This window comes from Notamacropus eugenii, chromosome 2 (assembly GCF_028372415.1).
Source record: "Notamacropus eugenii isolate mMacEug1 chromosome 2, mMacEug1.pri_v2, whole genome shotgun sequence".
In the NCBI taxonomy this organism is placed as follows: Eukaryota; Metazoa; Chordata; class Mammalia; order Diprotodontia; family Macropodidae; genus Notamacropus; species Notamacropus eugenii.
In genome coordinates this window covers 66,141,885-66,213,973 of record NC_092873.1, presented here as the reverse complement: position 1 = coordinate 66,213,973, position 72,089 = coordinate 66,141,885, and the positions used below count along the sequence as shown (strand labels likewise).

At 42.7% G+C, this 72,089-nt stretch overlaps 1 protein-coding gene across 1 annotated transcript; it reads right to left on the bottom strand.

Annotated features, from left to right (window-relative positions):
• Positions 1 to 43,106: 43,106 nt before the first annotated feature.
• Positions 43,107 to 71,557, bottom strand: ASB1 (ankyrin repeat and SOCS box containing 1). The gene is made up of 5 exons (XM_072640704.1): positions 71,360 to 71,557; positions 67,320 to 67,461; positions 60,008 to 60,310; positions 54,155 to 54,540; positions 43,107 to 47,321 (listed from the first exon to the last, which is right to left on the bottom strand). Exons 1-5 carry the CDS (start codon positions 71,490 to 71,492, stop codon positions 47,188 to 47,190), a joined length of 1,098 nt encoding a protein of 365 aa, XP_072496805.1. The 5' UTR covers positions 71,493 to 71,557; the 3' UTR covers positions 43,107 to 47,187.
• Positions 71,558 to 72,089: the final 532 nt, after the last annotated feature.

Here is a 72,089-nt window from a genome sequence, read left to right as displayed (position 1 = left end):
CCTTCACTCCCACAAACTGGTGTTTGCCTTCACCCATTCTGGTTTAACAATTAAGGGAAAATTTCTTCAAGACCTTTTCAAGAGACTTCTGAGATCAAGAGATGGTCTAGGGAAATTCCAGAGGGGGAAACGTTGGGGAAGGGGAAAGTTGTGCAAATAGGAGCTGCTTTGGGGAAGAAGAGGAGAATTTAACTTCTCAGGCATCCATCTCACTAAATGGGAGGGATCATCATCTTTTCTCTCCTGGCATCAGTGGGAATTCCTGTTCCTGTCACTGGTCAACATTAAAAAAAAAGCAGGACCTGAGTATAGCCTCTGTCCTGCCCCAGCCTCACTTTCCCATCCCCACTCACACTGACAGGATGGGGGTCCCTCAGGGCTGCTGACTGCTGGTCTCCTCAGAACTCCAGGGATAATATTCTTAGGAGGCTGCATTGGGATTTCTAACACAAGAGCTTCTTATCCCCCACCCAGTGTGGTTTTCATGATCCATCCATCAGGAGAACTCAATTAGCTTGTAGAAAAGGGATTTAGTGAGGAGGTAGAGTAAGAAGGGTGGTCATTGGAATGGACTTTCCTCTTGCACCACAAGTTTTCTGAAGAGAATGGGCTCAGATCTAGTCAAATACTAAGGCCTATGTGTAGTGAAGGGATTCTTGGTCCTAGAATTCCTTCCTGAAGCCTTCCTGAAATTCTCTCCAGGTGCAGGTCTCCACTATATCCTGGTAATTAGTACTTTTTTTAGCATCCATAGCCAGAATGTCTTTACATTGGGAGGGATCGTGGTCCATGAAGCTGTCACCATCCTTGGTAGGCTGGCTATCCATCGCCATTGAAAGTCACTCTTTGTCAGTCTCCAGTGGACTCTAATTCTGATTCTGGCTGCTAGTGAGACCTGTGAGGGCCCTGGTAGATCTCCTAGTCACCTGTGTGTTTTACTCTTGGACTAGTCACTTGTCTAAGATGAGATCAGAATAAACACAAGAGAGGCAAAGGGACACATCCTCAAAGAAACACAGTGTGCAGCAAGGAACTAGGGCAACAATCCTCCCTTGTTACTATTCTTCCTCACTTGTCAATCAGCAAAGAAAAGAAGCCATAGAGTCAGTAGAGGATATGCTCCCTCAATCTTTGAAGTCAGTGGTCCTTCTGGCCTCTTAGCCATCATCAAGTCACTGTCCCATACCAGCCCCTCAGAGACTCATGAAGAGGAGCAGACACCGCATGCTTCCACCAGTGGTTGGGTTGGATCTAGTCAAGCATCATCTTGGAATGCTCTCTATAACCCACCAGGAAGGACAAATATAGACAAGATCTGAGGACTGGGCCCTCATTGGCCACTCTCTACAGTCTACTAAGGATTATAGATTCAGAGAAGAAAGAGACCTCAGCCCCATCTATACTGCCCATTTTACAGATGAGGAAGTAGAGTGAAATCCAGGACAGTAATATAATTTAAATAAGGTCACATATGTAATAAATAGCTATCAGAGGGGGGAATTCTCCATTGCCTTTTCAGATGAAAGCCCAATGCAGTTGCTCCCTCCTTCACAAGAGCTGGCTTCATTTCTCCCAGTTGTAAGTGCCTGAAATATCTCTTGAAATTCCTTTGAATTCATTCGGTATACATTCTGTCTTTATTTTTCTGTGTGCATCCTGTATCCCTCCAGTAAGTAGAACATACATTCATTCAGCTTTTAGCTTTTTATCTTTGTATCCCCAGAAATAACCATAGTTCGTTACACCTTGTACATAAATAATATATAGTTAATAAATTGAATGAAATAAAGGCCAATGAAAAACCAGTCTGTGAGCAAACAGTATCTTCATATCCAACTCTCCTGTGCTCTGACTCCCTATTTTTTTCCCCTAAGGAAATTAAAAGAACTAAAGAGAGAGAGTTTGAATTCTGATTCAGACACACTTAGCAGTCTTGTAACTCTTGGCAAGTCACTTAATCTCAGCCTCAGTTTCCTCATATGCAAAGTTAAAATAATCATAACAGCTAATTCACTTGTTTGTTTCTTGTGAGGCCCACATGAGAATGTGTGTTTGTGTGTGTGCATGTGTGTGTATGTACATACATAATAAATTCGTTTAAATTACATTGTATTAAATTATGATATGAAACATTAGGTATTATCATTTGTGCATTTTGTATATATTGCTTATATCTTCATGCCTTCCTCACCTTGAAATCACTGTGCAGTGATATAAGTAAAGATATTTAATTCATTCCAACTCTTTTCCCTTATTTAGCAGAGTCCGACCATTGAGGATCCAAAGATATGGCCACAACTACTATAGATGCAACAAAGGTCAGCCAAGCCCAGAACACCCATAGTCCATCTTCAGTCATCACTGTAGCCAGCTGGGGAAGGAGTAGGAACAAGGCTCACACCCATGGGGGTGGGAGGGTAGCCAACGATCTTAATGTGAGTCATTAGAGGATGGGGGAATAGGGGTGTGGGAGAAAAAGGAAGTCACCAAACCTAGCCAAGGACCAGAGTCCAAATCAATGCCATGGCAGAATCAAGAAGAGAGCGCTAAGTAGAGCAGGAAGGAAGCCCAGGGTCAGGATTAGGAATTATGGTGAAGCCAGATGAGAATTTTGAAGGGGGATTACAGAGTATTGAGCAACAGAGGCAGGAAGTTTGTGGGTGCTTCTGGCAGGAAAGCTAATGCGGTCTCTTCCTACTACACACACACACACACTCATGACACACACACACACACTCATGCACACACACACTAACTTTCTATTTGGTCTCTCTGTAGCTTTGGAAACTGATCACCACTCTTTCTCCTGGATATTTCCTGGTCCCTCGGCTTCCTCTTGCTTCTCCCAGCTGTGGCTCCTTGTTCTCAGTCCCTTTTGCTCGATTGTTGCCTTCTCTCACTCGTTAAGTATGGGCATACCCCAAGACTTTGCCTGCTTCTTTCCCAGATCCTCTTTTCTTCTGATGCCACCAGTTGCTGTAGATTCAGCTAGCATCCCTGGCTGCTGTGGAGAGAGTGGGAATCCTTGAAGTTAGGAAATCGAGTTCGAATCTTTCCTGAGAAACTTCTTACCTGTGTGATCCTGGGGAAGTCACTCCATCCAGTCTCATCAGTAAAGTTAGGATAAAATAGCCTCTACATTACAGGGTTTGGTGAAAATCAAGTTAGATAGCATATGTAAAGTCCTTTATACACCTTCAAGTATTCTAGAAAGGCTAGCTGTAATAATAGTTTTTATTATCTCTGTGTCAATGAGGGAGGGCTTGGGTTCAAATCCCACTTCTAACAGTACCTATTTTGATCTTGGAAAAGCAATTTAATTTCACAGAGGATCATTCCCCGCACCCAGGAGGTTCTTTTGAGCTCTAGCCCAATGTCCTGCCCATCCAGTGACTCTCGTATCCAGCCCTCTTCTCTTCCTAGAATTTCAATCTCCTGTGAGTGGTTCTGCCTGTTAGATGCTCTGCTTCAGATTCAGCATCTGGACCTCAATATCCTTGGGCACCTCAAGTCCAGCATTTCTAAAACAGCTTGTTGCCTCTGCTCTATCCCAACACCTTCTCCCTCCAAATGTCCTCACCCATCAACGGGGCCACCATCCTTCTAGTCACTCTTCTTTGAAATCTGGGAGTCAGACTCAGTTTCTCTCTTTGCCTTATCCTATTTCCCATCAGTTGGCCAATGTTGTGGAAATATCGCCTGGTCATCTCTCATCTGCATTTTCTACTGCCTATTCATTCAGCCACCAGTCCCTCTTCAGGCCACCTAACTGAGGTCCCTGTCACTCCTCTGTCCTCCCTCTAACCCATCCTTTACAGAACTGTCAAATGAAAATTCCTAAGATAAAGGTGTAGTGTATTACTATCTAGGGCAGCTGGGTGGCACAATGAATAAAGTGTTGGGCTTGGAGTCAGGAAGACTTGAAGTCAAATCCAGTCTTTGGCATATGCTGGCTATGTGACCCTGGGCAAGTCACTTCACCTTGCTTGCCTCACCTTCCTCATCTGTCAAATGAGCTGGAGAAGGAAATGGCAAACCCCTTCATAATCTTTGACAAGAAAACCCCAAGTGGGGTCATGAAGTGTTGGACGTGAATGAATCGACTGAACAACCGCAAAAATGTTACTCAGTCAAAACATCTACCAGGTCTCCCTTTTGCCTCTGGAGGAAAAGAGGAGCACTTCCTCAGCCTAGCATCTCAAACCCTTCCTGGACTAGGTTCCACTGACCTCTCCAAACTTATTTTATTTTCCTTTATTTCATACGTCTGGGCTTCAGCCAAAATGACGGGCACACTGTTGCTGGAACACAATGCATCATCTCCCATCTCCAGGCCTTTGTACATGCTATTATCCATCCTTGGAATTCATTCCTTCTCCCATCCCCAGGTCCCTTTAAGGCTCAGTTTAGAAACTACTACCTGCACAAAGCCTTTCCTGACCTCTCCATCTGTTAGGACCCTCTTGAAATTATTTTGTATTTACTTCCCTGTGTGCAAACTAGAAAACCTTCTTCCTTTCCTTCTTCCCCTCCCCCCCAGGTTAAAATCCTTGAAGCTAAGACCTAAGTTTGTGTTATCCTATCCCCTGGGGACAGTGCAGTGTCTGGCACACAGAAAGCATTGGGAGGCACAAACAAGCAGCCAGGGCATGGCTCAGGTGTCAGGTATAAATTAGGAACTGGGACTTGGACAGCATTCTGGGGCCTGCAGCTCCAGGGAAGGCTATATTTCCATTGCAGACCTTGTAGCCATGGTCGGAATGTGGGTCCCACCCAAGATTGATGGACTCCCCATTGCAGGGAAGCAGATCCTGGGGCAAAGGCATTTCTTGATTCGGAGACTATCCATAAAACGCTGCTTGCAATTTATTCCTTTTTCCTTTGAGGGGAACCAGAACAGCCCTAAAAGCAGGCTCAGGGGAGAAGTGTTTGCCAAAGGGGGAGTTAGTAAAAGTGGAAATTAATGTTGTTCTCTCGCAGACTCAACAGGGGCTCAGCACCAGCCGAGCCAGGCTTAAGCTAAGCCCTCTGACCCCAGCCCAAGGGTCAGAAGGCACTTTAAGAAGGATGTAGCAGAATCCTAGTACACAGACCAGTGTCTTCCTCGTGTCTGGTCTGAGGGGTCAGTGGGTCCTGGTCCTTTCTTTGACAAAGGAGTAAGTTGAGGATTCGATTGGACTGGAGTTCAAAGGCAGATCCTGAGTCTGGGGCTCTTCTGACCCTTCCACATTGTCTCCAATAACTCAGCTGTCATTCTTTAATTAAAGAAAGTGAACTCAGGTCCTCTCCACACCCAGTGGTCTTTCCACTGTAACTTTCTGAGATAGGTGTTTCTTCCTCTCATTTGTTATTCACTCTCTTCGTTTATGTCTGACTCACTGTGACCCCATTTAGGATTTTTTGGTCAGTTCATTTTTACAGACGAGGAAACTGAGGCAAACAAGGTTAAATGGTTTGGCCAAGGTCACCCAGCTAATAAGAGTTTGAAGGCTCTGGGAACTATGGCTCCACCTAGCTGTCCTTTTCCTCTCATACCCTTCCCTGAATGAGCAAAACCCACAGACAATGCTAGTTTGAAGTTGCTTATCCTTGCTTGAAATTCCAGACTGTCTGTGGGAAAATATGTTTATTCCTTTCAGTCAAGGTCAGAGCCCTGTCGCTGTGGAATAAAGTCAATGATCACCAGTCTCAGGATTTGAAGCTTCGCCTTTCTGGAAGCTGCTGCTCCCCCAACCTCCTGCCTTCTGGAGTAGAGAAGAGGTAATGAAGGTGGGGGAATGTGGCCACTCATCAAGGTTGCCAGTGGCCAGGATGGAATGTTCCATTCATGTGGTGACCAAGAGGATCCCCTTGGAGAAAGGAAAAACATGTATAAACATTTGGGAACAGCTTAACAAATTGGACTGCTCGTTGATGCCTTGAGGCACACAGGTCAAGGGGAAGTCTAATTGGAGGTAGCCTTGGGTAAAGCAGCTGGTCACATGCCAGGCATCCTGCAGTTGTCAGAGCTCTTGGGGTGAGCGGGAGGAAGGGGAGGAAGCACCTTGTGAGGTAGTTGGGGTGAGTTGCACAGCGCCCATTTCATATAGTAACAAACTGAGGCTCAGAGAGGTGGACTGAACTGTTCCCAGTCACACAGCTACAAAGGGCCAGATCGAAAATCAAGTTTTTCTTGAACATCAGTCCAGTACATTTTTTGTGCTACCCAACTGCCTCCATTAAATCAATTATTCTTTAATGATGACTTTTGAATGACCCTAATTTGGAGTCTGATTTAGACATGACAAGAGCTAGGAAGAGGCAGCATAGTGAGGTGGTTGTAGGAGTAAGAAAAATCTTGATTCCCATCCAGCTTTGGGCCCTCCTCTGGGCAGGTGACTCTGGGAAAGTAATTTATTTTGTCAGTGCCCCAGGCAACTCTCTGACTTTAAGTCAGAGCTGGGGGCTATCTGCATGGATGGGGGAGTTTCCACACTGGGAGTTCCTTGTGCAGATAAAAGCACAAGTCTACTTCAAAAAAAAAACTCAGTGGCTAAAAACTAACCATGCAAACAATGAAACAAATGATTAAAATGTTCATCAAAATCTCATATGAAATGTAACTTTCCATGGTTGGTGTTTTTAACCCAGGCCTTCCAGCAGCCTGCTCCATTGTTCCAAAGAACCCTTAAAGTCTTCTGGAAATTCTAAGATGTTGGCCAACGGGAACTGACTGAACTGTGTTGAGAAGCTTGACAGTCAGATTATGCATTGGTCACCAGATAAATCACAGGCTGAGGAAGCGTCAACATCACTTGTGAAAGTGTCTACACTAACAAACAGTATATACCTTGAGGGCCATGTCTGGCATATGCCTATTTGTGAAAGTACATGGGCTGCTTCCACTGTGACTGGCCACTTCTGCTGCAGTGATTACTATGACCACAGCCATTCAGCTCCAATGGGACCTTTGTTGAGACCTTGAGTCATCCCCAACTCACAAATTCTCCTGTGCCTTCCATCTCATAATACTCATTCATCTGGGACAGCTAGGTGGTGTGCTGGATAGAGCACCAGTGCAGGAGTCAGGAGGATCTGAATTCAAATCTCACCTCAGACCCTTGAGACTCACTAGCTATGTGACCTTGGGTAAGTCACTTAACCCTCATTGCCTCATATTGGGTCATCTCCAGTCTTTCTGATGAATATCTGATCACTGGATTCAGATGGCTCTGGAGGAGAAGTGAGGCTGGTGACCTGCACAGTCCTCCCTCTCTCAAAACAAAGTCAAATGCAAATCATGTCATCATTTCTCTGGTGTCATGGCCTTCTTTGGCAACAAAGGAAGAACACACACACACTCATTCACCTAAGATCAAGGAAGAACAAAAACCACAATACTGAGGTGGCCATATGGCCACAGCTTCTTTAGCCAGGTGGGAGACAGGGCTCTTCCCCTCTCCTCACTGACTCTCAGGACCAACTTAACACAGCCCTGCCTCCCTGGAAACTGCAAAGAGAGTACAAGGAAGGACTAGCTGGCTCCTCTATACGTTCACTCAGCTCTGGTCTAGCATCCCTGAGTCATCAGGTTCTCTGACTCCATCACCAGTTAGAAGACATTTTGTTGTTACGCAGTACAAGTTGTTCAGTTACAAATGGCTGACAGATGACTCCCCACAGCTTAGAGACTGTGATTCTGCAACCTCAAGGCCAAGTTGTCCAGGATTGATATTCAGAACCTGGGGCCACTAAGGACATCGAGGGTCAACAAGGCCTTATTCTAACACATCGGGGTCAAACACACAGAGTTCTCTATGCTTCTGGTTGGAGAATGAACAACGAGGGTCAGCATTTTAGTGTAGGGGATTCCAAGGAAGGAAGTCAATGTGCGATGTTTACAGTCACAGACAGTCCCGGATCCTAGCATGTGTGCTTTCATCACTTTGGTCTTTTAGAAGCACTACTTTCTCCAAAGCACAATCCAAATGCTTCCTCCATACCAGGTCTTTCTAACTCCCTTCTGTCCTCCCCACCCCACCCCACCAGCTAGTGCCTCCCTCAGGACTTTACCCCCTAAATATGGTTCTCTATTTTCTTTGCAGGCCTTGAATGTCTATCTGTGAACTTTTCATGGGTCCAGGGCAGTTTTTCCCACATGTGAACAGTGGAGTCACAGATTCTAATCTCCCTTCCAGCCACTGATCATTTCAGGGGGGAATAACTTATGGAAAGAGACACCCCAAGGGAGTTTATGAAAGCCAAGGACTAAGCCTTTGATTTCCCTTCTTGTGGCACTCAAGGGTGGGATTTCAATTCAATTGAAAAAATATTGGGTCATTCTTCCTCATTCCTTCCAGTCCTCTCCTGGCCCCATCATTGCAGCCCTCAACTGTATGACAAGGTACAGAGTGATGACTTAGAAAGCCTTCCTTTGTAATTCTGTTATGTGAAATAGAAGATAGGAGATGGGAACTCTTCCTGCAGAAGCCATTGAAGCCATTATGCAGGACTGTGGATGATGTCCGTACAGGTACTATGCCTTCAAAGGACCTGTGAGGGGAAGAGGGAAGGAGTGTCATGGATCGGCTGCCCTGGAGCTGCTTCACCAAAGATGGCAGGAAACCTATTTGGACTGCACACCCTGACTGACATTCCTGAAGTGCAGGCAACTGGGCTGGGGGAAGGCAGGGAGGGAAGGTTGGGTGTGTAGAGCAGACCTTTTCATAGCATACCTTGGAATTCTTTGTCTGACTCCCATGGTCATCCTGGGCCACAAATGCTGGAGTTGGATTGCCAAACCTTACAATCCTCCATTGCCTCTGGGCATCATTTGAATTTTTTAAGACAATCACCTGTTAGCAACTCTGCCTATTTTATTTTGATGTTTCCCCGGAAGTAAAGCCTTTTATAAACTTTACAATGCTACTTTGTTATTGTTAGACATTTTAGTTATGTCCAACTCTTCATGGCCCCATTTAAGGTTTTCTTGGCAAAGATACTGGGGTAGTTTGCCATTTTCTTCTCCTGCTCATTTGACAGATAAGGAAATTGAGGCAAACAGGGTTAAGCAACTTGCCCAGGGTCACACAGCTAGTAAGTGTCTGAGGCCAGATTTTTCCAGGCCTAGCGCTCTATCCACTAGCCACCTAGTTGCCTCTTCAATGCTATGTAAGTGCTGGCTCTCATTATTTTTTTGCCTTCAGAATATTCATGGAACCAAAACGATCCATCTTAAAGGAAGTAACCCAGAAGCACCAGGATGACCCGTTCCTAGGTCACTGGGGAGAGGGGTTTTTATGCAGAGGGTCACATAACAGTGCCTAGCATACAGCAGATGATAACAAATGCATACTGATGGACTAACCGACTGGCCTGCAAGTGAGGTTAGCATAGACCCTGGCTAGGTGTGGACAAGGATATCCAATCATGGAAACCATTGGTTGGACCTGCAACTCTGAAAGCCTGAGGGAGAGGAAGGAGGGAAAAGGAGGGAAGGGAGGAAATAAAAAAGGAGGGAGAATGTGAAAATATGTTTAGCCTAAATATATATGTAGAGCCTGTTTCAGATTGCACACTGTCTTGGAGAGCGGGGAGGAGAGGGAGGGACAGAAAATTTAAAACTCAAAATCTTATGGAAATGAATGTTGAAAACTAAAAAACGTCAATTTATAAAATATTATGAAAGGGATGGTTTGACAAAAACCTGGGGATATTATCGAACTGATAGAGAGTGATCAGAATGAGGAGAACAATTTCTACAATAACAACAGTTTTACAAAGACAAGTAATTTTGAAAGACAAAGAATTTTATCAGTGCAATGAGCAATTTGAATTCAAGATGATCAACAAGGAAACATGGGTTTGATAGAAAGGTCACAGACTCACAATGCAGAAGGAAACGGACTTTTCTTTTTTAAACACTAGTGTGGCAATGTGTTTTGTTTGAATATGCATATTTGTTATAAGGGTTTGGTTTTTATGTTTATTTTTCAAAGGGCTAATCAATGTGTGTTAAGTGAAAAAAAGAAATGATTTAAAAAAAGAATGGAGGTACTGTTGTGTCTAAAACAAAAATAAACAGAAATATTGCTTTAAAAATAAATAAATATAAATAAATTTTGGCAAAAAAAGGAAGGGAGGGAAGAAAGAGAAAGAAAGAAAGGAAGGAAGGAAGGAAGGAAGGAAGGAAGGAAGGAAGGAAGGAAGAAAGAAAGAAAGAAAGAAAGAAAGAAAGAAAGAAAGAAAGAAAGAAAGAAAGAAAGAAAGAAAAAGAAAGAAAGAGAGGAAGGAAGGAGGAAAGAAGGAAGAAAAGAAAGAAAGGAAGGAAGGAAGAAAAAAAGAAAGAAAGGAAGAAAGAAGGAAAGAAAGAAAGAGAGAAAGAGAAAGAAAGAGAGGAAGGAAGGAAGGAAAGAAAGAAAGGAAGGAAGGAAGGAAGGAAGGAAGAAAGAAAGAAAGAAAGAAAGAAAGAAAGAAAGAAAGAAAAAGAGAGAAAGAGAGGAAGGAAGGAGGAAGGAAGGAAGAAAAGAAAGAAAGGAAGGAAGGAAGAAAAAAAGAAAGAAAGGAAGAAAGAAGGAAAGAAAGAAAGAGAGAAAGAGAAAGAAAGAGAGGAAGGAAGGAAGGAAAGAAAGGAAGGAAGGAAGGAAGGAAGGAAGGAAGAAAGAAAGAAAGAAAGAAAGAAAGAAAGAAAGAAAGAAAGAAAGAAAGAAAGAAAGAAAAAGAGAGAAAGAGAGGAAGGAAGGAGGAAGGAAGGAAGGAAAGAAAGAAAGAAAGGAAGGAAGGAAGAAAGAAAGAAAGAAAGAGAAAAAGAAAGAAAGAGAGGAAGGAAGGAGGAAGGAAGGAAAGAAAGAAAGGAAGGAAGAAAGAAAGAAAGAAAGAAAGAAAGAAAGAAAGAAAGAAAGAAAGAAAGAAAGAAAGAAAAAGAAAGTAGAAATGAAAGGGGGAGAGAGAGAGAGAGAGAGAGAGAGAGAGAGAGAGAGAGAGAGAGAGAGAGAGAGAGAGAGAGAGAGAGGAAGGGGGTAAGGGAGGAAAAGCAGGTGTGGAAGGAGAAAAGGAGGGGCAATCTTTGTTCTCCCTTCCTTGGTGTAGCACCCAGGACCCATTCTTTTTTCTGACACCTTGCGCTCTTGTATACGGGTCACAGTTGGCAGAATTGTTATTTCTGCAGGCAAACTTTGTTTGGGGACAACAGTTTAAAGAAACATAAAATTTGCTCCTCACAGCACAGCCCCTCCCCTTTGTTTTTCCAAGATTGCCTCTACTAGCAAGTTGTTTCCAGGTGATGTTAATAACAGTTGAATTTAGTTTTCAGGTCTCACTTTTTTGATTAGATAGTGACATTTCCATGTGTTTTTACTCTCTCTCTCTCTCTGTCTCTCTCTCTCTCTGTCTCTCTCTCTCTCTCTGTCTCTCTCTCTCTTTTTCTCTCTCTTCCCCCCCCCCCCCCTCGCCATTTTAACACATACCTACAGTGGAGACAGCTGAAAAATATGATTTCCCTGTAGGACCTGCCGGGAAGCATTTACAGGCTACATAATTCTGCAGGGAACCAAGAATATATCTCTTCCAGTCTTCAGCAGGAATGCTCCTCACTTTTCAGCTCCTCCCTTGTTTGTATTATTTCATTGATGACAGAACAACTCACAAGTTATTAAAAGCTTAGCGGCATTTCTGTTGGCTCTGGTCAGCAAAGCAAAGATTCAACCTTCGTTAAGCTCTTTCCAAAGTCAAAAACCAATGACCCTGGTTCTCCTCCTCCTTCTGAGTGCTTTCTGGTGTCCGACTTCCCCAGACCTTGACATAAATCAATAGAAGTCATGGTGTTTTTGTCATTTACATCCTAAATGATGGTGGGAGACAAGAGGAGAACATATTTGTGCTACTTCCAAAAGGGGCTTGAGAGGGGAAGAAAGGACATCTTGAGTGATTAGAGCATCTGATCTGTGGTCAGTGGTCAATGGGCTGAATTTGTACTGAGTACTTTACAAATACTATCTTGTTTGATCCTCTCAACAACCTGGGAAGGAGGCACTAGCATGATCTCCATTTTACAGTTGGAAAAATGGAGTCAGGTAGAGCTTAAGTTAGATACTTGTGCCCTGGTCACACAGCTTCAGATTCGAACTCAGTTCTTCACAACTCCAGACCCAGGGCTCAATCCCCTGCCCCATCACCCAGGTGGTCCAATGGTTAGTGCCCTAGATTAGGGCTCAGGCAATGTGAGTTTGAATCTGGTCTCTTACTAGCTGTGGGACCCTGGGCAGGTCACTTAGCTTGTGTCTGCCTCAGTTTCCTTAACTGTGAAGCATAGTAGCCCTTACTTCCCAGGATTGTTGTAAGGATCAAAGTGCTTTACAGAGTTTAAAGTGCTATGTGTTAGCTATCGATGTTCTATTATCAGAGTTCAGTTAATCCTGATGACTTTGCAATCCCCTCTCCCACCTGCCTTTCAACCACAACAGTAAATAACTGACCAGAGTTGGAGGACAGTCTATGTCCTCAGAATAGAATAAAGCAAACTACTCTATATGGGGATGGACTCTTGGCCTTGACCTGGTTTGGCATTAAGCCTGCACTGTCTCAGCTAATCATACAATCCCACTGAGAGGGATGCCTGAAGGGAATGATTGCACATACTTCTAAGGTGCTCCAGTTCACAAAGTATTTAACTCAAAACCAAGGGATGGCATAATTACTCTCACTTCACAGATGAGATAAAGAAGCCTCAAAAAACTTTTGCCTCATAATTTACGCAGAGTCTACAGTTAAACTGGGACAATACTCTAAGACCATTAGGAAAACTGAAAATGATAATACAGAGGCAGTTCAGAATAGCACACGACTAAAAGTTTCTAGCCAGTGCTTAATTCTTCAGCCCATCTATTAACTAAGAGTGGAGGTAGTCCTGGCTTTGGAGTCAGGATAGCTGGGTTCAAATCCTGGCTCTGATGAGGTCTGTGACTATGGGTGAATCATTAACCCCTCTGTAAGATGGAAACTCCATCTGTAAGATGGAAAAACTAATACCTCTAGTATCTACTGGGCAGGGTTGTCTTGAATGTCAAATAAATGAAATAAAAGGTCTAGGATATAAAACAAAAATTGAGATGAAAAGGTAGGTTTCTTTTTGAACATCTCTGTGTCTCCGTCTTCTCATCTGTAAAATAGGAGCAGTTGTATTTGCACTTCCTAATTCTCAGGGTTATTGTAGGAAAAGTGTTTCTCAAACTTTAAAGTGTTCAATGTCTGAGGTATTGTTTTTGTTACAGCTTAAGCAGTGTCTGGGTATTGGACTGACCAGGAATAGATAAAGGAGAGGGGAGCAGCTGTGGAAGGGTGACATTTCCTGCTTTTAGCTCAGTGATCTCTAGTGTATCCTTCTTTTAGTAAAACCACAGCCTAGAGGCTGTTACTGTGGTCCTCAGGGATGTCTTTTCCGACTTGAAAGCGTCATTTTAGAGGCAATTTGAAACCCAGTATCAGGAATCTTGAATTCAAATTCTGCCACTAACACATATTAGATATGTGTGACTCTGGATCAGTCGTTAAGACTCAGTTTTCTCACCTGTTGAATGTCGATAATCAGAACTCACAGGGTGTTTGAGGGGAGAAGTACTTTGTAAACCTCAAAGCATCCTGGGAATGAAAGGCATCCAAAGCCCACATCCAGAATTATGCATCGGTCCTGCCTCCTCCAGTAAGTCAACACTAATCTCCCCCTCTGGATCATATATATGGAAAGGACCTAAGAGGCAACATGGAGAAACTGAGGCCCAGAGAAGCAAAATTATTTTCTTAAGGTCACACAGGTAACAAATATCAAAGAAAAGTTTTGTTTCTGAAAATATATTTTTATTTATTTCATTATTTTCCAATTACATGTAAAAATTTTCTTAACAATTTTTAAAAATTTTGAGTTCCTTCCTCCCAATCCTTCCCTTTTTTTGTGAAGGCAAATAAATTAACATCAATGATGCATGTGAAGTTATTCAAAACATATTTCCACATTAGCCATGCTGCGAAAGAAAACACAGACAAAAAAAATTAAACAAAGAATCAAGAAAGACACCTTCCTCTGTCAGCACTCAGAGGTGGTCACTTCTTTCTCTGGAGGTGGAGAGCATCTTTCACTATGGGTCCTTTGGCATGGTCAAAGGACAGATTTGAAATCAGGTCCTCTGACTCTGGCTCCAGGAGTTCCTTCCACTGCATCCCACTGTCTCTTAGTACCTATTTACAGGCACGAAGTTTTACTGTTTTCAATCTGTCACTTAATTGTGTAAAACAAGAAAGTGCTTCGCAAACCTCCACACACCACCCAAATATGAGTTTCTCTTGCTGTTAATCTTATTGGCCAAAGTGTTGTCCCATTCTTTGGTTGCTCTGAGTCTGCAAACCTTCTCTCTCAAACAAGAATGGAAAGTCCATTAACCCTGGGCCTTGGCCACAGCACACACTTAATTAATGTGTGTTGACAGGCATGGAATGGAAGGCAGGGCCTGTTTGGTTCCCTCCATTGTGCCTCCACAAGAGCTAGGGATGGGGTAGGGGCTCTATAAATCCTTGTTTGGGGAAGTAGCAGGAATATGGTGGGGCACCATACAAGGAATATTAAGAGTCTGGTTCCATTCCCAAATCTGAAACCAATGGTCTTTCCCAAGTCACACAATTTTCCATGTCCAGTCTCTCATATCCAGTTTCTTTTATCTCTGCTTCTTAGAATACTTAGTTTCCTTCCCAGTTCATCCCATGGGACTTCTCCTCCAGGAGGTCTTTCAGCTACTAGAGCCTCCCACTCCTACCCAAATGACCTTCAACTTACTGGTTTCTATTTTCTCTGTTTATTTATATGTGTGCATACATGTTGTTTCCTCTGACGAAAAGTAAATGCGTTGAATGGATTGAATTGAATTTTAAAAATATTCATATCCAAAACCAAATAAACTAGAAGCCAGAAACATGAAGACATAATCCCAAAGTCACTGCATGTAATCTTTGAAAACACAAATTCAATTCAGTGAGAATTTATTAAGTACCTACTATTTTCCAGATATTGAGAATAACCAATGGGAGATGTGTCAAAAGACTGAGGAAATGAAAGTGACCTACTGAATTTCACAAAAATGTCAAAAGTTGGATCCCATAAAATATATCCATTCCATCAACAAGTATTTATTAAGCATTTACTATGTTCCAGGCACTGTACTGAGGGATACAAAGAAGATTATAAACCAGTAAAAGCCTAATATTGCATACTGTGGCAGAAAATGTGGTTTTTAAAGCATTTAGAAATGAATGTAGTAATTGTTATGACATACGCAGAACAAGTCAGGGAAAACTCATTGCATAGCCTTTTCTGACAGGACCACTAAGCTGTCAGATCAGGTAAGTTGAGGCTCTGATTGCATACAACCAGCTTGTGGAGGACTGACTCTCATGGTGGTAACTACGTATTTCCCTTTGGTTACGATATGATCAGTTTCATTCTTCATTTTGCCATTCTGTGCTATCACACTCACTGACTCCCATCTTTCTTCTTAAAGATGGTATTCATGAAATTAAAAGACATGAAGAAGTTGCAGCTAAAAGGAAATGACTCATCAGTTCTCCTTGGAAAAGCAAATAAAGGGAATGGCAGAGGTGATTTTCTTATGCATTCAAAGGAAAGGGATGACCCAGTTGATTCTCTTGTACATCCAAGGGGAGGGGATGGCCAAGCTAATTTTCTTGCACATCAAGGGAAGGGGGTGACTGAGTTGATTCTTTTGTGCATCCAAGAGAAGGGGATGGCCAAATTGATTTTCTTGCACATGCAAGGGTAAAAAAAAAGAGCAACATTTCATGGGATACATGATCATCTCATATTGCAGTGCTCAAGATAAGTGTTTGAAGGAAGATTACCATGGAGATAATTGCAGTTTATGCAGCAACATCTGAAAACAGTGTCTGGAAATCAAGAATTGGATTTAGATCAATGGGTGAAGGCTTAAAGTATATGAATGCCATGCTCTTGCACAGAGATGGAATCTACTGAACAATGGCCAGTAAGAATGAATTAGTGCACTTTGACAAATCTAAGCAAACACAAGGAGAGAGAAAAGTGCCCTGTATACCCACCAAATCAGAAATCATAAAGGAAGCCCACAGTGTAGGAAGAAGGACAGTGTACAAACACTGAAAAAAGTCACAGAAAATAAAATCCAAGGAAGAAGCTAGCAAGAAAACTTATCATCTTATAGGTGTATACACAAATGTGCAAAGTATAAGTAACAGGTGAGGTGAATTAGAATGAAAGGACATTGAGGGCAAGAACAGTCTTGTTTTGCTGTTTGTATCATCAAAGTTTAGTAGGATTTTGAACAAAGGAAGTTCTTAATAAATGCTTTATTCATTTATTCACTAGTCTTCACAGAGTAATAAGAGCAGCCAACAATTTCTTGCCTTGATCATAATTTCATCCTTCAAATGGTGCTAGGAGTGAAAATAGACCCTCTAGCCTGGGTCTACTTCTCACCAAAGGAAGAGATTGGCTGCTTCAGTAGAAATTGTTGGAATTCTAGAGGCAAGTGAACAATCAGTTGTAGAATTCAAGACAGAAAAGGAGGCGAAATCCAGATGTAGTCTGATGTACATCTATGATTTGTGGAGAGCAGTTAATAATTGACTAAAATTTTATGAGGGAATTCAAGTCAGGAGAGATAGAATCTCTAAAGAATGAAATTCTGAAAGCAGAGAGAAATTATTCCAATAAGGGTGATGAGTGGGAGCTGTCCGATTCTCCTCCCCTGCCAATCCTCAACACCGAGACCACCACACATCATCCAGTTCTCTGGTCCTCCTCTCATGCGGAATTACTCCTCTGGAGTAATTCATGCAACCAAGCCAACTAGATTCATGATGCGTGTGTGTTATCCAACCTGCACTGCTGAACAGCCAGCCTTTGGTTCTTCCCTAGTAGAGTCTCTAGCACTCCTCCTAGCAGCCATTCCAAACTTCCCCACTTTGTTCAATCCTCTAATATCCCCAAAGCCCATCTGTATTTTAGTGGATGACTCTACTTCCTACTTTGCCGAGAAAAACTAAAACCATTTATCACACATCTCTCACCTCCCCTATGACACAAGTGAAAAACCCTATGTATCATTACCTGTTCTCTTCTGCTCTCTAGGAAAGAGGTAATTCTATTTATTGTGAGACCAACGCTCTACCTGAGCCTGAGTTTCTACTCCTTCCTATATTTTCTAACATCCTTTCTGACCTGTCATTCCCTATATCACTCACCTTCATGACACCTTCTGTAGGATCTGCAAACACATTTTGGCCTCCCTCATCCTGGGAGAAATGTGAACACACACACACACACACATACACACACACACACACACACACACACACACACACACACACACACACACACACACCCCTTCACTCGATCTTTCTATCCCTCTATATCTTCCACCACTTTTCACTGTCAAATGCCAGAGTCATCTGCACCCACTGGTTACATTTATTACCTACTCAGAACAGGTTGACTTTAGGAGAACAATACTTTGCCAATTCTTCTTTAATGTTTACTTAGTTATTTTTAGTTTTCAATACTCATTTCCACAAAATTTTGAGTTCCAAATTTTCTCCCCATCTTTCCCCTCCCTCCCACCACAATACATCTTGCATTCTGATTACCCCGTCCCCCAATCTACCCTCCCTTCTATCATACTCCTCCCTTGCCTTATCCCATCTTCTCTCTTTTCTTGTGGGGCAAGACAGATTTCTATACCCCATTACCTGTATTTATTATTTTCCAGTTGCATGCAAAAACAATTTTCAACATTCATTCCTGAAACTTTGAGTTCCAACTTCTCTCCCTTTCTCCCTCCCCACTCATCCCCACTGAGAAGGCAAGCAATTCAATATAGGTTATATATGTGTAGCTTTACAAAAAGACTTCCATAATAGTCATGTTGTGTAAGACTAACTATATTTCCCTCCATCCTATTCTGCCCCCCCATTTATTCTATGCTCTCTTTTGACGTTATCCCTCCCCAAAAGGATTTACTTCTAATTATTCCCTCCTCCAATTTGCCCTCCCTTCTATCATTTCCACTCCACCCCGCTTATCCTCTTTCTTTCTCCCCTACTTTCCTGTAGTGTAAGATAGATTTTCATACCAAGTTGAGTGTGCATTTTGTTTCCTCCTTAAACCAAATGTGATGAGAGTAAGCTTCACTTTTTCCTTCTCATCTCCCCCTTTTCCCCTCCATTGAAAAAGCTTTATCTTGCCTCTTTTATGAGAGATAGTTTGTCCCATTCCATATCTCCCTTTCTCCTTCCAATATATTCCTCTCTCACCTCTTAATTTTATTTTTTTATCCCTCCCTATTCAACTTAGCCTGTGCCCCCTGTCTATATATGTGTGTATAATCAACTACCCAAAATACCAACTACCCAACTACCCAAATACTAAGAAAAGTTTCAAGAGTTACAAATATGATCTTTCCATGTAGGAATGTAAACAGTTCAGCTTTCATAAGTCCCTTAGGATTTCTCTTTCTTCTTTGCCTTTTCATGCTTCTCTTGATTCTTGTGTTTGAAAGTCAGATTTTCTATTCAGCTCTAATCTTTTGATCAAGAATGCTTGAAAGTCCTCTGTTTCATTGAATGACCATTTTTCCCCTGAACTATTATATTCAGTTTTGCTCAGTAAGTGATTCTTGGTTTTAATCCTAATTCCTTTGACTTTTGGAATATTATATTCCAAGCCCTTCAATCCCTTAATGTAAGAGCTGCTAGATCTTATGTTATCCTGATTGTATTTCCACAATACTCAAATTGTTTTTTTCTAGTTGCTTGCAATATTTTCTCCTTTACCTGGGAACTCTAGACAATATTCCTAGGTGTTTTTCTATTCGGATCTCTTTCAGGAGATCATCAGTGGATTCTTTCAATATTTAGTTTACCCTCTGGTTCTAGAATATCAGGGTAATTTTCCTTGATAATTTCATGAAGGATGATGTCTAGGCTCTTTTTTTGATCATGGCTTTCAGGTGGTCCCATAATTTTTAAATTGTCTCTCCTGGATCTATTTTCCAGGTCAGTTGTTTTTCCAATGAAATATTTCACATTATCTTCCATTTTTCATTCTTTTGATTTTGTTTTGTAATTTCTCGGTTTTGCATAAAGTCATTGGCCTCCATCTGCTCCATTCCAGTTTTTAAAGAACTATTTTCTTCAGTGAGCTTTTGAACCTCCTTTTCCATTTGGCTAATTTTGCTTTTTAAAGCATTATTCTCCTCATTGGATTTCTTACAATGATGTCTTTTTGGACCTCTTTTACCATTTGAGTTAGTCTGTTTTTAAGGTTGTTACTTTCTTCAGCATTTTTTGGGGTCTCCTTTAGCAAGCTGTTGACTCCCTTTTCATGATTTTCTTGCATTGCTCTCATTTCTCTTCCCGGTTTTTCCTCCACTTCTCTTACTTGATTTTCAAAATCCTTTTTCAGCTCTTCTATGACCTGAGAACATTGCATACTTATTTTGGAGGTTATGGATGCAGAAGCCTTGACTTTTATGTCTTCCTCTAATGGTAAGCATTGGTCTTCCTTGTCTGAAAGGATGGAAGAAAATACCTGTTCACCAAGAAAGTAACCTTTTTTGTCTTATTTTTTCCCCTTTTTGGGCTTTTTCCCAGTCAGTTCCTTGACTTTTGAGTCCTCTGTTAAGAGGAGAGTATACTGTAGGGACCTGTAAGTTCCAGTTCCTCCAAGGTGGCACAATCAAGGGGGAGGAGTTTATTCCTTTCCTGGTATGCACACTAGTCTGGGAGCAACCAAAAATTTTTCTGTACAGGATCTGTGAGTAGGGTTCCCTCTCCACAACCACCTCCAGCTCCACCATGCCAGTGCTCCTCTTCACCTCAGGGCCACCACTCAGGGCTGAGATCCAGAACAGTGGCTCATTTCTCCCAAGGTCTTTAGGTGGAAGGCTCCAAAAATGGATGCTGCTGCTTCAGTGGCTGCTGCCAGTAGGGCCAGACCACATTCCCTTCTCACCCAGGTAAAAGAGCTTTCTCACTGACCTTTGAAGCTGTTTTTGGCATTTTAGTCCTGTCCCTGCCTCATCATGCGGCCAAGGCTGTGTTGCGCTCTACAAGCTGTGCTCCTCTCTACACGTGGTGCCATAGACCTTTCCTGTCAGCCTTCCAGGCTGTCTTGAGCTGGAAATCTCTTTCACTCTGTTGTTTTTGTGGCTTCTGCTGCTCTAGAATTTGTCAGGAGAATAATACCTTAACTGCTTAAATCAATTGACATTTCCTAGACTCCATCATCAGAGAAATCTGCACCTTTCACCTTTTTAACCATGTAAACCATCCTGTTGTTGACTGTGAAGCTCTTTCCTGAATACACTCCAGCCCTGGCTTCCCTGATACTCCTTCTGGCCATTTCTTCCCAGTCTCCTTTGCTGTATCATCATCCAAATCCCACTCACTAGTGATAGATATCTCTCTATTCTGGAATTGTTTCTCTTTTCACTCTCTGCTCTTTCTTGGTGACCCCCCTCAGCTTCCATGAATTTAATTTTCACCCCTCGGCAGATGACATTCAAATCTCAGTATCCAGCCTTATCTCTCTCTTACATTTAAGTCTCACTTTGCCAACTGCTTGTTGGACAGCTCCCCTTGGATGTTCTATGAGCATCTCAAACCCCAAATGTCCAGTAGGAAACTCATTCCCTTATGTCTTCAATCCATCTCTTCAAAGGTCCTTATTTCTTATCTCCCACTTTCTTCTTCCCAGACTCTTTTCGCTCCTTTAACTTCCAAATCCAATTAAACTCTCACATCTGTTTCAAATCCAAATCCAGAACACCTCTCCCATCTGTCTCTCCCATCTGTCTCCCACCCTGAAGCCAACTCCCCCTCATCCTCTCAGCCCTCTTGCCTGGGCTATGCCAGTGACTTTCTGTTTGGTCTCCCTAACTGGTGTCTCATATCTCTCTTACACATCTTCCACATAGCTGCCCAAATAATTTTCCTCTGACAGACCTGGCCATTTTAGTGCTCTCTTCCAAAGCCTCTAGGATAAAACACAAGCTCCTCTGCCTGACCTTTAAGACTCTTCATCATCTAGGTCAAATCCACTTCTGCAAACTTGTTTCATACTCTTTATATTGCAAGCAAAGCCGATTCTTTCCCTAAACATAGCAGACCAGTCATTGGCTGTGCCTAGAATGCCTTCCCTTTCCACTCCCCCTTTCTGAATCCTTCCCTGCCTTTAATGCCCAACTCTGCTGTCATCTGCTTTCCGGAGCCTTCTCTGAAGAACAACAAATGTTTGCCCTTTCCTCAAGCACCTTGTATTGACCTTTTCTTCTGCAAGTTGCATCCCCCCTGACTGGGCTCCCAGCAGAATTCCTCAAGGAAAGCAATCATTGTTTTGGGTCCTTGTCATTCCAGGTCCATGCTCAGTGCCTTGTATATAGAAGATGCTTAATAAATGTTTGCTAAATTTCATTGAATTTGTTTATTGAACAGAATTGATCCTGGGTATCTCAGGACTCTGGTAACAAAGATCAAGCTAGTCATCTTTGGTAAATCCTAAAAAGGAAAAAAGGGAGAAGATCCACTCTTCTATCCTGTCCTAGCTACCCATGGAAAGGTTCAGCATCAGAAACTCTCCAAGACAATCCATTAGGTGGTGAAGGGGCTGTGATCTGTGTCAGTGAAGGGAACATCCAAATGAAGGAAGTCATGGATCTTTGGTGTATTGAAGTAATTATCTATGCACATACACTCTGTACACATATGTATGGGAGAAGCAGTGTGTTATGGGGGAGAGTCTAGATAAACTTCGGCCATTTACTAGTCTTGTGATTTTGGACTAGCCAATCTAGCTTTCAGAGCCTCAGTTTCCTCAATTTTAAGCAGGGAAGGCAATGGTGCTCCTTGCACTGTCTCTCTGGCCATGGTTATTGTGAGTAGTCCTTTATCAAATATAAATTACAATGAAACTGTGAGTTTTTGTCTTGTGAGCATGAAAATAAGAAGCCATGATGGGTAGTGGTTGGAGGAGTCAGGAAGACATGGATTCAAGTTCTGCCTCTGACACTTTGGAAAAGAGGAAAGTCAATTGAGAGTTTACACAAAGCTCAGAGATCACTTGGTCTAAACCTCTCTCCACATTTTACAGATGAGAATGGTGAGGCCCAGGAAATTCAGTGACTTAAGTGCCCAGAGTTACCCAGATAGGAAACATCAGATTGGGGTTTTAGATCCAGGTCCTCTGACTCCTGAACCAAGGGTAGTTCCACTGCACAACAGACTTACGAGCTGTGTGACCAGGCATGACAAGTCACTAACTTTGTTGTGCCTTAAGCAACTTCCTAAGACAAGGTTGTAACCCATACTTGTTGTTCTACATTGTATGGCAACGTTGTGTCTTCATCACCATTTTCTATTTACTCATTATTATCTTGTATTTACTTTGAATATATTTAGTATCTTTTTATCTAGTTCCATGTTTCCACACTAGAATATAAGCTTCTTGAAGGCAGGAATTGTTTCATCTTTAACTTTGTATCCCTAGAATATAGGATGGCACATGTGTGTTTGTCCTTCATTGCCGAAGAAGATCATGCCATCAGAGAAGCAATGATATGACTTCCACTTGACTTTGTTTTTTTGAGTGAGGAAGGGCTGTGCAGGTCACCAGTCTCACTTCTCCTCCAGAGCCATCTGAATCCAGTGACCAGATGTTCATCAGGATGACTGGAGATGACCCAGGATGAGGCAATTGGGGTTAAGTGACTTGCCCAAGGTCACACAGCTAGTGAGTGTCAAGTGTCTGAGGTGAAATTTGAACTCAGGTCCTCCTGACTCCTGCACTGGTGCTCTATCCACTGCACCACCTAGCTGCCCCTGGATGGCACATAGCATTCAATAAATACTCATTGTTTGACTGAATGATTGACTGATGGAACTGATAAAGGGAATCCCCAAACCAATTTTCCTTTCGAGGGAATGTTTCATAGAAGGTGTGGTCAATAATATATCTACAATAAATTTCACTTGGTGATAATGTCACATGCCTGAGTTTCCTTGCACAAGAAGAAAAATCAGTTGCCTTCTTTTCCTGGGAGTTAAGCTCAGCATTGGGTAAAAACAGAGCAAGAGAAAACATTAAATAAACTGGGGATAAGGATGCATTAAATCCAAGTCATTTTTCATTTTTAAAAGAAAGCCAAGTATTGAATTGAAATGTTACTTGTATGGTGAAGGATGTTGAGCTGGACATACCTTTACCCCTGTGAGACTCAGCATGTGAGGTTGGAAACGTGTGTGAAAGTTTGTGCAAAATTAGTGGGAAGCTCAATATAGGGCTGCGCTCCTCAAGCTATGCATGCTAGGCTGTCAATATGGGAGCCTGGGAATAGGGCTCTAGTTACATCTGCCAAAGATTAGCACCCAAAGGAACCCAGGAGGATTGTGCAGTGATTTAGGGAGGTGATGGTGCAGGCAGCGTGCAGTTCCTGAGAAATGATAGCCCTGATATTGTTGCCCAAAGACCCCTTGAGCTAAGGGATTTCTGGGGGGGGGGGGGGGCCTCCCAGCTAGGACTTTCCATGGCCTATTCTCCAAGTGCCCTGGTAGTTCACGTCCACTGAACACATATTTATTAAATGTTTATAATGAGCAAAACACTGGAATTCAGCCTGGGGATATAAAGACAAGTGCTCCACAGCCTCTGTCCTCAAGGATTTCATAGTCTATGTTCATAAGACAAGATATGTTCTGTGCTCATGATCAATAAGCATTTATTAAGCACCTATGGTATGCAAAACACTGTTAGATATTGAGGGGCCATAGACAAAAACAAGACAGTTTCTACCTTCCACAACTTTATATTGTATCTCTGCTTCTGATCTGTAAATTCTGTGGTTTCTCCTGGTTTAAGGCAATTCACCATGCATTTATTGAACTCTTTTACATACAAGGTACCAGGCTCAGAACAGCATATGAAGATGAAAAATAAAGAGCTAAACAGTCACTTCCTTCAAGGAGTTTGTTTTTCTATAGAGTATTTTGGCCTTGTTTTCCAGGGACAGACCAGCCACATCTGCACCTCAGTATTACAGGAATGCTCCGGGAGACTGATGGGGACTTTCTCAAAGATCAGTGACTCAAACCCCCATTCTGGTGTAGTCTTGAGAGAGAGGGAATGGGAGAGAGAGAGAGAGAGAGAGAGAGAGAGAGAGAGAGAGAGAGAGAGAGAGAGAGAGAGAAAGAGAGAGAGAGAGAGAGAGAGAGAGAGAGAGAGAGAGAGAGAGAGAGAGAGAGAGAGAGAGAGAGAGAGAGAGAGAAACTCCAGTGGCTCCCAATCACCTCCAGGATCAAATACAAAATCCTGTTTGGCATTCAAAGTCCTTCATAACGTGCCCCCTCCTAGTCCAGCCTCTTCATTTTCTGAAGGAAGAGAGGGAGGGACTTGCTCAAATTTGTACAAGTAGAAAGTAGCAGAACCAGGGTTCAAACCCATGTCCTCTGACTCCCAATCCAGCACCCTCAGCACTATCCCATGATGCCCTTGGAGCACCACATGTATGATGGAAGGCAAAATATGAATTTGATGTGAGTGCTGAGATTTACTGTCCAATCATTTCTGTAAACTCTTGACTATGCCATAATCTTAGCTCCAGTGACCTGATACTTCATGGAAAAGTAGCATAACAATGTAGAGGAAATTAGGAGACATGGTAGATGTGCTGGTCCTGGAGTCAGGAAGTGCTGAGTTCAAATCCACTTTTAGACACTCTGTAACTGTGACCCTAGGAAAGTCATTTACCCTCTATTTGCCTTGCTTTTCTCGTTTATAAAATGGGGGTGATAATAATTGCATTTATTATAAACCATGGTTGTGGTGAGGATCAAATGAGATAAGTGTAAAAAGCTTAGCATAGTACCTAAGATAGAGTAATTTTTTTTATTATTTTAGCTATTATAACTCAGATATTGTTAGTTTAAATCCAGTCTTATCCATTCAGCTTAATTATATGAGTTTGAGCAAGTCATTTACTTTTTATTTCCTCAGATTTAAATAAAACAAGACTTATCCTACCTCACAAGTATCCAATGAAAGTATTAACAAATTCTTTTTTAATACAAATATGGTTCTGATACCTAAACCCAGAAACCAAAATAAAGAAAATTATAGACCAATTTCACTACTAAATATAGACATAAAAATTTAAAATAAAATATTAACAAAAAGAATACAGCAATTTATCATGAGAATAATACATTATGATCAGGTAGGATTTATACCAGGAATGCAGGGTTTGTTCAATATTAGAAAAACCATTAGAATTATTGATTATATCAACAACAAAGCTAACAGAAACCACATAATTATCTCAATAGAGGCAGAAAAAGCTTTTGACAAAATATAACACCCATTCCTATGGAAAACACTGAAGAGCATAGGAATAAATGGAACCTTCCATAAAATAATAAGCAGTATCTACCTAAAACCTTCAGCAAGCATTATATGCAAGGGAGATAAGCTAGACGCATTTCCAGTAAGATCAGGAGTGAAACAAGGATGTCCATTATCACCACTATTATTCAACGTGGTATCAGAAATGCTAGTTGTAGCAATAAGAGAAGAAAAAGAAATTGAAGGAATTAGAATAGGCAAAGAAGAAACTAAGTTATCACTCTTTGCAGATGACATGATGATATACTTAGACAAGTATCCAATGAAATAATGGATGTGACAACAATTTAAGCATTATGGAAATGCAAAAAATGATTATTATTTAGAGAAGAAAAGGGGGAATGAAAGGAAGAGAGAAGGGGTCCCTTCAGCGTGGTTTCTCAGCACTCAGATGTTTGGGGAGGCTGAGAGGAAGCTTTCAGAGAAGAAGCAGCATGTTGTGTGTCTAGTGACATCCAACCCTGGGAACCTCTCTTCTAAGATCCCAGGTTGAAGACTTGGATCTCACAGGATGCCCTTAATGGCTGCAAAGATGGAACAAAGATCACAGGTCCTTAGCGGCCTTGTCAGCATGAGCTTCCTTTATTCATGTGGAATATAACTAGTTGACTCAGCAAGGTAGTGGTGTTTGCTTACAGCTACACGTAAGCCTGAGCTAGGGGCTGCACTTCTCAAAGTTTGGAGCATTGAGAGGGATTAAGAATCCAGCTCAGTTGTTCTCTGAAAGGCTCTAAATGAAACAGGAAGGGGACCTTAGATCAGAATGGATATCACACAGCACCACATTGAGACCTCCGGGAAATCTATATCACTGCATCCCCTACCCCCAGCTGCATAAACACGATCCTGTGGCTGGGCAGAGAGAGGATGCTGAGACAGCCAGCACATCAGCAAAGGAAAACAGAGAACTCTTCATGCATATAAAAGGTCCATTTCATGGGAAATGTCAAGAGAGATCCCTCATAGTTCATTCAACTACTCACCTGCCTTGGGATGTCATGGACAAAGGCTACAACAGCGCAATTTCCAATCACTTCTCTGATGCAGTGCCAAAGGCAACCCCTTCTATGAGCTTTGACTGGTCCATTGAAGGACTCTTTCCCTTAATCAGTGTAGCTAAGTTTTTATGGGTGATGAATGATCATAGATTTTAGTATAGACAGAATCATGGATTTTTGATGGATCTTAGAGGTTCTATTGGCCTATTCAGGTACTCACTTAGACTGAGGTAAGGCTATTCATTGAATAAGATCAGATCCATGCACCTTCCCCCTTTAGCCCCCATGAATCAGGAAATATTTTAATCATTGAAGAACCAAAATTGTGCATCACATAAAAGGCAAGTAATAGAGTCATGGTAGATGTAAGTGACCTTTTCTAAGTAGAATTCAGATTTCTTGTCTTTCTTTTCTCTTATCATCTTCCCTTCTATTCTGTCACTTTTCTCTCTTCTCCTTTTCTTCATTTATTACTCCCTCTCATTGTTTTTTTTCCGTCTCTTCTTCCTTAGCTGACCTGCATCCCTTAAAGTGCTTCCCAAAGAAACAACCTGAACAGCCTTTCCCACAGCTTTGGAAATTCTATGCAATAAAAATGTCAGGGTTGAAATAAGACAATGCATTTTCTCAGCCTTGCATCAGGCCAAATCTCATATTAAAGAACAGGATCTTAATATTGAAATGCAGGTTGAGAGGAGTCTTTAGTTCTCTGGAATGCTGGCTGAGTTCCGGATGGAAACAGCATGGGGATTCACAAAGCTTTTCTCAGTCCAAAGATTGCTTCTGTGGGCCAAAGATTCACTGGATAAATCTCCATTCCATCCTGCAAAGATACCCTCACTCCAGGTAATGAGATGCCTGCTGCTTCAGGGTATAAAGTTCTGATGAGACACAATAGTGGGACAGCATTGATTCTCATCAGAAATAAGTGATTCGCTTATTAAATATCGAAAACTTCATTCAGCACAATGGCTGATGATGGCAGAGTCAAGCCTCTGGCTCCCAACCATGCCGAAATCTTTTGGGTTCCTATGGCAGGAGCCCTTCTGGAGATATTTCTTACAAGCAGATACAGGGGGATCCTTGTATCTCAGGGTTTGTTATTATGTGATTCATAAAGGTGTTGTATGAGATGGCCTTTGATGTCCTTTCCAATATTCAATCTGTGATCCTCTGCTCTCATGCTGCCTCACTGGAAGCAGGCCCTTCATAGTCTAGCTTCACAGCCAGATTTCAAAAAAAAAAAATAACCAAACACTTTCAAAATCACTAACAGGTCTAGTGTGGGTCTTGTCCTATGACATCTGCTTTGTTACACAAGTACCCCTGAATTTCCAATACTGGGGAAAATTTTGTCATACATGGATTCCAACTTTTATCCATGGAAATCCAACCCTTGGATTTCCATTTTTAGTCTCCACCACAGTCTTCCCCAATGGTACAATATGATAAACATGCATTAAGCATATACTATGTGTCACAGACTGTGCTAAGCACTGAGTATACAAATAAGAAAAATAAAGACTGTCTCTTCCCTTAAAAAGCTTATAATATATTGGGGGAAGGCAATTCATAAAAGGAACTGAAGGAGAAGTGGAACATGCCCCAGAAACGGGGACATGATGAGGGTGGAGTTGAAACCTGTCTGTGATAATCCTTCATTTTCAAAGAAGACCATGACATCAGAGAAATGATGACATGACTTGCACTTGACTTTGTTTGGAGTGAGGGAGAGCTGTAGAAGGTCACCAGCCTCACTTTCCCCTCCTGAGCCATCTGGATCCAGAGACCAGATATTGATCAGGATGACTGAAAAAGGCCCAGGATGCAATGGGAGACTTTGTCCTATTCAGGTACTCACATAAAGTGAGGTAAGGCTTTCATTGAATAAGCCTCTTTTAGAAGTAATCAGGGAATAGCCCCTTTAATGAGCAAAAGAAAAACATAAGTAAATCATACTGGGAGGGAAAGAGCAACAGGTACTATTGATAATCACTCTGAAGCCAGGAGGGTCCAGAAAACAGCCATTACCAAGCAGAGCAGCAAAGGAAGAGATAATGAGAATTTTGTGGTGGTTCAGAGGATCTCATAGTTAGAGCCAGAAGTCATCTTAGAGGTCACTGAGGATCATAAGAGCACCAAGTCCAAGGCCAGGGTTTCTGTTGTTGATATTTGCTTGTTTTTATGCATCAGGAAACATGGCACCAAGAGAGGTCAGATAAGTGACCCAGGTTCACACGGTAGAACATAAGTGAGTCATGACTGGAACCCAGAAACTCTGACTCTAAATCGCTCCCTCCCTCTGCTATAGCAAACTGTTTTCCTTGAAGTGTTTGGACAAGGCTCATTTAGAAGATATTCTCTCAGGCTTTATGGGAATAAAATCTCCTCCAGTAGCTCTGGCTGCACTTTTTTACATTTCATTTTTATTTTATTTTTCTCAACATGTAACATAACAATTTCTAACATTTATTTTTTTAAATCTAAGTTCCAAATACTTTCACTTCCCCCCACCTTACCCCTGCTCTGAAATGGCAAGCAATTGGATATAGGTTGTACATATGCAATCATTCAAAACATTTCCATTTAACTATAATGCAAAAGAAAACACAAATTAAAAAAAAGTTTTTTTCAAAGTATGCTTCAATCTACACTCAGACTTCATCAATTCTTTTTCTGGAAGTAGATAGCATTTTTCATCATAAGTCCTTTGGGATTGCCTTGGATCTTTGTATTACTAAGAAGAGCTAAGTCATTGGCAGTCGATTGTCAGACAACATTGCTTTTACCGCATACAAAGTTCTGATTCTGCTCATTTCACTTTGTATCACTTCAGGTAAGCCTTCCCAGGTTTTTCTGAAAGCATCAGGTTGATCATTTCTTATAGCATAGCAGTATTCCATTACTATCATATACCACAACTTGCTAAGCCATTCCCCATTTGATGAGCATCCCCTCAATTTTCAATTCTTTGCCACCATAAAAAGAGCTGTTACAACTATTTCCTTTTCCTTTTTCTTTGATTTCTTTAGGATATAGACCTAGTGGTGGTATTGCTGGGTCAAAGGACATGCACAATTTTATAGCCCTGTGGGCATAGTTCCAAATTGCTCTCCAGGATGGTTGGATCAGTTAACATCTCCACCAACAGTGCATTAGCATCCTCATTTTTCCACACCCCCTCCAATATTTTCTTTTTCTGTTATATTATTCAATCTGGTGGGTGTGAGGTGGTAGTTCAGAGTTGTTTTAATTCACATTTCTCTAATCAATAGTGATTTAGAACATTTATTCAATCTGGTGGGTGTGAGGTGGTAGTTCAGAGTTGTTTTAATTCACATTTCTCTAATCAATAGTGATTTAGAACATTATTTTATATGACTTGATTTCTTCTCCTGATACTTCCTCTTCATATCCTTTGACCACTTATCAATTGGGTAATGGCTCATATTCTTATAAATTTGACTCAGTTATCTCTAAATATATTTGAAAAATGAGATTTGGCTTCATTTTCCAACATGCATCAGTCCTTTGTGAATGGGACTCCCTCACCTTAGAGACAAAAAGTATTGTCATACAGGTTTAATTTTATATATAGCTCTCTCCAAGATAAATAGGATATAAATCAGCAGCTCTGGAATAAAAATAAAGCCAATTGAGAGCTGTGGAACTCTCTCTAATTAGCCAGAGTAAACCCACTTCCTTTTTAGCCTAAGAGGATCCAGCCCACTCACCCTTCATGAACTGGAAATGTCAGAATTTGCCTAGCTCAGTAATGTGTGCATGGGTTGATACCTTGATGACAAGGTCTTTTCTAGAAGGCCTCTGAATAAGAGAGTTTCTAAAATGAGCATGGTTTTTCAGATGCAAACTAATCTGATTTTAGATTTAGGGGAGTAAAAGTAGAGAAAAGATAAAAGAGTACAAGTTTTATTAGGAAGAATTCAGTTTAGGATTACGTAGAGAAATCAGACAATGACTTATGGGCCTCAGAAATCTTATGGATTCAACATGTAGACTGTTGATGATTCTCCATGATCTAGAAAAGTGCTGTAGGGAGAAAAAACCAAACAATCACTCATCACTTATTAAGCACTTTATTACCTGCCAGAGTGGTAGACACTGGAAATAAAAAGAAAAAAGTCAAATAACCCCTGCCCTTAAGGGGGTGACATCTAGTTGGAGGAGACAAAGTATGTGTGTATATGTGTGTCACAATAGACATAAATGATTTGGGGGAGGGCATCGGCAACTGGTGGACAAGACAATCTGTCCTGCGTAAAAGGAGTTATAGAGCTGAACCTTGAAAATAACAGGAAGAAGCCTTGTCTGTTCCTGTCAATCCAACCAGCATTTATTAAACACTTACTGTATGCCAGGCACTGGGGACAGATAGACAGAAATCTGATGCCCTTTGGGGCCATCACCTGCCCTCAAGGAGCTTACATTGTTGTGTCTATAGCCAGGTGGAGCAAGCTAATAAAATGATAAAAATCAATGAGGGTCAAGCAAGTTCAAGGTCAGTGTCAAAATCCCATTCTAGAGGACTGACTCCTCATCTTGGTCACCAGCATTCTGGCAAGCTGAGAGCCACTGTCATTGCAGAAAACAAGAACCTTTCAGGTCGTCACAGTTCTCCCCTGGAGCGGTAGCTATATGCCCCCAGGTCATAGAATCCTAGCTTGGAGAGTGAGCAGAAACCTTGGAGACACCTAGTCAATACCTCTTGTTTTACCAGGAAGGAGATGGAAGGTCAAAGGAGGCAAAGAGAGACTTCTCCAAAGTCATGCAGCAAGTTGGTGGCAGAGCTGTGGTTCAAACTTAGGTGTTCCAATCCCCCATTCAAGGCACTGAATTCTCATAGAATGTTCCACCTGAAAGGCATCCCCGTCAAGTGCTGCCTTGTGCATTAAGCTTTTCCTTCTTCCCTCTGGGATCTGGAACCACCCCCCAAATTGCCACATAGTTAATGTACTTTTCACACCTAAATATGAACATGTTGACTTTTCCAGTAGAACATAAGTTCCTTGAGGACAGGGGTTGTTTAACATGTATCTTTGTGTCTCCTGTGCCTAGCAAAGTGCCTGACTCATAGTAAATACTTAACAAATGCTTGTTAACTGATTGTAAAGAACCTTAGAAATCATTTATTCCAACAGCCTTATGGTACATATAGAGAAACTGGTCCAGTGGAAAGGGCATCAGATTTGGGATCAGAGGCCCTGGGTTTGAATTCCAGCTTTGCCACTTACTACCTGAGTAACTTTAAGTAAGCCACTTTTACTCTCCAGGTCTTAGTTTCCTCATCTGTAAAATGATAAAATTGGACTAGATGACTACTAGGGTCCCTTCTAGTTCTCAATCCAGGTTCTACAAAACTGAGACCCAGGGAGAAGGAGGGACTTGAGGTGGTAGGGTACAGTGGGAAAAATACTGATTAACTTGGTAGTCCAAGAAACTGGATCAAAGCCTGGTTGTAACTCTTACAACTGGTGGGATCTTTGGCACATCAGCAATCCTCTCTGAGGGGCTGACTGCTCATCCCAAGACAGGATGAGTTGGGCAGCCATGGTATCAGAGGTCTTTTCCAGGTAGAGAGAGACAGGACCAAGATAGAAATGCAATCCCTAGACTTTGAGCAAAATAAGATTCCTCCCAGCAAAGAGCATTCTTTCTTTCCTGAGATGGGACTGGCTCTTTGAAAGATGAACTCCTTCAATTTCTATCAACATCTTTTGTTTGTACATTGTCTAAATTTCCTCCCTATCCCTTCCCCTTCTTAAAAGCCATTCAATATTATAACAGAATTTTTTAAAAGAGGAAGAGAAAAAAATCCAGCAAAACTTACCAATACTTTTTTTTTTTAATCTGCTAATATATGCAGTGTTCCACACCCATGAACCCAACACCTCTGCTAGGGAGTCAAGGGAAGTGCCTTTGGGACCATGTTTGTTCTTTGTAACAATGCAACTGCTATATCAGAGCAGAGCCTTAACATTCCTAGGGTTCCTCCTTCTTCTTTTCATCTCCCTCTCTGACCTGTGCACATATCCTTCTCTGAGGGCTGTTTACTGGAATTGCCTTGCCTTAAATGGAGTTCATGATTCTTTCTGCTGAGAATAAAAGTTTTCTTTGAATAAAAAGCATAGAAAATGAACCCAGTGTTCCCACCTGCCACGCCTCCTTCTGTAAATCACTGAATGCTTATCTTCAATTCATTCATAAATCAATAGTTACTTTAAGTCCCTACTATGTTCTAGGCACTGGACTAGTCACTCCATCCTTAAGCATCATTTAGAATTTACTGTGTAGCAGGCAATAGATGCTCAAACAAAGATAAAAAATGCCACCATCCCTGCTCTCTCTCTCTGTCTCTCTCTCTCTGTGTCTCTTTGTCTCTCTCTGTCTTTCTGTCTCTGTCTCTCTGTCTCTCTGTCTCTCTGTCTCTCTCTGTCTCTGTCTCTCTCTCTCTCTCTCTCTCTCTGTCTCTCTGTCTCTGTCTCTGTCTCTCTCTCTCTCTCTCTCTCTCTCTCTCTCTCTCTCTCTCTCTCTCTCTCTCTCTCACACACACACACACACACACACACTGTAAAATGGAGTCATTTTCTCAGGTTCTCTCAAGTTCAGCCACCCAGGGAACAGGAAAAGGGTGGGGAATTTGGGGAGGGAGAGGAAATGGAGAGCATCCCAAAGAGTGTAAGTGAATGAGTCTCTGGCCAGCAGCTCACACAACATGGTAAAGGTACACATTTCATAGGCAACCCGAGGCTACTTGACTATTAATGAGCTGAATATAATTTTACTAGTGTTTTAAAGCTCATTAATCTCACACCTGGAGGAAGGTGAGGATTCATAAAATAAAGCATATTAAATCAACTCGATGGGAGGCCAAGAGTCTGGTAGGAGGAATACTGGGTTATCACCTAGTACATTGATGAGACCTCAAAGACAGGCAACACCTAGGTTTTGGTCTTGGATTGTGGCCTTTAGTAATAATGCTAGTCAGCATTTATACAACACTTTAAAGTCTGCAAAGTGTTTTACAGCGCTTATCTCCATTGATCCTCACAAAAGCCCTAAGAGGGAGGTGCCCTTTATGGATGGAGAAACTGAGGCACAGAGCAGTTAAATGACTTGCCCAGGGTCACACAGCTAGTAAAGCTTTGAAGCAGGATTCCAACTCAGCTATATTCCTAGCTCCAGGTCCATTACATCATCTAGTAGTCACTTTACTTCTGTGTCTCAGTTCTCTAAAAAGTGAGGACTTTTAGTTTGGATATAAAAACATGTCCTAATCAGTAATTGTCCCAAAGAGGAATGAGCTCTTTGCCTAGACAGTGAGCTCCCTGTCCCTGGAGGTCTTGAAGCAGAGGCTGTGACTACTTGTTGGAATATTGTTATGAGAATTCTTACTCAGATAAGGTTAGACTGATTGGTTCCTGAGGTCTCTTCCTTCTCTGAAATTTTTGGAGTCTGTGAACAGGTCAGTCTGATAATAATCCTGTCCTAGAATCCTAACCTATTCAACATTTAGCCCCAACCTCATTAATGACAATAATAAAAACATTTATATAGACCTACTATGTGTCGGACTCTGTTAAGTACTTTACAATTTTTATCTCATTTTATCTTCGCAACAATCCTGGGAGATAGGTCCCATTATTATCCTCACTTTAAAGAGGAGAAAACTGAGGCACCTAGAGATGAAATGTCACATAGCTAGTAGATGACTAAGACCAGATTTGAATTCAGGTCTCCCTGACCTGAATTGTTCTATCCACTGCTCCATCCATCCATCCCAATACAGGGTATTCTAGTGTAGCTGACCCCAAGCATTTCTTGTCCTTATAATAGACTGGCTCTGGAATTGAAAAGTGCACACTATTCATTCAGCTAGAGTTCCATCCACGGGGCACAAAAATCTCCAAACAGCCAGCCAGAGTTACGAGTTTCTTCGCTTATCTCCAGATAATGCCTTATTAGTTATTTATACTAAGTTTGCCCATCTTCCCTGTCCCCTTGCCTTATCCACCCCTCACTAGGTATGAACGTCAAATCCAGAGAGGAATGTTTTAAAACACAACACAAACGTTGCCTTCTGCATTAAGCTTTTCCAGATATTCCCACTTCTGGAACCTTCCTTCCTAACTTCATATACATGCATGCATACATACATACATATAAACACACACATATGTATATATGTATGTATGTGTATGTATATATAATCCAACACACATGCATTTATGTGCTGTATGTGTATATATATGTGTGTATATATGTGTATATATAAAATGTAAATCTAACTGCTCTGCAGATATTTGCCTTTATTAAATGTATATTTATGCTACATATTAAACTTACGTTGTACATTAAATTTATATTTATGTTCTAGATACACATACATAGCATAAATACACATTTAATAAAGTCAAATATCTACAAGGTATTTGTACATATGTATCCACATACATGCTACTTTTTTCTCTCCTGTTAGATTACCAGATCCTTTGGGGTAGGGATGGGTTCCTTCATTACACTTGTATTCCCAGTGACTGCCATGATTCCTGGCCCACAGTAATCAATGGCTATTCATTCATTCATTCATTCATTTATTCATTCATTCATTCCTCTCCAGACTTTTCTCCTAACTCCCCAAACCTCATCCTCATGCTTCAGTTTCCTTCTTACCTTGGCAGAACCCCCTCCCCCACCTCTGCAGCATTCTCTTCCTATTGGTCAGTTCCTCCCAGAACCTCCATTTTTAGAAAAAGTCCTTCACTGATCTCTAGGTGCCATCTCTGACTTGCCACTTAGCCACCATGCTCCTACCCAGCTCCTTCTCCTCCCTACCCTCTACTTAGTACAGTGCTTGGAGCATAGTGACAGTTTAATAAATTCTTGTAGACTGACTGTTGCTCAGACTTTGGCGAGAACCACACCGTGACCAAAAGCACTAAGTCTATCCATATGCGGCTGTGACTGAAGCCTGAACAGTTGACTTGAAATCATCTGACCCATAGATGACTTGTTCACCACCTCTTATTTAGCACGACTATATCAGAAATTTCCATTAGTTTGATGATTGTAGAATTTTGTAGCTGTTCACCCCCCACCAAAAAAGTGGGAGTACTATCTGGAAGGATACGTTGTTTTTGTTTGCGAATGATTGTTGGACTCAAAAGGAAAGAAGGAAGGAAGGAAGGAAGGAAGGAAGGAAGGAAGGAAGGAAGGAAGGAAGGAAGGAAGGAAGGAAGGAAGGAAGGAGGGAGGGGGGAAGGGAGGAAGAAAAAAAGAAGAAAGAAAAAGAAAGAAAAGAGAAGAGGAGGAAGAAAGAAAAGGTTTGTGTTTATTTTGGGGTAGCACACTTTAGAAAAGAGAGTTCAGAGAATAGCCATAATAGTGAAGTCTCTCAAATCTACGATGAGTGTTGCAAGCAACAGATTATAGGGTTTTATTTTCTTAGCCAATACATCATTTTTTTTCATTTTATTGAACTGTTTAATCCATTCACATTTAAAATTATAAGAGAGAAGCTAATATTTTCCTCCATCTGTCTCTAATATTGTTTTTTTCAAGTTTTGTTTCCCTCCTCTTCTGCTACTAGGGATGCAAAAACAGAAATGAAATAGTCCCTGCCTTAAAGAATCTTACTTTCTACTGAGGGAGAAAGGTAGGGATAATATGTGCAGAACAAAGTAAATGAAAAATAACTTCTAGGCAGAGGGAATGGCTGTTAGATTCAGGAAAGACCTTGTATGGCAGGTGGCAATTGACCCGAGTCTTGAATGAAGATAGAGATTCCAAGAGCTGGAGACAAGGAGAGAGAGGGAACTCCAGGCACGGGGGACAACTCATACAAAGGCACATGACGGGACATGGAATGTGGTATACAGAAAGTAGGCCAGTTAAAGTACATGAGGGGAAATAATGTACAATAAATCTAAAAAGATAAGTTGACATTTAATCAATAGTAGCTATTTTTTTACTTTGGCCATTCATCTAGTCCTGAACTTATCTATGACACTATCATTCATCCCATGTCTTGCCATCTTTTCCAAGAGAAGATCATGAGACACTTTGTCAAATGTGCTACTAAAGCATAGGTGATCAATATCTCTAGCACCTCCCTGTTCCATCAGTCCAGGTCAAAAAAAAAGGGAAGAACATTACTCTGGCATGACCTGTTCTTGATGGAGTAAGTCTGAACCTTTACGATTCTCTTGTTGCTTCTATCACGAACCATTCCTTTAACAATATGGTCTAGAATTTCATCAGGAATTAAAGTCAAACTCACTGACTCACAATTTGAAAGTCACATTTTTTTTTAGAGGTGTGGGGGAGGAGAAAGTCAGAGAGAGTGGCTGAGGAGAGGCTGTGACAACAATGCAATGGTCCTAGAAGGAGGAATCATCCTTCAGAGGAGTTCCTGAACCAGTCTCTAGCAAAGAGGAGTTCTGCCTGAACTTCTGAACAAAGACTCCTGGAGAGGGGAGCTCCTCCCTGCCTAGGATGGAAAGAGAATAGGACAGCAGCAGCTAGTCGCCATAGCGGCTTGTTCAAGTTCTTTTCCTGAGATGGGGTTATTTAAGTATTCAACTTCCTCTTATGTTAATCTGAGCAATCTATATTTTTTAAAATAATCACCCTTCTCATTTAGATTGTGGAATTTATGGGCATATAGTTGGGCAAAGTGATTTCTAATTATTATTTTAATTTCCTCCTCATTGGAGGTGAGCTCACCCTTTTCATTTTTGATATTGGTAATTTGGTTTTTTTCTTTCTTTTTTTCTAATCTAATTGACCAAAACTTTATCAATTTTATTGTTTTTTTCATAAAACCAACTCTTAGTTTTATTTATTAGTTCAGTAGTTTTCTTAATTTCAATTTTATTAATCTCTCCTTTGGTTTTCAGTATTTCTAATTTGGTATTTACTTGGGGATTTTCAATTGGTTCTTTTTCTAGTTTTTTCAGTTGCATGCTCAATTCATTGATCTCCTCTTTCTCTATTTTATTCATGTAGGCATTCAAAGATATAAAGCTTCCCCTACAAAAGTCCCCTTATTCTCAACTAAGTTCACATACCTTATGAAATCTATTCATGGATCCTAAGTTATGAACCCCCATTCTAGCCCTAGCAAAAAAAAAAAATCTCCAACTAAAACCTGATGTTTTGTTGTTCTCTATTTATTTGTTTTTGGGGACTCCTTTTTGTTTATTTATTTTTGGAAATTGATTCTCCCCATCTCACTGAAAATGCAGTGGTCACTGGTGGGCTACTACTTTCCACCATGGCAGCTTTGACCTGTACTGTTTCTGCCTTGGAATGTTTCACTCCACTTCAGGCATCTTGTTGACCCTCTCCATATCCATATGGTCCTCTCCACATTCATATAGCTCTAGCTGGGACCCCTATTGGTATAACCCTAATTCAATTCGGAACTCTGCCATCCAAATGATCGAGGAACCTCCCCTTATAGCTGGGATTACATTATTGCCATACCCAATGGCAGTCTTTTTAATTTCTCCCAAAATAATCTTAGTCATGTATCAGGTTTAAATAAATTAAAGTCCTATTCCTTTTCAATGAGAACTTTCTCAGATGTTAAGTCTTTTCTAGATGAAATATGTTCACCAAGTGCATAATAATCACAAGTACAGCCCTCTGTTGGAATGAATGGTCCCAAGAAAGGAGGACTTTGGCAGCCACAGTTAGGGAAACACAGCCTTTATTGAGGTGACAGCACATTAACATACAGGATAGTCACCCTTGCCCTTCTGAATCGGGTGCAAGAAATAGTGAGGACAAAGGCCCAGGAAATGCATGTTAATCAGCAAAATGGAGGGGAAGCATTCATCCAAGGGTCATTCCTTCTGGCTAATTGTCTTATTTTAAGATTACATCATTTACCCAGAGCTCAGCCTTCACCAGGGAACATGTCAGACTCAGTACTCGAGGGCCTCCTAAATAGACAGATAGAGTTCAAACGGAGGCCACATTTGCTCTAACGCCTTACTATGATACGCAATGAAGATGTATTTAAGCACACACTCCCAAAATCAGGGCACCTGAGAATCTTACTTAGCCTACACTCCTAAGATTCCCTCCGATCAGACCCTAAATTGAAGGGAAGGGGCTTGTATATTGCAATGAGGCAACAAATTTATTTTAAGGCAATAATAAGCCATACACAGAAGAACCTTAGCTTCCCAGGATTCCTAATTCAAGGTGTCCTGAGTCAGACTAGACCCCAGGATGACCAGCTTGCCCTCCTCTCCCATTCCCCATTGCCTCCAGGAGAAGGTCATATAATTTTTCCATCTCTACATTTATGGAACTTACCTTATACTTACTTATCTGTGAACATGCAGCATTTACTCATAGAATAGAAACTCCTTGAGGATAGGCACTGATGCATTTTCGTCATTGTAGCCCCAGGGCCCAGCACAGTGGCACATAGTAGGACTTAATAAATGCTTCTTCATTTACTTGTTCCTCTGAGAATCATTGACTCCCTTCAGACCTCAGCTCACTTGCCCCTCTCTGTAAAGTCTCCTTGATCCTTTCCTCCCCCTCAAAAGTCAAACTATCTATTAATAATCCCTGCTTTTGGGGGTAGGGTTGGTGAATTGTTTTCTTGGTGTTTCGAGAACTTAGCACAGTGACTAACACAACTGAATTAGGCAGCTGCCCTCCATGCTGGTAAGAAAAGACCAGGAAAGGCTAATGGTGGAAACCAGGGCACCTCAGGAAAGTGCAGATATGGGGGAAGGTGTCAACTCTGGCTGACCAGAAGGTAGCATTAGGGGCTGGACATTGAAGCAGAGGTGGGGACAGTGGTAAAGTCACAGCTCCATTACCAGGATCTAGACAAGAACTATAAAATGGACTCCACCCTAACAGCTCTCCCATCACTATTTTTTTCATACCAAAATGATTACACATTTTATTCCTTCCTTTAGTCGAATGTGATGAAAGTAAGCTTCATGTTTTTGTCTCACCTCCCCTCTTTTTCCCTCCACTGAAAAGTCTTTTGCTTGCCTCTTTTATGAGGGATAATTTGCCCCATTCCATTTCTCCCTTTCTCCTCCCAATATATTTCTCTCTCACCCTTTAATTTCATTTTTTTAAGATATGATCCCATCCTATTCAACTTACTCTGTGCTGTGTGTGTGTGTGTGTGTGTGTGTGTGTGTGTGTGTAATCCCACCAACTACCCAGATACTGAAAAGTTTCAAGAGTTACAAATTGTTGGGGGTGTAAGCTCAGTTCTCACGTGGACAGTCTCAGGCAGATAAAAGTGAGGACTTCTAAAACCTTAGAGTTCTCATGAGGCCCCCCAGGGAATAGCTGGGAATTGAGGCGTGAGACATGGGCTATCTCGTGCATCTCCGCCTCTTCTCCGTGGGATACGTGCTGGGGAGAGCATCCCACCCTTGAGATTGGCCTGGGGTCTGAGCACACCTGTTGTTGTCTAGCTAAGGGCTGAGAGCAGGCATGGTATTCAGGTGCAAACTAAGCGGCAGGAGAGCTTAAGTAGGGTCAGGCAAGCCTGAAGGCTCTCTTAGCGCTGAGGGGCCCTTAGAGGGTGGAAGGTCCCTCCCCTTTCCCACTCCCATTCTCTTACTGTAAGATCTTTGCCTCCTTGGGAAGAGGATTCCTCTCTCCTGAGGAAGAATTCCCCCTGCACATGTAACCAAGACCCTGAATAAAACCTAACCCTTGTTCGACTCTGGAAAGTCTCTTCTCTCACACGTTTATCCGGTTTGGCCAGCTGAAGACCTGCGACAGGTAAGGAAAGACTCGGGTAGCCCTTCGGCCTCTAGGCCTGACAACAAATATTGTCTTTCCATGTAGGAATGTAAACAGTTCAACTTTAGTAAGTCCCTTATGACTTCTCTTTACTGTTTACCTTTTCACGCTTCTTTTCATTCTTGTGTTTGAAGGTCAAATTTTCTTTTCAGCTCTGGTCTTTTCATCAAGAATGCTTGAAAGTCCTCTGTTTCATTGAAAGACCAATTTTTCCTCTGAAGTATTACACTCAGTTTTGCTGGGTAGTTTCGTGTGGAGTTCAGAAACTTTACAAACTTTCCAGTTTGACCTAAGACCTTGATACCAGCCAGGTACCACTAAAAATCATCTCTCAGGCCAGCCTGGGATTCCTGCATGGTTCTGATGCCCAAATCAAGTTATTAATATTAGTGTAGGAGATGATAAACTCAGCATGAGCATCAATGCATAGAACTCAGTTTCCCTCTCTGAGAAATGAGTGGGTGGGACTCAGTGGCCTCTTAGTTTTCTCCAGCTACATATAATGGATTCTGTGGTTGCCCTCATCCCAGAATCCTTGAGAGCATCACCTACAGAGATGGAGACCCTCCTGCTCAGGTCAAATCTCTTGGGCTGCATTCCTTGGAGAGATTGCTGTTCTATAGGAGAGAGCTTGTGTCCAACAGAAGAGGAGTTGAATCAGAGAACTTAATTACGAGCAAAAAAGGCTATTTGTAAGATTTGATGCCCATCAGAAGACAAGAAAATGAAGGGTGACCACATTGGGGACCCACATGTATTAAGTGAGGTCCAATGGAGAAAAAAAATTACATAGCATGGGCAGTCTACACTTTCCTTACTAATTTATATACAAGCTAGTTGGAGCAGTGCATCTTACGTAGCTGATCAACAGCTGGATTTGGAAATCCGGGTCCTACATTCAAGCCTCCTTTGAACCTGACTAGCTGTGTGATGCTGAGCTAGTTCTCAGCCTCTCCAAACCTCAGTTTCCTGATCTGTAAAAGGGGGGATAATAATAGCACCCATCTCCCAAGGCTGTTGTGAAGTCCAATAACAGTAATAGCAATAATCAGGAAGAGGCAGGATGGGGCAGTAGAGATCTAGCCTAAGAGTCAGAAAGACATGGGTTCAAGCCCTGATACATGAGAGTTGTGTGACCTTGGCTAAGTCACTCACTTGGTTTCTCATCCATAAAATGACAGGTTTGTCCAAAACCTAGAATCCTATGTAAACATGCAAGCTCCATTCACAGAGACTCTACCAAGGCACAACTGGGTACCCCATATTCCTCAAAAGCATGTTATTTCTGGCACTATTATCTTCTCATAGTAGAGGTTAGCACCACCACCACCAATGACAGTAGTAGCTGACATCCATCTGGCCATTTCCAGTTCACAAAGAATTCTCATATTCACCATCACATTTATCTTATAATAATTATTGTTATCCCCATTTTACAGATGAGAAAACTGAGTGTCAACAAGGTAACATGATTTTCTCAAGGTCCCTGAGCTTGTACTTGGTAGAGCATGGATTCAGGCTCAAAGGCTGGAAGATCTTTAGCTGGAGTGTGGCAGAGGGGTCCCTTATTCCAGTCTGACATGGACCAGTTGGTCTCTGGATTCCTTTCTAGTTTGGAATCTCTGTCTTACGACTCCTTGGCCATGTCATCCACATGTGTCCTTCCTCCTTCTCTCACCATCACCCTTTCTTTTGTCAGCTTAGAATCTGTAAGGACAAAATACCTTCAAATGTTGGCATTTCACTCAATTGCAGAAGCTGATTGTATCTGGCATCAACCATTATAGACTTGCAAAATAAGTGGGGTGTGGGCAGTTTCACAAAAAGCCTCAGTTTTGAAAAGTCAAAATTTTAATTAAATTTTTCAAATGTCCAAGCTGGTAACGAGGTGTAAATCACTCCCGAGTGAGCAAGAGGTGCTGGACTGCTGGCCCACGACCTTCTATCTAATTAAAATAGCCTGAAGGCAGGGACCCCACTATTTATTCTTGTGCCCTCCTGAGATTGAGAAGTGGTGGGTTTTAATAAAAGATTGTTGAAAGAATATGAATGAATGAATTTGGGAGAAAGAGAAGTAAGTTGAATTTGATGTCATGAAAACAGAATCAGCCTTTGTCCTCCATCCTCCCTCTGACTCTACTAAGTGAAAGACCCCAGACAAGTCATTTCATCTCTCGATGCCTCACGCTTCTCTCTTGGACTATAGGGTCCTGAGGAAAGTGGTTAATCTGTATCAGGGGAGGTGGTATCCACACATCAATGCAACCATCGGAGCCCATCAAAATCAATACAAAGACAGAGCCAGGGGCCAGACTTCTGGTTCCAGTGGTGTAGGGGATTCCTGGACAAGGAAACTCCTTCTGTCAATGCAGGCTGCTACTTTTTCAATAACTTCTAGTTGGAGGGATACTTAGAGCACAGATATGTTAGGGGATTTGTGCGGGGGTGACCCAACCCTGTATATGTCAGAGATAGGACCCACACCTAGGAATTCCTGACTTTGGGGCTGGCTCCCTGACCACTACACAATTGTATAATAAATAGAAGTTGACCGTGCCCCCTTTCATCAATCAGTCACAGTGAAATCCTGAGTTTACAAAACCTGAATTCCAAGTACCCCTATCATTGCCCAGTATATTCCTAATGACCATCATAAGCATATACTCAGGAAGATCTCCAGCTCCCCCTCCAGGTGACGGGTCAGTGGCCCAGCTGAGCAAATGCTGGTGTTCTGGGCTCTGTCTCTCCTAGGTCTCTGATGTGTGGTCTATTTACTCAGGTTCTCTCTGTCCACATAATGTCATTCAAAGTCATGACAAACAAAAAGATGTGTTTCTACCAGTAAATTTTTAATGGTTTTCAATTTATTTGCACAGCCTGGGATGAGAGAGCACAGAGTCTGGCCCGCTTCACAGTTCTTTCATTGGAAAAGTCAGACATCTAAGGAAAATCTGAGGTGTCTATGGAAAGAAGAGGGGTCCAGGATGCATAACAAGGAACTAGGCTAGGAGGAGGACCCTTCACAACACTTTGAGAACCCAGAAATCAAACTTGGGGACCTGGTAATGAGCTAGCCACAGCCCTGGCCCACCTCCAAATCTTGTATCTTGCTTTTAAATGAGTTGCACTGGATTGAATATTTCTCTTCTTCCTGAGTTGTTGCTGAAAATCCAATCATTCATTGAGCAAATATTTATTAATCACCTACTGTATGCTAGGCATGGTGCTAGGCAATGGAGAAACTGAAACCAAAAAATAACAGCTCCTGTGTTTGAGGAGTTTACCTTCCTCTAGGGAGAAACAGAAACATGAAATAAGGACACAGGTAATTGAGACAAAATGTAGACAAAGTGAACACAAAGCAGCTTTGGGGAAGAGGGCCTGGATGAGGCTTCCTAGAGAGGTAGCCCTGAACTGGGAAGAGATCAGTAGAGAAGAACAGGTTCTAGTGGATAGAAAACTAGGCTAACCCATGCACTAGCACGGCCAACAGCAAGTCCCTATGCTCCATGTGATCCAGTTTCTGCATCTCTGGATCTGGAGTCAGACCATCTAGATTGGAAAATTAGATGGGGGGCGGGGTCACTGACAACCATTAATGCCCATTCAGGTTCTATCTTTTCACACCTGCTTACGATGGACCAAGAGTATTTTATTGAGTAACGGTGGCACAGCCATAGAGCCAGATTTCCAAACTGAAAGCACAGTAAATGTAAGCTCCTTAAAGGCAGGATGGTTCTGTTTAAAGTTCTGAAGCCTCATTGCCATGGCACCACTGCATTTCTAATTTATCCATGAGAATTTATTAAGTGCCCATAATGTGCCAAGTACTATGCCAGGTACTGGGGATATGATGACAAAAAATGGTCCAGTCCCTGTCCTCAAGCATCCTATACGCCTCTGAAGATGAGCTCCTTGTACATGTATCAGAGGCACTTAATAACTGTTCATTGAATGGAGCTAATCCCAAGGTAGGACCATAGACATCACGGTAGAAAGGACCTCCAAGGTCAGTAGAGGACATTGTCATATAGGGAGGTCATGTGACTTTTGGCCAGTGAGCTAGGATTTAATTCCATTTATCCATACGAACTGACCAATTCAATCAAATAGCTGGTTTTACTGATTTTTTTTCATCTCACTGGATTGATTGGATAAATCACCATTTGCTTTAGGGCTGAGCAGTCCCAGCCTCGGAGACCCAAAGATGACCAAGGAAAGCAGAATACCTGAGAATCCGTGGACAGAAATGGAAGCTAGAGAATCACAGGATCTCAAAGCTGGAAAAGACCTCTGAGTCTAGCCAGCCAACCAATCCCTGAATAAGAACCTGCTCATCAATAAATCCAAAAAAGTAGGACCCTTGAGTTTGGGATTCACAGTGCAAAAGGCTTACATTCAAATCCTACCTTGACACTTGCTTCTGGTGTGACCTTAAGCAGGTCACTTATGTTCTCTGAACTTCAATTTCCTTACATGTAAAGCAGAAGTGCTCCCTGTACCATCTACATACATGGGTTGATGTGGGCTAATGTATATAAGGTGTTTTGTACCTGAAAGTACTGTGTCATTATCATGATATTATGTGACTCCCCTCTCAGTCTCAGTTTCCCTCCTGACCCTCACAGAAGATCTCAGAGGCCCCTGCTAGCTCTGGAGCCATGAGAATCCTGTGAGTTTCTCTCTTAAGACCCTATAGGTCTGAGACACCAAGATGTCAAAGCAAAAAAGACAAATGCAATCAATTCTCCAGAAGGATTATGTGTCTAGCACCAAACATCTAGACATCTGGAAGCATCCACACACCTGACTGAAAAGCTGAAGTATGTGGTGTTTTTGCAACAGAGAATTTTTCCTCCACCCCTGCAACAGAACATATGCTCCTTGAAAACAAGGATTCTTATCTTTGCCTTTGCATCCCCAACACTAACACATAGTAGGTGCTTAATCAAAGCTTATCCCTTATCCCTTATACTGATTGTCCTGTATGTGATGGCAGTGAATGCTGTGATTGTAACACTTCTTCTACCTGCAGACTGGTGCGTATTGGATAATCCCTACATAATATAAAGTCTTAAAAGACAGTTATTGTTTCATTTACATTCATTCCAATGTTTGCACAATGCCTTATATACAGCAGGTGCTTAATAAATACTTAAACATTGGTTCATTTGTTTAGTTATAGCCTCTGAAACCAACCCATCTCTTTTTTGAAAGCTGTTTCATCTAGGGGATGGAAAGTGGAGAAATTAGGAGACACTCCAGGCTTATACTTGGACTGATACTTCACTGTTTGTGACTACACCATGTGTGGATTCAGGGGAAACTAAGGTCACGGTTTAACCTGACACAAATAGAGTTGAAAAAGGATCTTTGAAAGAATATGAGAAGTGACCAAGAAAAGTTAGTTACTCTGACTCACTAATGAAGGAATAGAAGGAATGAAGAAAGAAAAAGTGTCTGAGCGAGAAGGGGCTGAAGATGGAAAGGAAAGCCATTGAAAACATCACCCAACATGGTCACATGGACACTGTACAAAGCCCTCCAGTGAAAGGAAATCCTCTCCCTTTCACATAGCAATGCTGCATTCCTACCAAGTTTCCCATAAATTTGCCTCTTTAGCTACTGGCCATGATGCCTGGCTTGGACAAAAAGAATGGATCCATTGTTTTTTTCATGTGGCAGTTATTCAGATACTTGAAGACCATTTTCATGTCCTCCTCAAGGCTTCCCTTTTCTAGGTTGAACACCCCCAATTCCTTAAAACAGTCGTCAAATGTCATGGAATTCAATGTCCCTTCCACCTTGGCTGCCGTCCTTTGAGTATTCCCCATTCTGTCCATCTTGTTCCTAAAATATTTCCTCAAGAACTCAGTATTCCACACTGAATCTGAGCAGGGCTGAGTTAGAAAATGTCATCTTCCTTCTTCTCAACCCTTGTCTCCCTTAATCTGGGCCATGGCATCCTTGGCTGCCATTATAAGCAATTCCATTGTGTGTATAGATGACTATGTGAGCAGACAAATATACATATGGATTGAGAATGTGATAGTAGGAAATCCTGTCACGTATGGATTGGATGACCGACAAGATGACCACTAAAGCTCTTAATAACTCCCAGATTCTGTGATTTGGTGATATATCACACCTCCCAATACCAAATGCCAACTAATCTTTCAATAGAAGCCGATGAACATCAGTAGGCTCTGGTTTAGCCCGTTCTTCCTCTCTAAAATGATCTTTGACTTATTCTGCTTTTTTCTCATTATCTCCCTTATTAGAATATGAGTGCCTTGAGGGCAAAGATGATTTTTTTGCCTTTTTCTGTGTTCCCAACCTTTAACACAGCGCCTGGCACATAGGAGGTATTTAATAAATGCTTGTTGGCTAACATTTACCTTTGATTAAGTGCCTTTTCCCAAAATTAATTATTCACATCCATCAGATATTGAAGTAAATATTTCACTTCAGAAATATAAATATTCATACAGAAGCACATACACCATCAGGTTGCTAACTGCACTAGCGTTACCGAAACATTAGCTCTCCTCTGGAAGTTGGCCTATACCCTGGATACATATTCCATCCCCAATTCTGATTATATGCAGGTGGTTGTAACATCTCAGCTATGAAAATTCCACATAGGGATATTAAAGGGGGAAAAAAAAACATTAAACATAAGCCAAGGCTAGATCAAAGTCAATGGAGAGAAACTTCATAAAATACAGTGCATCGCCAAAAGCACCGGAGCTGGTTAACATCGGTATAACCAAGGCAATCTCTTGACCAACAGCTACTTGGGACATTTCTTAACAGTTCAGATGAACAGTAATGAACAGACACCAGTTTCATTCTTTAAATCACCTGCATTCCTCCTGGAGAAGCATCCCCACAATCATGCCTTGCATCTTAACTCTGCTCATAAAGTAAAAACTGTTTGATGGCATCAGGGAGAGGGAGAGAGGGTATAAGGTACAGCCGACACTTGCCAAGAGCCCTTCTCACTGCCACCCGGCACAGGCACAGCAAGGTCCTGGGGGCACCTAGAGAGGAGCAAAAGGAAAGAGAAAAAAGTCACTCAACGGCACCATCTCCTATGAAATGGAATCCAGGAATTGAGCTGCCCTGACCTCCCAGCTCTCAGAGCCACAGGTCTGCCTTGGGATGCTTCCTGGGAAGAGTCAAAGGGAGATGTATTATCTCCCCATTAGAACACAAACTCCTTGGTGGCATGAATGGCTTTTGCCTTTTATTTTCATCCTGAGAACTTACCACAGTATCACCTAGTAAGCACTTAATAAAAGCTTGTTGATGGATTAAGTCATTGGGCTAGTCAAAGGAAAAGAAAAACTGATGGGAATCTTTTCTTTGCTACTGCAGGTTTAAACCTGGTAATGGAACAAAATCCTCATCCTACTTCTCCAAGCTTTGGAGTTTCCTGGTTGTGAATACCTTCTCCTCCCTTAGACAGTGTTTTCATCATTCTGTTTTCTACGACTCTCCCTGTGTTCCTAACCCTAATTCTAGTTGTCAACATCCCTGAACTCAGACTGCAATCTGAGCCTCAAAAGGGGGCAGGGACTGTTCCAGAGACATACAATTAGAAAATGTCAGAGATTGCCCTTGAACCCAAGTTTTACTGTTATTATTAAGTCATTTTCAGTCATATCTGACTCTTTGTGACTCCATGTGAGGTTTCTGTGGCAAAGATACTGGAGTGGTTTGTCATATCCTTTTCCAGCTCATTTTGCAGATGAGGAAACTGAGGCAAGCAGGGCTAAGTGACTTGTCCAGGGTCACATAACTAGAAAGTATCTGAAGCCAGATTGGAACTCAAGAAAATGAATCTTTCTAACTCCAGACCTAGCACTCTACCCACTATGGAGCCACATAGCTGCTCAAGTCTTACTGACAAGTTAAATGCTCTAGCCACTGTGCCAAGCTGCTTCTCAAAATTAACGTGTATATAATATATTTATATATAATATACTAATATTCAGAATGTTTGACTTTAACAATGATTTAATTATTAATAGTAATGCTGATGAGTGGTGATTATTTTATTGTCATTATGTTTTAATGCAGTTCAGATAGAATGATTTGAGTACAAATCTTTACCCTGCTAGTATTCTTGTTATATGCACTGTTCTGTGGACTATGACTGAGGGTAGAAAATGGCTACTAATAATGGAACAAGGATATGAGGTCACAGGCTCCTGAAAGTGTCTTTGGGACAACTGCAGGAGACAAGGCTCCAGGGAAGACCCGGGGACCAGGCCTGTTTTCACAGGGCTCTAGTTCTTCTACTAGTTCTCTCTTATTTTGAAAGTTTTTCATTCTGTGTCAGTAGGAAATTGGGTCTTAAAAACCTTTGAAAGACTGAAGAATTTTGAACACCACCACCACCAATCACAATTTCAAAGGATTTGTGACAAAAAATGTTACCCATCCCCCAAGAGAGCACTGAAGAGCTCCGGCCTCAGGCTCAAGCAGATGTAGGACTTTTTCTTCCTGTTCCCTTCCTCCTTTTATTTTTTCCTTCTTTCTTTTTTTTTCCTTCCTTCCTTTTTCTTTCTTCCTTCTTTTCTCTCTCCTTTTATATTTCTTTCTCTCTTGATTTTTTCCCCAGCAGCTATGAAACACTTCTCAACAGTTTCTCTCTCTCCAGCTATGAAACACTTCTCAACAGTTTCTCTCTCTCTCCCTCTCTCTCTCTCTCTCCCTCCCTCCCTCCCTCCCTCCATCTCTCCATCTTCTCTCCCTTCCTCTCTTCCAGACAAGGGTAATGTAGGAATTTATTCAGCATGACTATATGTTCCTGTAATGGGTTTTGTTTTTCTTGCTTCTTGGTGGGTGGGTCAGAGGAGGAGAAGAGAGCGGGAGAGAATTTTGAATGGAAAATAAACAAAATGGAATTTTAAGGGAAAAGGGGAAATTCGGAGTTTCCAGTGTGATGACATCTATCAAAAACACTGCTCCTAGTTTTTCTGGCCCAAGATCCCGTCTGAGCAGCTGTGAGCAACAGTCCTAATGGTCATGATCCTTTGGTTGTAGTTGGGTCCTTTACTTATTGAATCCTTAAGGCTATCTGAGTTTTTTTCTTCATGGAGTGCAGTTGTCTGTTAGTTTACAAAGGACAGCAAGCTTTTGATGTCTAATTCTAGCACTTTGACTGTGTTTTTCTGGGTATCCAAGAGACGAGAATTTTTTGTGCTCCCCCCATAGTACTTTGCATAGCTTCCACCATTTTATTGCACAATCTTCAATGATTGATTGATGAGTCTGGTCCACACAAAAATAACTCCTCTTTAATTTCTGGTGGCAATGACATAATCATGAATCACCATCCTGAGTCCCTTTATTTCCACAAACAAATATTCCTGACTCAATCAACCCATCAACAAGCATTTATTAAGCACCTACTATCTGCCAGGCAATGGGAAGCTAGCCATTTCTCTGAGGTGTCTTTGTGAATGTATTGTTGGATTAGATTGTTATTGTTTATGGCACTAACATCCACTGTGTTGTAGTAGCAGATAGAGAGCTGAGGCAGGAATCAAGGAGACCTGAGTTCAAATCCACCTTCAGACACTTACTAGCTGTATGACCCTGGGCAAGTCACTTAACCCTATTTGCCTCAGTACCTCATCTGTAAAATGAAGATAATGGTAGCAAATGTCTTTCAGGAATTGGTATTAGGATAATATAATTCATATTAAGTTCTTAATATGATTATTATTAAAGTCACCCTCCAATCCCTCATCATGGAATAGAAGAAAACCTATATCAAAGAGATGCATGTTGTGGAAGACCTAGCCAAGCCAGGAAGACTTCAAGCAATGATCCAATGATATAGACCCAATGGTCTACTGTCCAAGGTCCAGCCTCAGCCAAGTTCAGAAAGGGCATGTACCAGGATGAATTCTTCAACAACATAAACCTTGGAAGACCATGGACAAAGCTATGACGTAGGAGTGGGGTTGGGGGGCTGCAATCTGTGTCAAAGGAGGGAAACCCAGTGCTGATGAGGTCACACAACCTTGGAGTATTTGGCATTATTCTCATTACAATTATTATCATAGTAAAATAGGAACAAAGTAAATCACCAATGGCCATAGGAGAACTTTGTGCCTTGCTCAGAATGAGAAGAGAGGCCTCCTGCTGTCAGTCTCTGTTTTCTGTACCACAGTTTTATCCTCCTTGTTCTACGACCCTCTGGATCCACTTCATTTGTGGGCAGCAGTCATCCACGAAGAGAATCCAACATCATCTTCCTACTGCCATTATCCTCCTCAAGGAGACAAATTCCATTTTTACAGCATGACCTACGTTCTACTATGTAGGAGGCAACCATTACGGAATTTGGTTCTTATTGCAAAAAGGTCAAATGAATTCTAATGACTAGAAGGGGAGGGGAACCAAGGTGAGAAACTAGAGAAGCTAACCAGACTTGCAGAATATTTCTCAAGAAATGCATTTGCTGCCTTGCAAATGAACATGTTAACCTTGGGTTCACTGGAAACCCAAAGATTTCCAAGTGAAGTGCCTGCCCTTAAGTAGGAATTAATGGCTCCACCTGAGTGAGTGATTACATACATCCCTGTTAGCAAAGGCAAAGAAGACTCCCTCATGGAGTTACTGAAGCCCAAACAAATAGTAAAGGCCTCTAGAGTCAGCCCAGCAACCGTATTTACCTGAAAAATATCCTCTCCCTAACTATTGCAAAGGTCAACAGGCCCAACCCAAGGCATTTCTCACCCATCTCTAAACAAAGGAGCTGCAATGAAGGAAGGCAGAGGTGTTCAGAGGGTCTTTTAAAGATAATACATTAGGGTGAGGCAGGGGTTGGAGGGAGGGAAAAAATTTGGAACTGAAAAAAATTTTAATTAATTTAAAAATAATTTACAAAAATAAATGTGTTTTGGTGAAGGAGACCACTTCCACAGAACAGATTAGATTTGGGAGATCAAAACAGCAACTGAATAAGTGGACCTCTTCAGAAAGGGGGGAAATTGTGGAAAGCACACCCTCCTTGCCTCCTCAGTCCTTAGAACTAGAAGTGAGAAGGCCTCAGAGTGAGGGTCCTGTGCCCAACAAAGAATGGATTTCTTTTCAATTTCCAATGTTGTTTTGTTTGATGTTGCTGTATAGAGAAAACCTTACTTGTTGCATCTATGTTCAATTTATAATTCCAATCCTAGTATATGGACCATTCATTCAGTAAACATTTTTATTTTTTTATTTATTAATAAACATGTGTTACATTTATAATTGTCATTACAACTAGATAATGGAGGGACTCAAAGTTTAGAGAACAAGATGGTTCTCATGGAACAAGATGGTTCCGTAAAGAGTCTTGGATTTGGGATCAGGGGACTTGATTTTAAGCCTGGCTCTGGACTTACTACCTCTATAATCTTCAGCAGTCACTAGACTTCCCCAAACCTCTGTTTCCTCATTTGTGAAATGAGGGGTTTGAACTAGAACACCTCTATGGGCCCTTCCAGATGAAAAGCCCATGATCCAAATAACCATCACATGGAAAACTACATGAAAAGAGCATCTGCACACTGGAAGATAATGTGCTAGTAAGGCCTGGGTGGGAAGGTCAAGGAAGGTTTCAGAGAGAAGAGAGAGTCTGAGTTGGGCTTGAAAGGATGAGTAGGAACTGAGCAGGTAAAAAGGTTGAAGATAAGTGAGAGACTGGGTGTGATTGTTAGCACTGGGTCCTTGAGGAGGGTGGAAAGAATGGCCTCAGTGGGAGATGGGGGGGGGCGGGAAGGTAGAGAGAAATCTGCCTTGGAGAGGACTAGAGCTATCTAACTCTTCTGTGACCAGAGGAAAGAAAGGAATGGAATAGAAGATGCTGCTATGCAGCACTCTATGTAGTTGCCAAAAACTGGAAGTCAAGGGGATGTCCATCAATTGGGGAATGGCTGAATAAATTATGGTATATGAATGTAATGGAGTACTATTGTGCCATAAGAAATGATGAACAAGAAGACTTCAGAGAGGCCTGGAAGGACTTATATGACCTGATGCTGAGTGAAAGGAGCAGAACCAGGAGAACTTTATGCACAGCAATGACCACAGTGTGTGAGAGTTTTTTCTAGTAGACTTAGATTTTTGTAATAACACAAGAACTTCTTACAAAAAAAAAAAATCCCAATGGTGGTTCTCAAGGCAAAATGCCTTCCACACTCAGAGAGAGAAATATGGAAGTCACTCACATAATGTAACAGATCATGTTTGTGTATGTGTATGTGTTTGTGTATCATGTTCTGATTTGTTATACGATTTCTTTCATTTATCTTAGTCTGACTACATAGCATGACTATAGTGAAAATATACTCAATAGGAAAGTATATGTAGAATCTATACAGAATTGTATGCAGTCGTGGGGAGGGAGGGGGGAGTGGGGGGTAGGTGGGGGGGATAAAATCACAATTGTATGGCAGTGATTGTTAAACATTAAAAAATAAAAAAAATAAAAAAATAAATATAAAGAGAATAAATACAAATAAATATAAGAAAGGTAAATAAATATATTAGGAAGTCAAAAAAAAAAAAAAAAGAAGATGCTGCTATGACTTTAGGATGAAGGAGGAGAGTGGAGAGAGTCCATGTTGGACCGCCTTAGTCCTCTCAGTGACCAGTACTGGGATTTGAGTGGCTTGGAGCTACAAGACAAGGAGGATAGGGTACCAAAGAGAAGAGGTGCTGGGGGAAGTGATGGTGGCAGTTGATAAAAGTAGACTAAGAGAAGCTGGAGCTGATTAACACATCTGGAAGTAAGTCAGAGAAGTCGTCTGAGGGCTTTTTCTTAATATTTCATAACACAGAGCAACAGCAAAGGAATGAATCAGTGGATGTTATGGAGGGTTATGTGTCCCTCAAAGGCACTAAAGATTATTTGTATAATGTTGTACTTTGTCTTTATTTGTTGGGACAAACATATCTATCCTGCCAAAAGAATATAAACTCCTCAAGAACAGAGCCTGGATCCCATTTGTTAGCAGGAGTGAAAACCATGGCCAAAGGAGTGGAGGACAAGGGAGTAGAGGCCACAGAATCGAGGTGTTGTGGTCTGGGAAGTCACAAAGATGGTGAATGGAGCCATATGGCACCTGGGCCATCTTTTCCAGAACAGTGGTATTCATTCAGTTCCTGTTTAAAGAGGTCAAGTTTGAAAGGGGATGGGACATACATTAGGGTGGCTTGTCATAAAGATAGTTGTGGAGCAGTGATGTCTTAGGTACCAGGCCAGCTCTAGATGAGGCACTCTGCCCAATGAGAAGCCCAGAGCTCCAGGATCAGAGCCAGACACCCAATTGTATGGAGCAAGGGGATGCTCTGTCCGCATATCTCCTTTTCTAGCCTCTCACATTTCTCCTCATCATGGACTCTCTATTCCAGTCAAATTGGGTGCCTTGCCATTTTCCATTCTCCTCCTATGTTCCTCCTTCTCTGTTGCTTTGTTCATGCCATCCAGTGTACTTGAAATGAACTTTTCCCCTGCCCCACCTCTGCTAGCATTGTACCTTTGTCCCTCATGTCTCCCTCCTCAAATCTGTCCTTGTGTTTTACCTGGAATGTTCCCATGCATTGATTTGACCCAGCATAGTGCTCAATATATACAGTAGACATGTGTTGGATTGAATTGATATATCTTACTTAACTTTGTATCATAGTTATATGTGAATATCCCTTCCCCCATCTTCCATTCCCCAACCAGTAGACTGTAGCCCCTTGAAAACAGGGTCTATGTAGTTCATATTTTTTCTATCCCAGCACCTGGCACAGTATGCACACAGTAGGTGCTCAACAAATCAATGGACTTAAGGGCACCAGTAGGTCTGAAGCTCATTGCACTTACTCCTCGCTTCTTTGAAAACCTGCAAAGCTTCTGGGTTCACTTTCACTCTTCCTCTTGACTCGGCATTCAAGGCTTCCCACTTCACCAGATTCAGGTTGGCACCAAAGTCGACCAGCAGGCTGACAAATGCAGCCTCACAACCATGACGCAGAACAGCATCCATGACACAGACTGGGGAGCCCCTGCAGAAGCCCTGGACGTTGACAGGGCCGTGGCAGTTGAAGTCAGGGTTAGCCCCAGCTTGAAGGAGCAGCTTGAAGCACTGGAGGTTGTGGTAGGCTGCACTGATGTACAGCGGGCAGACCACCAGGGATGTGAGGCGGCGGGAAGAAGGAGGAGGCACCCCAGGAGCCAGGTAGTGATTGACGTCCACATCTGCCCCATACCTACAAGAAAGCAGAAGCAAGGTCAGACATACTCACGTGCCTAATAGAGACACTTATTCTGACACAAACCAAGCCACCAGGCCACTTCCACATCAACCCTCATACACATCCATCAATTCCTCCATTAACAAGACTGTCATGTTGGTTAAGGATCACAGGAGCCATTCTGTTAACTCTGGCCTCAGCCAACTCTGGATATAGCCACACTAAGTGAATGAATCTGATCATTCTGAGGGGAAAGAGAAAGCAGTTGGTGATGACTTATGATAGCTATTAACCATGGCAAAGACTGTGTTTTCAAAAATGTAAATCAGAGTTTTGACAAAGAGAAGCCTGACCATGTAGATGATTGGGGCTCTTGCCTGGGCCCCCTCCCTCCCCTCCCCTTCCCTCCCTTTCACTTCCCTTCCCTTCTCTTCTCTTTTCTTCTCTTTTCCCTCCACCCCACTTCCATGGACAATGATCATCTGCATGCAGATGATCTTCACATCCATCTCTCCAGCCCGAGCTGCTCCCCTGACCTCCAGGCTCACATCTTTACTTGCCTCTTGGCCCAATCACCCTCATTAGCTTTTCCCTCCCATACTCCCTTCTTCTTCACTTTCTTTGTACTACCAAGAGACTCAGCTCCTGCGTCCCACAGCCCAGATGCCAGCCTCACTGTCCTGGCGAGATCCAATCAGGTGCCGGGGCTTGTGGACTTTACCTTCATAAGATTTCTCCTGCAGCCTCTCCTCCCTCCTCTGATACTGCCCCAACCTCAGTGCAAGCCCTTATCATCTCCCACCTAGACTCATTCAGGAGCCTGCTGATGGGCTTCCCTGCTCAAGCCCCTCCCCCTCTTCCTTGTACCTGCCAGATAGAATCTTCCTAATTGGTCTGACCAGGTCTCTATTCCTCATTCAATAAATTCCAGTGGCATCCTATTACCTTCAGGATCAAACAAAAAATTCTGTTTGACTTTTAGAGCCCCTCATATTCTGAATCCTTCCCCCTTTCCTGTCTTCTAACACCTTACTCCTCTCCATAGACAGAACTCAACTCCAGTGACAATACCCCTTGCTCTTCTCCTGCCTCCCAGTATTTGCACTTTCCCCCATGATTGGAACTCTCTCCTTTCCCATCTCTGTCTCTGACTTCCTTCTGATCTCAGCAGTGGATAGAGTGAGGGGACTGGAGTCAGAAAAAGTTCATGAATTCAAATCCAGCCTCAGACAAGTCATTTAACCCTCTTTGCCTCAGTTTCCCCATCTGTAAAATGAGCTAGAGAAGGAAATTACCAACTGCTGCAATATCTTTGCCAAGAAAGCCCCAAATGGGGTCATAAAGAGGCAGACATGACTGAAACAACCAACAAAACTAAAAGAACAAAATGTGCAAAAAGCCATTCTCAATCCTCCTTAAACTTAGTGCCCCCTGCTGAGATTGTCCCCAATCCATCCCGTCTATCTCTTGTCTGTAGATCATTGTTTACATCTTCTCTCCTCCATTAGTCTGGGAGCTCCTGGAGGACAGGGACTGCTTTCATTATCATTATTATCACTGATCACAATAATATCCACAATGCCCAGCATTTACATCGTGTTTCAGATTCACAAAATTATTTGCATATATTATCTCATTGGACCCTCATAACAGCCCCGTGAAGTAGGAGTTGTAATTATCCTAACTTTACAGAAGAGAAAACAGAATCTAAGAAAAGCTAAATGACTTCAGGGTCTCATCGTTAGTTCAGTGTCTGAGGTTGAATGTGAATCAGATCTTCTTAAGTCCAAGTTCACAGCTCTACCCACTATACCATCCACCTATGTTTGATCCCCAGCACTTAGCAAAGTGCCTGACGCATAGTAGGTGCTCAGTAAATGATTGTTGACTAACTGATTTGTAGCATTTAGGGTTAATTCCATGGAAATCGCTGTTTCTGAATGATCCATCAAAAGCACTGGGAAATTTCAGCAGGAGACACTTAAGGGTGACATGAGGGCTGTCTTCCAGTACCTGAAGGACTATCCTACAGAAGCTGGATGAGAGCTAAAAGCGATTGAGAAGGTTTTCAAAGAGGTGCATTTTGGTGGGATGTGAGGAAAGTTTCCTGAGAGATATGCCCATCAGAAAGCACACGAGATGCCTGGGGCTATAGGGGGGTTGACACTCCTTAGTGGAGGTCAGAAGGAGAATCTCAGCTCTGCCGTCTGGGCCCCCTCCATCTCAGGGCTCCCTCTATCTCTGATTTCCTCCTCTCTGAGGCTGATGTTACTGCTCATTTGGAGCACATACTCAAGCAACTTGATTGTCTCCATTTGGGAGATAGAGACTTGCCCACAGTTAGGGAAGGACTGGAGCCAAGACTCTATGTCCGATCCCAAGGCTCACGGCCACACTCAGCTCATTCGACTGCTGAAGCACAGACATGCAAAGTGCATGGATTAGGTGTCCTTCCTCTCCATCCTAAACTGCACAGCTGGTGACAGCTGGAGGGGGAAGCAAGGCGCCCCGGGTCTGTGAGTGTACCATTCTGTGCTCTCAGAGGGCAGAAGCTAAGCCCTGTCTTCAAGCACTAGGCAAATCCAACAGTGATAGCAAAGGCAAAGTCTAGACAGGCCAAGCAGGACCCAAGGGTGTGACTTGTGTTTTCAATCTTGTTCTTGGACTCTCTTTGTAAAAGGAAATGATGACTTGAAGAAGAGTCAGACTGATAACATCAGACATGTGTGTGCATGTGCACATGTGTACATGCAAGTGTGTGTGCTTCCAGGGAAGACATAGCATGAGGACTTCGGAGGCTCAGAATGCACATAAAAGAAGATTTTTTATTTCTTTTCAATCTGGTCTTTTGTGAGACATGGGGGATGGGAGTGGTGAAGCCAGCAGTTCCAGAATGCAATCCACTTTTATGATCTCTCCTGCACTATTCAAAGCCTATTCCACAAGCACTTTCCCTTGGGGAGACCAAGGAATTGCAACCGCAGCTGCCAGGCACTGGTTATTAAAGCCAGTTAGACATCAGCCCCCAGCCTCCCACCCCTATTCATCTGGGTAAACATGAAGTGTCTGTGTTAAAATGAAGGCTCAGTCTTCACTCTCAGACCCTACTTATGCATGGTAGTGATCTGGAGAAGAATGGACTCTTGGGATCTAGAGTCAGAAGGGACCTCAAAGGTCACCTAATCCAACACCATTTTAGAGATAAGACAACTTAAATAAGCCCTTTAAGTTTGAGGCCCGTAGAGGTTAAGCAACTTGACAAGGTCACATGGGTTCTAAGTGTCCAAGATGGGATTCGAAGCCAATTCAAAACCAATCGCCCTTCTGTCCATAGAAATCCTAAATATACCATTCTAAATTATTATTCATTAAATCCTCTGAACAAACAAACAGAAATCTCACTATTTGCTTCACATATTAAACTCATTTTAAAAAGGAGACCTACCAAAGCCCCATTAAAGGAAAAAAAGGAGGGGGGAGAGTTTTCAAAATAACTCCTTGTAGCTGGTTCAGAGCAAAGGATCTTCCAAGATATTTGTATTTTTGGGCAATATGACAATCTGGTATTAGCTTAGCTGTGGAAGAGACATCCCTTCATCCTCTCATAAAAAGATATTGGATGGGGGCCAGTTAATTTTAATCCTGAATATTTTCCAAAATTCCCCTCTTGCTTTTAATATTGCTGGCAAACTGTCGCTGGGGAGAACCGTATAAATCAATGCCTCTCACGCATGCATAGAAACACCACTTGTTACAGAGCCTTGCAGTAATATTATTCCTAGGGAATTGGGGAGGGGAGATTTAAAGCTGTAGCCCAGGAGTCCCACTGAGCCAACTTCAAGAATGACAGGGACAGGGGAGAAGCTGGCCCCATTTGAGGGAAAGGAGAGACGGCAAGAACACAGAGGCATCGATGTAAATTGAAAGGGGAATGTAGGGGTCAAAGAAGTGCAGGTTCTGAGTTAAATGGGACCTTGGAAATCATCTCAAAATACCCTTCCACTTTATAGATGGAGAAACTGAGGCCCAGGGTATTCTAGGACCTTGGACTTAGGTCAGTCAGCCAGTCCAATCCCCCTTTTTTACAGGAGTGGAACTCAGGCTGAGAAGGGCAGCCAGGGATTTCAGAAGTTGGCTGATCCAGCCCCTTGACTTTACTGAGAGCAAGGGAAGGCCTGAGAGTTGAGGGACTCACCGAAGGTCCCACACGGAGGAGGTGGCACAGTCCAGGTATGCTCCCCTTCTAAAGTCTCTGCTTTTCGGTTCAGCAGCCTGAGCTCTTGCTCAGTCTTAGTACCCATTAATCATCGCCTGAAAGTGTGCACAGGGTCCTTGAATGTCCCTTCCAGCTCCAAAGTTATGATCCCATGAAATTCCTTCCCTAGAACAAAATCTGGTCTTGGCAGACTCTCTTCTTTGGAAAGGACCTTGGATGCCGTCTGGCTCAACTTCTTCATTTTACCGATAAAGAAACTGAGGCTCACAGACACTGCAGAGTGAAGCAGGGGCAGAGATGGAAATACAGTGTATGTCTCCTTACAAGTAACTATCCTTTCTAATACACCAACTTTGTGGTTGTTCAGTCAGTCACTCTTCATGACCCTACTTGGGGTTTTCTTGACAAAGACTATTTACTTATTTTACAGATGAAGAAACTGAAGCAAACAGGGTTAAGTGATTTGCCCAGGGTCACACACCTACTAAGTTTCTGAGGCCAGATTTGAACTCAGGAAGATGAGTTTTCTTGATTCCAAATCAGTGCTCTAGCCACTGTGACACCAACTGAGCTCCTCATGTTAAAAGTCCCTCACTCTATTGTAGAAGGGCAGGAGGATTTTGAAGTCTGAGTTTCTGGAGAAGGCAGAGCATCTGAATGTGGCATCCTCAGTCAGTGCAAAGTTTCTAGTCAACTTGGATTTATGGATCTGGAGTCAGGAAGACCTGAGTACAAATTCTGCCTCCGATACTTAGCTCTGTGATTTTGGGCAAGTCATATAACCTCTGTTTGCCTCAGTTTCCTCAACTGTATATGAAGATAATAATAGCACCTACCTCCCAGAGTAGTTGTCAGGATCTGTAGAGTGCTTAGCATAATGCCTGGCATAATAGATTTCACTAAATGTTACCGTTGTTATATTCCCTAGGGGGTATAGGACCGCACAAAGGATAAGCTACAGTGAGTGATTTTAAGTCCCAAAGATGGGATCAGTGACCATGGCAGAGAAACTACGACTCACCAGGCTGTCCCATAGTGACAGAGAGCTGATTAATGGTCCAGTCTCATTAGACTCTGCTTGGGCTACCTTGAAGTAATAGAGTCACAGAATCATTTAAAGTGAGGAGAGACCTGGGTTCAGATCCTGCTTCTGACATGTAACTGCTATATGCAACTGGGCAAGTCACTGAGCTTGTCTAAGCCTCAGTTTCCTCCTCTGGACAATGGGGATCATCACAGCCATACTATTTGCTTCTCCTCACTTACCTGATCAGCTCCTTCAGAATGTCAGCTCTCCCCACCCGGGAGGCATGGTACACTGGAGTGCTGCGGTGATGCCGGCTGCCATTAGGGTCAGCTCCAGCTTCCAGGAGGATCTGGGTACATTCCAGATGGCCATTCACCACTGCCACATACAAGGCAGTCTGTCCCTTCACATCCACAAGGTCAATCTCAGCCCCTTTCTGAATCAGGAAGTCCACACAGTTCCCATGGCCTGCAGTGGCTGCAATGCGCAGTGGGGTACAGGGAAGCCAGCCGCAGCACCAGACTGATTTCTCATTGATCCGGCTGAGAAGACAGCAGAAACAGGAAATTTAGCTTTGTTGGAGTGAGCCCTGAAAGTAGATGAGGCAAGAGAATTCATCTTTAAATGGAAACATACTGAACAAAGACATGACCATGGTCTAGAAATAGACAGAGACACAGACATAGATGAGTTCCAGGTATAAGGAACTTAGAGTGGGAAAAACTTCAATGATTACCCAGTTCCACTGTCTCACCATTTGACAGAAAAGGCAACCGAGCCTTATTTTTACAGATATTAACATCAGATATACCTTTAAGGCTTGGATAGAGGCAAGAAGCTATGGTGTGACAGGTCAGAGATGGGACATCAAGCAGAGCGAGAATGAATTTGAGAGATCATCTTACAAAAGAGGAAACTGAGGGAGCCTCTCTCAGAGAGATAAAGTGACTTTCCTATTGCCTGTAGGATAAAACATAAAATCCTCTATTTGGCATGTCAAGTATTTCAGAATCTGGTTTCAAACTTGTTTCTAGGTTTGTTTCCAGTTACTCCCCTCCCAATTCTCTGTTCCAGTCAGGTTGCCTATTTGCTATGCCCTGTAGATATTTCATCTCCCCACTATGTGCCTTTGCAGGAAGAGCTGCCCATGACTAGAATATTCACCCCTCTTGTCTTTACCTCAGGCCCAGAGGAGAATAGATTGGGAGAGAAAAGGGACCTCCAAAGTCATCTCCAACTCCCTCATATCAGAGATGAGGAATTGGGGGCTCAGATAGCATAAGAAGCTGACCCAATTCACACAGATAGTAAATGTTAGTCAGAATTCGACCCAAGGCTGAACCTTAGTTCCCTTTAAGGCTCTGGGGGCCTGGCCACCCTCATTTAAGGACCTTTTCTACATAAGCTATTGTTATCTTACGGATTTTCTTAGAATAATCCAAGTGAGTTTGGTGAGATGAAGGAAGGAATAATAATCATTTGAGATAAAGTTCCCTAGATGGCACCTGGTCCATGAGAGCCCAGAGTCTCTTATAGAGGCTTATGGGCGCAGAGCACATTTTATAGATAAGGAAACTGAGGCACAGAATGTTAAGGTAACACTGCTAGTCTAGTCTGTTAACCCTGCATCTCTTCTAGAGGTCCCTGGGCCATGAGGTACAACATGAGAAGAAAGTAGTTTTGCATAATTTTAGAGGTGGGGAAATTGAGGCACACTAAGGATGAGTGACTAGCTCAAGATCACTTCACTGCTAATTAGATGTGGTGACCCAGAGTCCAGAGTTTTTTTCATCTAGTGATGGGAGAGGACCCTCTGTCTACCCTCTTCCACACTGGCCCTCCTTCTGCCTAGTCACACATGGCTCAGCTCTAATCAGAACTACTACCAGATGGAACAGTAGCTGAGAATAAGGCCCAGGATGGGAAAAAAAAACCTTTGGGATACATAGTAGGCAAGTGAAGAAAGCTGGCATCAGAAGAGCTATTGATTCATCCATCCTTACATTTTATTGACAAACTCATCACTAATCTTCCCTAGGATAAAGAGGAAAAATTATCCAATCAGGAGTTCCTGAAACCAAAGCAGTGACCCCCCTGAAATAGGCACTAGGTCTGACCCCTTCATTTTAGAGAAGGACCCTGTGACCCAGAAGTCACAGGGCAAGTTAGTGGGAGGGCCAAGAGAAGATCTTCCTCCCTTCCCCCTCCAGAGGCCAGGACAACAGCAACCAAAGCACCTTCCAGCCTGATTCTGGAGGGGGACAGACAAGTGGGAGAGAAAACATTCAGAAAGAAAAGCACAAAAGCAGTGGTTTCACAGGTAGGAATTCCCCTTAGATTACGTGACATCCAGCCCCAGCTGCAGCAAAAGCTCAGCAGAGTTGACTTTGGCCTGGGCTCATATCCTATCTGCATGGGAGACTAATTCCTTTGGCAGGGCTGTGTGATGACCACCCTTCTCAGATTGAGCTCTGCCCTTTAAACATTGATGTCCCTCCTAATGAGGGAATGTGCAACAACCCAGGAGGAAAGGAAATGGGCTCTCTGAGTTGCTCTCTGGGAACCAGCTGCAGAGATGCCATTAGAATGGCTCATCTGGCAATATATCAATTAATAAACTGGGTAACCTCATTACAAGAAAAATCACAACCCTTCTGGGCCTCAATTTCCTCATCTGTAAAAAAAGTGTTGTAAGAGTTGAGGTAGAGCAGAGAGAATAATTTATTTGGATTCAGAATTTAATTCAGTTCAACCCACATTCATTTTGTACCAGGTGCCAGGCATTGTACTAAAAGTTGGAGATCCAAAGGCAAAAATGAAACTCTTTCTGGCATTCAAGAAACTTCTACTCAACTCGGTTTGAACTGCCTCTTAATTAATCAGTGTGTGACCTTTAGAAAAATCTCTTCTCCCCTCTAAGCCTCAGTTTCCTCATCTGTAAAACGAGGGAGCTGAATTGGCTTATTTCTAAGATTCCTTCCAGCTCCATGTTTCAACTACTCAGAAAACAACCACTTTCTCCATTCTTGGGGAGAGGAGAGGACAGAAGGAGATCAAGTCATGACCACTGCTCACGGGAGACTTCCAGTGTAAGACTGGCCCAGGACACGGGGACATATGAACAATATAAGACTTGATGAATGTAAGTGATAATTGGGTCTCAGCTTCTTCCTAGTCTCTCCCTATTTCAATCCATCCTCCACACAGCTACAAAATAATCTTTAAAAAAAATTTTAAAATATTTTATTCTTCCCCAATTACATGTAAAAACAATTTTTAACATCCATTTAAAAAAATTTTAGTTCCAAATTCTCTCCCTTCCCTCCTTCCCCTCTCTTGGAGAAGGCAAGCAAGTTGTTACAGGTTATACATGTGCGGTCATGCAAAACATTTCCATATTAATGTTGCAAAAGAAATCAGATGGCAAAGAGAGAGAGAGAGAGAGAGAGACAGAGACAGAGACAGAGACAGAGACAGAGACAGAGAGAGACAGAGAGACAGAGAGAATATGAGAGGAAATAAAAAATAGTATGCTTTGATCTGCATTCAAACTCTATCAGTTCTGTCTCTGGAGATGGATTGCATGTTTCATCATGAGTCCTTTGGAATTGTCTTGGATCACTGTATTGCTGAGAAGAGCTAAGTCATTTACAATTCTTCACCGTACTGTATTGCTGTCACTGTGTACAATGTTCTTCTGCTTCTGCTCAGTTCACTCTGCATCAGTTGATGTAAATCTTTCCAGGTTTTCCTGAAAGCAATGGGTTCATCATTTCTTATAGCACACTAATATTCCATCACAATCCTGTACCACAGCTTGTTCAGCCATTCCCCAGTTGATTGGTATCCTCTCAGTTTCCAACAAAATAGTATTTCTAACACACAGGCCTAGGAATTCATTTGATTATCTGGCTCCAAAATTTTCAGTGGCTCCTCATGCCACTGGGGTCAAATACAAAACCCCCAGGGGGCATTTAAAGCCCTCCCCAAGAATTCATATCACTTGCCTGTATGCACTTTAACCTCAGCCCCCACTTCAGTGTCTTCACACAGGCTAGCCCCAGAGAGTGCCCCTTGCTTAGAATCTCCAGCTTCCTTTGGGTGCTACTCTTGTAGTTCAGGGTGACCCACCCCTCCATATCCCAGAACAAGAATTTATATGAAAATAGAATCACCCCCATCTTTATATTTAGGTGTAAAGTGGGATCAGGACATGGCATATTCCCAGGGTCACTAAGCTTTCTCTGAGCCTCAATCTTTCCATGTTCCTTGAACTCTAGATGTGAGATTCTATGATACTCCCTTTAATGGATTTCAGGACTGGGTGGCATGTGTAATGGAATCAAAAGGACACCACACTTAGAGTCAAGAAGACCTGAGTTCAAATCCTGCTTCTGACTCTTACTAGCTGTACGTGAGCAAGGAACTTAGCTTCTCTGGACCTCAGTTTCCTCATCTGTAAGATGATGTGTTGGAGAGGATAACCTCTAAGGTCCCTTCCAGTGCTATATTAGGTGGCTAACACATGTCAAGGACCTATGATTTCATCTGAGTGGGAACTCCTGGTGTGCAAAATCACTCACCAATGAAGGTCATCAACTGTCTGTAATTTGTAGCCTTAGAGCTGCCTCAGACACATATTGAAGGTCACAGAGCTGGTAGATGACAAGGCAGGATTTGGACCTACATCTCTCCACCTCCAAGTCCATCACTCTGTTCAATTCCTGACTCTGCCTTGTTCTTCTGCTTATCAATTAATTAATTTTTAGTTTTTAATATTCATTTCCATAAGATTTTGAGTTCCAAATTTTCTCTCCATCTTTCCCCTCCCCCACCCTGAGAAGGCATGCATTCTAATTATCCCTTCCCCTAGTCTTCCCTCCTTTTTATCATCTCCTCCTTGGTCCCTTCCCCTTTACTTTCTTGAAGAGAAAGACATATTTCTATACCCCATTGCCTGTAATATTTTACTTCCCAGTTGCATGTAAAAACTTTTTTTAATATTTATTTTTAAAATTTTGAGTTCCAAATTCTCTCCCTTCTTCCCTCCCCACCCACTCTCATTGAGAAGGCAAGCAATACAATATAGGTTATATATGTGTAGTTACACAAAACACTTTCCTAACAGTCTTGTTGTGAAAGGTTAACTATATTTCCCTGCATCCTATCTGGCCTCTCCAATTATTCTATTTTCCCCTTTGACCCTGTCCCTTTTCAAAAGTGTTCACTTCTGACTATCTCCTCCTCTAATCTTCCCTCCTTTCTATCACACCCCCCTTTATCCCCTTCTCCCATACTTTCCTGTAGGGTAAGATATTCAGTTGAGTGTGTATGTTATTCACTACTTAAGCCAAATCCAATAAGAGTAAGGTTCACACATTCCTTCTCACCTTCCCCCTCTTCCTCTCCATTGTGAAATCTTTTTCTTGGATAATTTACCCTATTCTATCTCTCCCTTTCTTTTCCCAATATATTCCTCTCCCTTAATTTTATTTTTTAGATATCTCCCTACATATTCAACTTACCCTGTGCCATCTATGTATGTATGTATGTATGTATGTATGTATGTATGTATGTATGTATCTATCTATCTATCTATCTATCTATCTATCTATCTATCTATCTATCGACTTCCTCCAACTACCCTAATAGTGAGAAAAGTCTCATGAGTTACAAATATCATCTTTCCATGTAGGAATGCAAACGTGCCAACTTTAATGAGTCTCTTATGATTTCTCTTTCCTGTTTACCTTTTCATGCTTCTCTTGATTCTTGTATTTGAAAGTCAAATTTTCTATTCAGCTCTGGTCTTTTTATAAAGAATGCTTGAAAGACCACCATTTCATTGAAAACCCATTTTTCCCTGGAAGGATTATACTCAGTTTTGCTGGGTAGGTGATTCTCAGTTTTAATTCTAACTCCTCTGACCTTCAGAATATCATATTCCAATCCCTTCGATCCCCTAATGTAGAAGCCGCCATATCTTGTGTTATCTTGATTGTATTTCCACAATACTCTAATTATTTCTTCTGCCTGCTTGAAATATTTTTTCCTTGACCTGGAAACTCTGGAATTTGGCTACAATATTCCTCGGAGTTTTCCTGTTGGGATCCCTTTCCAGAGGTGATTGGTGGATTCTTTCCCTTTCTATTTTACCCTCTGGTTCTAGAATATCAGGGCAGTTTTCTTTGATAATTCCTTGGAAGATGATGTCTAGGTTCTTTTTTTTATCATGGTTTTTCGTAGACCTATAATTTTTAAATTATCTCTCTTGGATCTATTTACCAGGTCAGTTGTTTTTCCAGTAAGATATTTTACATCATCTTCAATTTTTTCATTCTTTTGGTTTTGTTTTCTAATTTTTGATTTCTCACGAAGTCATTAGCTTCCATCTGCTCCATTACAAATGTTAAGGAATAATTTTCTTTAGTGAGCTTTTGAACGTTCTTTCCCATTTGGCCAATTGTGCTTTTTAAGGTATTCTTCTCCTCATTGGCTTTGGACCTCTTTTGCCATTTGGGTTAGTCTAGTTTTTAAGGTGTTATTTTTCTTCAGTATTTTTTTGGGTCTTCTTCAGCAAGCTGTTGACTCAATTTTCATTATTTTCTTGCATCACTCTTATTTCTCTTACAATTCTTCCTCTACTTCTCTTAGCTGATTTTCAAATCCTTTTTGAGCTCTTCTGTGGCCTGAGAGTAATACATATTTTCTTGGAGGTTTTTGATATAGGAACTTTGACTTTGTTGTCTTTTTCTGGTTGTGTATTTTGATCTTTGTCACCAAAATAAAATCCTATAGTCTGAGTTTTTTTACAGTGTTTATTCATCTTCCCAGCCAAACACTTGAGTTTCTAATTCTTTAGTAAGATAGAATTGTGCTTCCAGTGGGGGTGGATGTACTGGCCTAGGCTTCAGGGGTTTTGATCCCCTACCATCTCTGAGTCCAGAGTTCCAGAAGCAGCCACTGCTACTGCTGCTGCTACTGCTGCTGCTGCCCCCACCACTGCCACACCTACCACCCCTGAACTAGGGTTGGACCCTGCCAGACCACACATGCTTCTCTTTCACCCAGGTCCCACAGAGTTTTTCCACTGACCTTCTATGCTGTCTTGAGTGTTTGTGGTTTGAGAAGTCTGGAAACTGCCACATCTGCCAGTGATTCAGTCCCCTGATGTCTGCTCTGGTCCATTTGTGTTAGTATGGCCCATGCTAGACTGCACTCTATTCCCAGCCTGGTGTAATATACCCTTCCTGTCAACTTTTCCAGTTGTCTTGGACTGGAGATTTGTTTCACTCTGTCATTTTGTGGGTTCTGTAGCTCTCCTTGGACAGCACTTTCCAGGGTAAGTCTCTGGGGCTTGGTGTAGGACAGCCATGGCATTGCTGAACATCAGACTTCTGCCATGTTCTTCTGACAAAGTGAAGTCTATAGACAGCCCCGTGCTCAGCCTCTCACAAGGTCTGGGAAGCATCATTCGAGTGTTTGGGGGAGCAAAGAGCATGGGGGTAGGTCCTGTCTGAGGTACAAAGGAAAGGGAGGCGGGGCACTTACCTCTGGAAGCTTTCCTCCTGCAGTAGGCTGCGAATGGTCTGGAGGTCACCCACATAGGCTGCGTCATGCAGGCGAGTGTCCTCACAATGTTCAATCGGGTGGTCACAAAACTGTTCCCGCAACCACTCCTTCAAATTAGGACCTGCACTGGAGAGAGGGGGCTCCTGTTAACTGGAGAAGGGGATGTTGGAGCTTGTCCCCCAAAGGCTAGAAAGCTCAGCACTAATAATTCAATAACTTCCTTCAGCCCAGGGAATCCTCATGTCTTAGCAATATGACCCTCAAAATGGTGTCTCCATCCTTTCATTCCAATTCAAGAGCCTTCTCTGGGGGCTGTCTGAGGACCTGAATACAAATCCTGGTTCGACCACATACAACCTATGTGACCTTGGACAAGACACAAAAGGTCTTTGGGCCTCATTTTCTATGTGTGTAAAATGAAGTGCACTAATGAATTCCAGGGTCCCCGCAAGCTCAAGAGGGATGCTCCCATGATCCTCCATTGCCCTAGCCCAGACCCTCTGTCCTTCATGCCTGGATTACTGCAAAAACTAACCAAGGGTGCCCATTCTTGGGAGCCAATTCACTAACTTCCAGAGGAAGATGGAAGTTTGAGCATCCTGGCTTCATCCAGCCCCCCTATTTGTTGCATCTGTGGAGGCTGAGCTGACAGCACCAGCAGAAATGTTGACAGAAGCTCTAAAGGGTCCATCTCCACCCTCTCTTAGTTACCTCATTCTCTCTCATCTAATATGTCACCAGGGGATTTTAAAGGGCCAGATGGATCTGGGGCATGGGAAGCTGGGAAAAGGCTGACTCAACTATGCCTAGAAAGAGTTAACTAGCTGGAAACAGGCCGAAGCATGAACTGCAGCAGGGGTCAGTCAGACTAGGCCCAGGCCAGCATGGAAACCAAGCAGCCACCTTCCCAATGAGATTTTCCTCTTGAATGAAGGAACAAGTTAACAAGAGAAGAACTTGATTAACAGCACCCCAACTGGAAACTTGACCCCTCCCAATCCCTACCTGCTTGGTTCTAATTCTGCCCTATGGAGGAGCAAGAAATTGACTCCCTCTTGTGCATGGCAGCCATTGAAGTATGTGAAGATCGCCATCATGAGCACAGGCTCAAGCCTGGCCACCTGAAGGCTAGTCCCCCACTGACCATTATCATACTGGGTGTGTATGGGAAATTCACCTAAACTTTATGGGCTTGGTTTCCTCAAAGGATCTAACTGAATGACTTCTAAGGTCACTTCCCCAGGTCTTCCATGCCATCTCCCACCATCTGGAAGGCTCTCCCTAGTCACCTCTACTTCTTGGAATTCAAGGTTCAGCTCAACTGATCCTTCCTACAGGATTCTGCCTCTCCCTGTTCTCCCACCCCTACCCCATGGTCAGCCAGGAATCCCAATGGGATCCATTTTGTGTCTATTTAACTTCAAACATGCTGTTCCTTTTCTCCATCATGTAAACTTCCTGAAAGCCAGGAATGTTTTTGTTCTGTTTTGCTTTTTAAATTATTATTGTGGTTACCCCAGCACATAACACAAAACCTGACATATAGCTGCTATCTAATAACGATTTCTGAATTGAATTTTACAATTCAGTGGGAGGTGGCAAAGCCTCATGGCCAGAGAACTAGGCTAGAAGCTAGGAGAGCTTGAGTCTTGACTCTATCACATACTAGCTGCACGACCCTTGACAAGTGTACACTCTCCATGGTAGGGGGAATTCTTTAAGACTTCAAATGGTGGAGAAGATGCCAACAGGAGTTTCCTCACCTAAGAGGTGTAATCACAGGAACACCCATCATCCCTAACCTAATATTTATTTCCCCCCCCCCCAAAAAAACCTCTGCTCAAAAGGACCTGATCAGAATACAAACTAAAACTCTGACATGACTTGAACTAAATAAAACTGAAAGAAAAAAAACATTAAATCTACCAATACACCACAAAGAAAACAAAGGCTAAGAAAATTGTGATTCATGAATGCCATGAAATATTACTGTCCTGTAAGAAATGGGAATTGTGATGAACTGAAAGAAGCATGAAAAGACTTACATGCACTGATGCAAAGTGAAGTCAGGAGAGCCAAAGGAACAAAAGATACAGTGACTCCATGATGTAAACAGAAAGAACAAAAACTCAGAAGTGAAAGTTACAAAATTACAAAAAGCATTCAGGGCTCCAGAGAAGAGATCCTAGAATATACTCCCACCCCATCCCCTCTGCACGAGCAGGAAGCCCATGAGTGAGCCACGTTTCACATACTTGCATCCTTTTTCAACGTATACATCAACTACGCTGATTTCTTCTTTTCTTTAAAAATATAAATTCATTAAATAGGATTATAGATTAAGAATAGGAAGAGATGCTAGTGATGTATCCAGGGATTCTTAAACTGGTATCCAGGAACATTTTTTTGTAATTATATTCCGATAGAATTGGTTTCTTTTGTAATTCTGTATGTGTTATTTTTTGCATTTAAAAACATGATGCTTGGAAAGGATCTATAGGACTGCTCAGACTGCCAAAGAGATCTATGATATGACAGAAAGGTTATTCTAGGAATTCTGATCTAGGCAGATCCTCCCATTTCACAGTTGAGAAAACTGAGGCTCAGAGAAAATATCCAGCAAGGACCACAGAATCATAATAAATGACAAACTGGAAGGTATCTAAGACTATTGATCATCTAGTCTCACTTCCTCAATTTCAAGAGATAGAAAGGGAAATCAGTGGCCCCAAGGTCACCTAGTTCCTTCAACTGCTAACCTCTCGCTCCTTCCACTTGTCTGGAACACAGAGATGAATAACTGAAGATGACCCTCCAGAAATATTATACCTGGAATGACAAAGGGGGAAGGGGCCAGCTCAGATGGGGAAACTGAGGACCAGAGAAGAGAAGTGACCTTCACAAGGTCATGAAGACAGCTGATGACAGAGCCAGGGCTAGAGCCCAGGTCTTCTGACCATCCTCCAACCCCACCCCCCATCCTCCCAATAAAAGTGAGTTTTCCATGACAAGAATACTCACTCTCTCCTGCCCCTAAAATTCACTGCATTTCTCCATTGCTCCCCTTGTCTGCAGTGCTTAAAGAATGCATCCAACAACTCTTCTAAAGAGGCAGAGGAAGAATCATGATTCCCAATCAACTGATCAATAAGTATGTTTATCCTCCCAGCAACCCTTGGGAAGAAGGGTCTATTAATAGCCAGAAAAAGAAACTGCGGTTGACAGAGGTCCAGGGTCATACAACTAGTAGAGGCAGAGGTAGAATCTGAACTCAGCTCTAGGTCCAGCCTCCCTCCCCAATCCCCCAGTCTCCTGGCTAGTTCCCAGTCCTTAGGGGGACACTGGGGATACAAAAGCACAAATGAAATAGCCCCTGCCTCAAGAAGCTTCAGCCCTGTGTGGGAAGGAGCATATCTGCTCACTAAGTATCTATGAAGCCTTTTACACAACCCCATTGTGCAGAGGGGAATACCAAGGCTCAGAGATGCCCTGACTGGCCAGGCCCACTGTGGTACACCCAGGAAATGTCAGGCAGACCTGGCTTTCACCTCCAGTCTCCTGACTGCATTAATTTCCCTAAATCAGACCTGTCTCAGAATTTGACTGGTCCGAGCCTGACCAGTGACAGCTACAATAGCTGCCATTTCTAGTGCTCTGAGCCTGGCAAGGCACATTCTCTGCTTGGCACCTCTAGCCTCACCCTGCTAGCCTGCGGAGCCCCGAAAGGAAGGGCCCAGCGCTCACTGCTGGAGGCCTGGGGCCCTCAGTGGACTCTTGCTGCCCTTGGGCCCAGGGTGGCATCCTCCAGGCCCAGACAGGTGGCAGGTCCTTCCGAGGCTGAGGGCTCCTCCCCCTCCCCGAGTTCAGCCTGGGAAGCGCATTGGGGTGTCCGAGGGGCAGGCCGTGAAGCTGGGGCGCGTGCCAGACGTGAGCTTCCCCCTAGATTCAGAGCCGGGGCCACCCCCACCCCCTCCACACCCCCCACCAGAGTGAAGGGGCTCTGGGGCCTGGCACATTACCTGCATTGCCATCCGTGGCTCCGAAGGGGGCCCCCCTCCAGCCACTGGGCTGGGTTTCCAGGCTGTCGCCAGGCTCCCTCCGCTGGGACCCGGGGCCAGCGAGGCGGCTGTCCTGACAGCTCCCTTCGGCCATCTGTCACCGGGCTGCAGCGCCGGTCCCGAACCTTCCCCTCCCCCTCCCCCTCCCCCTAGCAGGGAGCCGCTGCCAAGCCCAAGGCCATGGCCAGGGCGGCCCCTCCCTGCCCGCCCGCCAGCCCGGGCCCGCCCCGCTCCCAGCCCTCTCCGCGCCCGCTCGGTGCCCGGAGCGGCCCAGGCTGCGGCTGGGGCTGCTGGGCGGGGGAGGCCGCTGGGCGCGGGGGCGCTCGGCAGGGGGGCGGCGCTCGGCAGGGGGGCGCTCGGCGGAGGTGGGGGAGCCGCCGCGTCCTTCGGGAGCCTCCCGAAGGGGGAGGATCCCTTGGGGGAGGGAAGGGCAGTGGGCGGCTCGCCGCATCCCGCGCTCACCGCCCACCCGCCCCGGGCCGCCCCCAGCCATCCTCTGGCTTCTCCCAGGCCGATCTGTGGGGGCCAAGCCTGCTCCCGGAGGGCAGAGCCAGGCGGAGGAGCAGCGGGGGTGCCCAGCTCGGAAAGCCGATCCTGTCGGGCCGGCTGCAGCTGGGCCCTGGGAGGAAGCTCCCCGCAGTGGGAGGGGCAGGGGGTACCAGGCCCCCGCCCTGGCCAGAGAACCCAGATA

Coding starts and splice junctions, on each gene's coding strand:
- ASB1 (XM_072640704.1), bottom strand. CDS start 71,492: ATGGCCGAAGGGAGCTGTCAGGACAGCCGCCTCGCTGGCCCCGGGTCC. Junction 54,541..60,007: donor ATTCTGAAGGAGCTGATCAG/GTAAGTGAGGAG, acceptor GCTTTCTTGTAG/GTATGGGGCAGATGTGGACG. Junction 47,322..54,154: donor GGTTTTCAAAGAAGCGAGGA/GTAAGTGCAATG, acceptor GCTCCTCTCTAG/GTGCCCCCAGGACCTTGCTG.